Consider the following 71,271-nt stretch of genomic DNA (forward strand, 5'->3'; position numbering starts at 1 on the left):
TGCTTAGGCTCATGTGGAACTCCTGGCCTCAAGCGATCTGCCTGCCACAGCCTGGTTCAAGCGATCCTCCTGCCTCTGCCTCCCAAGTAGCTGGGATTACAAGCATGCACCACCATGCCCAGCTAATTTTCGTATTTTTAGTAGAGACGGAGTTTCACCATGTTGGCCAGGATGGTCTCGATCTGACCTCGGCCTCCCAAAGTGCTGGGATTACAGACGTGATAGTGTTTTAATTGCCCATTTTAATTTTCTGTTAACCTGAGACTTCACGAGTGATAAAGAATGTGATAAATCCATTGAATGTGCTGATTCTTTGCTCGATATTGTTCGGCATGGGCTGTGGAGTGAGTGTCTTGATCTGAGAAAACGTCACTGAGAGTGCCAAACAAACCAATATGGCTGTTCAAAGCCAAACAGACCAGGTATGATCACTCATGCCTGTAATCCCAGCAGTTTGGGAAGCTGAGGCAGGAAGATCACTTGAGCCCAGGCTGGAGTGCAGTGGTACAATCATAGCTCACTGCAGCCTCAACCTCCTGGACTCAAGTGATTCTCCTCCCTCAGCTCCCCAAGTAGCTGGACCACAGGCGTGTGCCATTATACCTAGCTATTTTTTTTTTAATTTTGTAGAGAGGGGGTCCTGCTATGTTGCCCAGGCTTGTCTCTAACTCCTGGCCTCAAGCAGTCCTCCCACCTTGGCCTCTCCAAATGCCGGGACTATAGGCATGAGTCACTGCACCTGGTCTCACTTGCCTTTTAAATTCCCTTGGAGGTTTCCCAAGAGCAGTAGTCCACATGGGAATACACTGTATTCTCCAGTAATGTAAGAACCCATTTAAGCCACACTGCAAGTCCATTGACAAAAGTCAGTCTACAGCCAACCAATGCGTTCCTTATCTGTGTCCAGTTCATCAATTACTGCGCTGAATATAGCCCCTGGGTCAGCTTGTGTTTGCCAATCTCCTGGACTCAGGTAGCAGCTTTCCGTGTTGACCTATGGCCTGTGATTCTGGAACTGTCATCTGTGGGCCAGCCAGTTGCCTGGAATCCTCCGGCAATTGGTTGAATAGAGGGGTACATATGGCAATAGTAGCAGGCAGGTCCCTGGACATCTCTAGAGTAAGTCCTAGGAGGAGAGGCTACTTGTTCCTGAATATATTTATTTTTAAAAAATTTTTTTACTTCTTTTTTGAGACAGAGTAAACTCATTCTGTGGCCTCAGCTGGAGTGCAGTGGTATGATCTTGGCTCACTGCAGCTTCCGCTTCCTGGGTTCAAGCAATTCTCATGCCTCAGTCTTCTGAGTAGCTGGGATTACAGATGTGTGCCACCATGCCCACCTAACTTCTGTATTTTGTTAGAGATGGGGTTCCACCATGTTGGCCAGGCTGGTCTCAAACTCATGACCTCAGGTGATCTTCCCGCCTTAGCCTCCCAAAATGCTGGGATTACAGGCATGAGCCACAACACCTGGCCAATGTTTGTTTGTTTATCCATTTATTTGAGACCGAATCTCTCAGCCAGGTTGGAGTGCAGTGGCATGATCTCGGCTCACGGCAACCGTCGTCTCCTGGGTTCAAGCGATTCTCTTGCCTCAGCCTCTCAAGTAGCTGAGATTACAGGTGCATGCCACCATACCTAGCTAAGTTTTTGTATTTTTAGTAGAGACAGGGTTTCACCATGTTGGCCAGGCTGGTTTCGAACTCCTGATCTCAAGTTATCTGCCGGCCTCAGCCTCCCAAAGTGCTGGGATTACAGGCATGAGCCAGTGCAACTGGCCAATGTTTATTTATTTCAAACCTCCTGGTTGCCTCAAGTGGGATCCTCCTGCCTCAGCCTCCTGAGTAGCTAGGACCACAGACACGTGCCACCACGCCTGGCTTTTTTATTTCCTTAATTTTCTTATTTTCTTAAAGATGGAGTCTGGCTCTGTTGCCCAGGCTTGTCTCAAACTCCTAGCCTCAAACAATCCTCTCATCTCAGCCTCTCAAATTGTTGGGATTACAGGCATGAGTCATTGTGCCCAGCAGGCAGCTCTAGGCTTTTGCTAGAGAATCAGCTGCCGTGAGTGTGGGTGGCCAACACTTCTCATGTTATTTTAGTGGTGGGATCACATTCTAATAGAATACTTTGGGCTACAGTTTTCTGCAGACCTAAGAAGGTGTGTTATTGTTCCAGCCAATCAAAGATGATCCCTTTTCTGGATGATTTTATATACTGAGGCCGAGTAAGGAATATGAGTCTCCAAAAGCCACATAGGCCCACTAGGCATTTAGCTTCTTGTTTACTCTGAGGGGTGGGGAGTGACAATGTATTCCAAGTTGCCTGCATGTGGTAGGTCATAGGTCATTGAAAGCCATGTAATTCTTCATGAATTGCAGTCTGTGTGGGTCTTGGATTTTTGCAATTCATTAACCATCCCTAATTTGACTATGAGCTTAATAAGTTTGTTTTAGGTTGAGTGAGGTGACTCACGCCTATAATCCCAGCACTTTGGGAGGCTGAGGCGTGAAGATCGCTTGAGCCCAGGAGTTTGACACTAGTCTGGGCTACATAGTGAGACTCCATCTCTAAATAAATAAATAAATATGATTGCTTTTATCTTAACCCATAATCTCCCAGATAATCATATCATCAATATAACATACTAAAATAATGTCGTTATATTAGCTCTACGTCTCACCTTACCAGCTTGTGACAGTATGCGAGAGTTCATATATCTTTCAAGAGATACAGTACATGTATATTGTAGACTATCACACATAAATGCAAATTATTATTGGCTCTCTAGCAACTGACATGGAGCAAAATTGACTAGCCAGATCAGCTGTGAAATACCAGTCACTTTCAGTTTGCTGTGTAAGTTGTGTAGTCTGCATCATATTCCAGGCTTCTGAGGCTACTTGGGGATGCTGTTTGGTTGACTCCCCTGTAGTCTACTGTGAGTCTCTATGATCTGTCAGCCTCTCCCACTGGCCACACCAGGGTGTCATACAGTGAGTTTGTGCATACTACTTGTATATACATTCTATTCGTAATATACCTGCATTAATATTTCGTTAACGAGGCCAGGCACGGTGGCACACGCCTGTAATCCCAGCACTTTGGGAGGCCGAGACAGGCGGATCACAAGGTCAGGAGATCGAGACCATCCTGGCTAACACCGTGAAACCCCGTCTCTACTAAAAATACAAAAATTAGCCGCGCATGGTGGCGGGCGCCTGTAGTCCCAGCTACTTGGGAGGCTGAGGCAGGAGAATGGCGTGAACCCGGGAGGCGGAGCTTGTAGTGAGTGGAGATCGCGCCACTGCACTCCAACCTGGGCGACAGAGCGAGACTCCGTCTCAAAAAAAAAAAAAAATTTCGTTAACGATACCCGGCAGAATGGCTTCCGCAAAGAAGGGTGGCGAGAAGAAAAAGGGCCATTCTTCCATCAATGAGGTGGTGACCCGAGAATACACCATCAACACTCACAAGCACATCCATGAAGTGGGCTTCAAGAAGCGTGCCCCTCGGGCACTCAAAGAAATTCTGAAATATGCCATGAAGGAGATGGGAACTCCAGATGTGCGCATTGATACCAGGCTGAACAAAGCTGTCTGGGCCAAAGGAATATCCCATACCGTATCTGTGTGCTGTTGTCCAGAAAACGGAATGAGGCTGAAGATTCACCAAATAAGCTCTATACTTTGGCTACCTATGTACCTGTTACTACTTTGAAAAATCTGTAGACAATGTGGATGAGAACTAATCGCTGATTGTCAAATACATCATATAAAGTTATAAAATTGCCAAAAAAATTTTTCCTTTATTAGGAAAACAATTTCTTGTTGCTCTTCAGGTATCTTTTCTTTTTCTTTCTTTTTTTTTTTTTTTTTTTAAGAGACAGGGTCTTGCTCTGTCACTCAGGCTGGAGTGCAGTGGTGCAGTCATGGTTCACTGCAGTATCGACCTCCCTGGGCTCAAGCAGTCCTCCCGTTCAGTTCTTTTTGTTTTTGAGACAGAGTCTCCCTCTGTCATCCCAGCTGGAGTGCAGTGGCACAATCTCAGCTCACTGCAACCTCCGTCTCCCAGGTTCAAGCAATTCTGCTGCCTCAACCTCCTGAGTAGCTGGGATTACAGGCGTGCACCACTACGCCTGGCTAAGTTTTGTATTTTAGTAGAGACGGAGTTTCACCATGTTGGTCAGGCTGGTCTCGGACTCCTGACCTCGTGATCTGCCTGCCTCGGCCTCCCAAAGTGCTGGGATTACAGGCGTGAGCCACCGCGCCCAGCCTCACTTCAGCTCTTTAAGTAGCTGGGATTACAGGCGCCCGCCACCACACCCAGCTAATTTTTGTATTTTTTGTAGAGATGGGGTTTTGCCATGTTACCCAGGCTGGTCTTGAACTCCTGGCCTCAAGTGACCTTCCCGCCTCGGCCTCCCAAAGCACCGGGATGACAGGCGTGAACCACTGTGCCTGGCCCAGGTCTCTGATACGGCTTCAGACATACTTTGTGAATTGGCTTGGGTAATGGTAAAGGCTCTCATTTTTGCATGTCCAACTGGAGAAAGATGTACATGTCATTTCTTATTTCATTTTACTCAGCAGGGAAAGAAATTTCCATTCAGACGTTATTATCCATACCCTTATTAGCATTCAGGTAAGGGAGACACTGTCACAATATACATTATATATTTTTAAAAATCACACATTCCAACTTTGAACCAGACTTTACCTTTGATCCCTTTCACAGTGGCATCCCCATACGGCCCTGAATTAATTCTGCTGCCCTTAAGGAGCTCATTAGTAAGCCTAGGCAACACTCTCCACTGTGTTCCTGTCACGGTAAACTTGAAAGAGTTTCTTCTCAATCATGACCACTTCCCACACACGTTTGTGAAAGGTCTCAGGAACCCCACTGGGAGCTGGATCAAGAGGTTCTGTCCTTCTTGTCGATCTTCTTTCTCTATTACCACCTTGATTCTTTTTTTGATAAGGAATGCCACTTAATTTATTATTATTATTATTATTTTAGATGGAGTTTCACTCTATCATCGATGCTGGAGTGCAGTGGCCCGATCTCGGCTCACTGCAACCTCCCCCTCCCGGGTTCAAGCGATTCTCCTGCCTTAGCCTCCCGAGTAGCTGGGATTACAGGCTCCTGCTACCATGTCTGGCTCATTTTTGAATTTGCAGTAGAGACAGGGTTTCACCATGTTGGCCAGACTGGTCTTGAACTCTTGACCTCAAGTGATCCTCCAGCCTCAGCTTCCTTCAGTGCTGAGATTACAGGCATGAGCCACCATGCTCTGCCTTATTTTCTAATTTTCAAACCATCTCAATGTTAAAGAGAAATTTGCAAGTATGGGACAAGGGACTACTGACTTAATATTAAAAGTGGGGGCCTGATGCGATGGCTCACACCTGTAATCCCAGCATTTTGGGAGGCTGAGGTGGGAGGATTGCTTGAGCCTGGGAGTTTGAGACCAGCCTGGGCAATGGACACTGTTTCTACAAAGCATAAAATAAAGACATTAGCTGGAAGTGGTGGTACGCATCTGTAGTCCTAGCTACTTGGGAGGCTGAGACAGGAGGATTGCTTGAACCTGAGAGGTTGAGGCTTCACTGAGCTATGATTGTGCCACTGCACTCCAGCCTGGGCAAGAGAACAAGACCCTGTCTCAAAATGCACAAACAAAAAAAGTGGGTATTTTGGCATTCAATGCTGTAGGTTCATCGGAAGAATTTTCTGAAATTTCTCTAAGCCTCGGAACTGTATATGCTAAGGAGTTTGAGGAGACTTCATGGTGGGAACCCCAGATTCCTAGAAAATTATCTCAAGATTTTGTTGGCTCTTTGTCAATTTCCTTCTTTTTCATGCCATTAAAAAATTAACTGTCTAAAGATTTCCACATGATTAGAGCCCATGTTTTTATCCCTTTTTTTTGTTTTGGTTTTGTTTCTTTTGTAAAGCCTTAACCTTAAAAAAAAAGTTTTGTTTAGATCTAATTAACCTACATAAAATTAACTCAATTAAAAGTGTACACTTCAGTGGTTTTTAGTTTAATCACAGAATTGGGCAACCATCATCACAATTTTTTTTTTTCTTGAGACAGAGTCTTGCTCTGTCGCCGAGGCAGGAGTGCAATGGCATGAACTTGGCTCACTGCAACCTCTGGCTCCTGGGTTCAAGCGATTCTCATGCCTCCCAGTTAATCTCGAGTAACTGGGATTACAGGCATGCACCACCATGCCCAGCTAATTTTTGTATTTTTAATACAGATGGAGTTTTACCATGTTGGCCAGGCTGGTGTCAAACTCCTGACCTCAAGTGTAATCGCAAAGTGGTGGGATTACAGGTGTGAGCCACGGCCTGTTTTTGAATATTTTCACCACTTCCCAATTGCCTCTCACCCACCCTAGGCAACCCAACCACTAATCTTTCTGTTCCATAGATGTGTCTTTTCTGGACTTTCATAGACATGCAGTCATCCAATACAGGGCCTTTTGTGACTGTCTTCTTTCACTTGGCATAATATGTTCACATTCATCTATGCTGTAGTATGCATTATTTCTTCATTCCTTTTCATGGCTGAATACCATTCTGCTGTGTGAATTTGCCACATTTTGTTTATCCATTAATCAGTTGATGAACATTTGAGTTGCTTCCACTTTTTGGGTATTATGATGCTGCTATGAACACTCCCGTACAACTTTTTGTTTGGAATTTTTGTTTGCAATTCTCTTGGCTCTCCAGGAGTGGAATTGTGAGGTCAAATGGTAACTTTTTTTTTTTTTTTTTTTTTTTTTTTTGTTGTTGTGACAAGGTCTGGCTCTGTCTCCCAGGCTGAAGTGCAGTGGTGTGATCTTGGCTCACTGCAACCTCTGCTTCCTGGGCTCAAGCCACTCTCCCATCTCAGCCTCCCAAGTTGCTGGGATTACAGGCACCCGCTGCCACATCCGGCTAATTTTTTGTATTTTTAGTAGAGACGGGGTTTCACCATGTTGGCAAGGCTGGTCTCAAACTCCTGACCTCAAACTCCTGACCTCAGGTGATCCACCCACCTTGGGCTCCCAAAATGCTGGGATTACAGGCATGAGCCACCACACGTGGCCAGTAACTTTTTTTTTTTTTAAATATAAAGCTGTATCTCTTAGAACTTGTTTGTTTGTTTGTTTGTTTGTTTATTGGAGATGGGGTTTGCTATGTTTTCCAGGCTGGTTTTTTTTTTTTTTTTTGAGACGGAGTCTCACTCTGTAGCCCAGGTTGGTGTGCAGTGGCGCAGTCTCAGCTCACTGCAACCTCTGCCTCCCAGGTTCAAGTGATTCTCCTGCCTCAGCTTCCCAAGTAGCTAGGATTACAGGTGCCCACCACCATGCCCAGCTAATTTTTGTATTTTTATTTTTTAGTAGAGGCAGGGTTTTACCATGTTGGCCAGGCTGGTCTTGAACTCCTGGGCTCAAGCGATCCTCCTGCCTCAGCCTCCCAAAGTGTTGGGATTACAGGTGCAAGCCACCATGCCTGGCTTCAAATGGTAACTCTATGTTTAACTTTTTGAGAAATTGCCAGATTGTTGTTTAAAAGTGGCTGCACCATGTAATCTTTTTTTTTTTTAAAAAGAATTTTACAATCCAGCTGGACACGGTAGCTCACACCTATAATCCCAGCACTTTGGGAAACTGAGTAAGGAGGATTGCTTGAGGCCAGAAGCTCAAAACCAGCCTGGGCAACACAGTGAGAGACCTTGTCTGTATTAAAAAGCTTTTTTTATTTTTTTATTTTTTTTTTACTGGACTCGGGCTCACGCCTGTAATCCCAACAGTTTGGGAGGCCAAGGTGGGTGGATCACTTGAGGCCAGGAGTTCATGATCAGCCTGACCAATGTGGCAAAACACCTTCTGTACTAAAAATACAAAAATTAGCAGGCATGTGGTGGCATGCGCCTGTAATCCCAGCTACTCGGGAGGCTGAGGCAGGAGAATCCCTTGAACCCGGGAGGCAGAGGTTGCAGTGAGCCGAGATCGCGCCACTGCACTCCAGCCTGGGTGACAGAGCGAGACTCCATCTCAAAACAAAAACAAAAAATTTTTTGAAATCCCATACAAGGCAGCTAGGATAAAAGATTTGAGGTTGCTTTTTTACATTCTCCTACGGTCTCAATCACTAAGCCATATGTGGTGCCATTGGTGGTGGGGCTCCTTTAATTACATTCAGTCATAGCCTGGTAAGGGACATCTTCTTAGGGAGTTTGGTTCCATCGTTATGTACAGAATTCAATACTGCCTGCACTTGCAGATAATGTGACACCCATTACAACAAGGAAGATAATTCAAATGGTGCAAGATAACAAAAGAGGGCAAGAATCATGGAAATAAGAGGGTATTCCGTGAAGGAACTGAGCCATTGTGTTGATCATTACAGGCTTTACCTGATAAACTTCTGTTAAAGATGGCTGGTGTGGTGGCTCATGCCTGTAATCCCAGCACTTTGGGAGGTGGGAGTGAGCGGATCACTTGTGCCCAGGAGTTTGAGACCAGCCTGGGCAATTTGGGGGAAACCCCATTTCTATGAAAAACACGAAAATTAGCTGGGCACGGTGGTGCACATCTGTGGTCCCAGCTACTCAGGAGGCTGAGACAGGAGCATTAGTTCAGCTTGGGAGGCCCAGGCTGGACTGAGCCATGATCATGCTACTGCACTCCAGTTTGGGTGACAGAGCAAGACCTTGTCTCAAAAGTAACAACAAAACTTTGTTTACCTTTAAAGTGCCCTGTGCTCCTCCCCCATCCCATTCCCCTAAGTTTATGTATCTTTTTCTCGTGCTTCATGTCAGTTCAACCAATTATGTATGCATCTCTAAACAATATGTTGATTAACTTGCCTGTTTTGAATTTTATATAATGGAAACGTAGCAGTGTACCATTTTGTGATTTGTTCCCTGCCAATATATTCTGAAATTGACCACCATAATTGTGTGAGCTGTATTAAATAATTTTCACTGGTCTTTTGTATCTGATTAAACATGAAGATGGGCCAGGCATGGCAGCTCACACCTGTAATCCTAGAACTTTGGGAGGCTGAGGCAGGAGGGTCACTTGGGCCAAGTAGTTTGAGACCAGCTTGAGTAACATAGGGAGACCCTGTCTCTACAAAAACAAACCAAACCATGAATATGTCAAAGTTGATTTTTACATTTGACTGTATGGACATCTGCTTTTTCTCCCCAATTTTTAGTGAGCCATACTGCTGCTATAAGCATTATTTTGTCTACTTGTGCATAGGTGCAACTGTTTCTCCAGGGTAATATATTCTCAAGAGAGGATGTGTATATCTTTAAGTGTACTGCGTGCATAATACCAAATTATTTTGCAAAGTGATTGCACAAAATTATAGTTTTAAAATTTTCATTTTCATTTTATTTTATTTATAAATAGAGACAGAGTCTCCCTATGTTACCCAGGCTGGTGCTGGAACTCCAGGACTCAAGGGATCCTCCTGCCTTGGCCTCCCAAAGTGCTGGGATTACAGGCGTGAGCCACCGCTCCTGGTCCAAAATTATATGTTTCTCAGCAGTGATTAATATACAAGCACATCAACAGACACACGCACAGCACACACATGAGCATGCACACACTAACGTGTGCGCACTCCCTACACATCTACGCATGCACACACCCACACTCACACCCATCACACACCACACACGCGCACACATACGCACACGCACCGCACACACCGTTGTACACGATGCACACTGACTACGAGCCACATATACGCACTACGTACACACGCACGCGCACAACACCAGACCCGCACACAGCCCCATAAACGTCCATCACGCACTCCACGCACGTCCGCATGCACGCGACCCATCCCAGAAGCTTGGTCTCCGCCGCCTGCTTCTGACGAAGCTTGTCCCGGCCGCGCCGCCGTCGGACGCCCGGGGTCGGAGGTCACGGCGGCGTTGGAGGTGGCGTGTGTGTTTTTTTTTTTTTCACCCGGAAACCGCGGCTGTCGGAGCCCGAGCTGAGGCGGCGGCGGGAGCCCGGTTGGCGTCTGGTCCTCGCGTCGGCCCCGCGGAGGCGGACGCTGTCCCCGGCGCGGCGGAGAAGATGGTGCCGAGCGGCCCCGGGCCCGCCACGCGCCGCCACGAGTGAGCCCAGCGCGGCCGCGGGCGTCCGCCGAGCAGCTGGCCCGGCTGGGCCCGGGGCGCGCAGCTGCCCGCCGGGGCGGGGTAAGCCGGGGCTGGAGGGCGGGCGGGGGTCGGACCCAGTCGGGGCTGCCCGCGGGGCCGGGAGCGGGGGTCGTGCTGGTCGGGAGCGGCTTCTCCGCCGGCTTCTTTCCCCGCCGGCTTCTTTCCCCGCTTCTCGGGATGCGGCCCCCGACCCAGTTGCTGGCGGGGGTCGCCCAGCATCGGCCGACCTCGGCCTGGTACCCCCACACTGGGGTTGGCCCAGCCGCGTTCCCCGAGCCAGGGTTCCCTGCCGGCCTTGGAGATGGCGGGACTTCCCACGTCGGGAGCCGAGGCCTGGATAATTCGAATTTGGCACGGGAAACATTTTGGTCGTTTGCCATTTTTTGACTTTGGGGAGTGTTTGTATTTCTTCTCCGTTTGCCAGTGAAACACATCTCAGAAAGGTGGGAGGGAAAGAGTCACGTATGTGCACAAAGTTAAATGGCATAGTGGTGTTCCCTGTGTCAAGCTTGGTAAATATCCAGAATGGGGTGGATTCTTTATTCATGTTTTTAATAAAATGAGGAGTGATCGCAAGGTAATCTAGAGGCATGTAGTTTCAGTTCCTGTGATGGGGACCATCAGTAATAAAACCAGGCCTGTGGTGCTGTTTTGAGTCGTGTGAACGCCGTACCCATTGGACAGCTGGTGAGGAGGCCTTTGTGGAAGAATGTAATGTCTGAGTTTGGTTCTCAACTAGCAGAGGACAGCCCTCACTGGCTGATGAATGGTGAGCTTCTTTGAAGCCTGCTGTGTAAGGATTGTGGCTTCCCCCTGAACTGCTCCTTTCTTGCCTCAAAGGTGAGCCGCTATGGGAGAGAGTGGGAAGAAAAACTCCGAGGCTGGTGATGAATATGTGATAAAGTGGTTTGTCTCGATAGCACCGTCAGCTTGGGTCAGCATAGGGTCTGAGCATGTGTATCTCATTTGTAGATGAATGTTCCATCAACGCTTGACCGATAAGGGTGTCCACCTACTTCCTCTTTTCATCTAGCGGTTCTGACAGGAAGTAGACCTGTCGCGCACCTCAGTTATACTTACGTGTACATTGACCCCAAGAGCATTTACTCTCTTAAGAGTAAGGATGCGGAGTTTCAACTTGTAGTGAAGATTCTGGGAGAATTCCTGTGGCCTGAATCAGGTGGACTGGAATCACTGCTAGCACCGAAGTCTCAATACTGAAATCACCAAACGCTGGTTGACAGGCACCTTCTCTGTTTAGGCTCTAGATGCATCTGGTGCAAGAAGGAAAGGTGGAGCTAAGTGCTATATATATATATATATGTGTGTATATATATATATTTTTGAGACAGAGTCTTGCTCTTTTCACCCAGGCTGGAGTGCAGTGGTGCAATCTCTGCTCACTGCAACCTCCGCCTCCCAGGTCCAAGCAATTCTCCTGCCTCAGCCTTCCTAGTAGCTGGGATTACAGGCGCCTGCCACCATGCCCAGCTAGTTTTTGTATTTTTAGTAGAGACAAGGTTTCACCATGTTTCTACTAAAAAGGCTGGTCTTGAACTCCTGACCTCAGGTGATCCATCCACCTCTGCCTCCCAAAGTGCTGGGATTACAGGCTTGAACCACCGCACCTGGCCTAAGTGCAAATATAGTAATAGTTTCTGCCTGCAAGGAATGTACTTAGAGGAAGCAATAGGCTAGAAAATGTGGCAGGACTGAATTGCCATAGTGGTATACCAAATGTTAGGGATTTTGTTATGGTTAGGATCAGAAACTTTTTTTTTTTTCTTGAGGCCGAGTCTTGCTCTGTTGCCCAGGCTGGAGTGCAGTGGCGTGAAGTTAGCTCACTGCAACCTCTGCCCCTCAGGTTCAAGCGATTCGTCTGCCTCAGCCACCTGAGTAGCTGGGATTATAGACGCCCGCCACCATGCCCGGCTAATTTTTTGTATTTTTGGTAGAGACAAGGTTTCACTGTGTTGGCCAGGCTGGTCTTGAACTCCTGACCTCAGGTGAGTCGCCCGCCTTGGCCTCCCAAAGTGCTGGGATTATAGGCGTGAGCCACCTCGCTTGGCCCAAAACTCATGAAGTAACTTTTGAGGTGGACCTAGAAAGATCGGGAGGATTTGGGCCATTCAGAATTAGCTGGGAAATGAAAAAACTAGGGCCAGTTGGTGGACAAGCACCCAGGCTGGGTAGGTGGGCAGTCAGTGCCTAGAAATATTGGCAGAGGCAGCTAGTTAAGGGTTAAATGCTTTTCTAAGAAAGATAAGCATAAGCTATCCAGTCCAGCTCCTGGTAGATTTCTGGGTTTTTGTTTGTTTTGTTTGTTTTTGTTTTTTTTGAGATGGAGTCTTGCTGTGTTGCCCAGGCTGGAGTGCAGTGAGGCAACCTCCACCTTCTGGGTTCAAGCGATTCCTCAGCCTCCTAAGTAGCTGGGACTACAGGTGCATACTGCCACACCCGGCTAATTTTTGTATTTTTAATGGAGACAGGGTTTCACCATGTTGGCTAGGCTGGTCTCAAACTCTTGACCTCAAGTGATCCACCCGCCTCAGCCTCCCAAAGTGCTGGGATTACAGGTGTGAGTCGCCAGGCCTGGCCTTTGGTTTCTAAATAATTGTTTTCATTTGATGGGTTTGTCTTGTTCTGTAAGAGGCCAGTGGCATAAAACAATGCTTAACTTATTTTATTAAGGACAATGAAAAAGATGCTGATTGTCATTCCTATCTGGTATTGACAATCAGGAAATTAAATTTGACGTCTGTGAATTGTTTCAGTGCCTGTGTTTAGTTTGCAGGAGCACAACTCTAGTCTGGTCTGTGCTCTGGCTACAGCCAAAGGATAAATGGCAAGCTCTTCAGTCCTCTCCAGAGGGTTTTTAATGACATCTGGTCCACGTCACAGAAATGGTGTGTTTCTCTTGCCCAGTCCTGAAGAACCTTTGAAGCCATTCAAACAGGATGCCATGTAATTGCTCTAGATTTTATGACTAATCTCAGGACCTCACTGGCCTCAGCCTTAGACTTTATTTTATTTCATTTTATTATTATTTTTTTTGAGACGGAGTCTTGCTCTGTCATCCAGGCTGGAGTGCAGTGGCATGATCTCAGCTCACTGCAGCCTCCACCTTCCGGGTTCAAGCGATTCTCTTGCCTCAGCCTCTTGAGTAGCTGGGATTACAGGCGCCCGCCAACACGCCTGGCTGATTTTTGTATTTTTAGTAGAGACAGGATTTCACCATGTTGGTCAGGCTGGTCTGAAACTTCTGACCTCAGGTGATCCACCTGCCTCGGCCTCCCAAAGTGCTGGGATTACAGTCATGAGCCACCACACCTGGCCTTATTTTTATTTATTTATTTTTTTGAGATGGAGTCTCGCCCTGTTGTCCAGGCTGGAGTGCAGTGGCATGATCTTGGCTCACTGCAACCTTTGCCTCCCAGGTTCAAACAATTCTCCTGCCTCAGCCTCCCGAGTAGCTGGGACTACAGGCACACACCACCACAACCAGCTAATTTTTTTGTATTTACGAGACTGGGTTTCGCCATGTTGGTCAGGCTGGTCTTGAACTCCTGACCTCGTGATCCCCCTGCCTCGGCCTCTCAAAGTGCTGGGATTACAGGCGTGAGCCACCGGCTCCAGCCTTATTTTTTAATTAAAAAAAATAATTATGGCTGGGCGCGGTGGCTCACGCCTGTAATCCCAGCACTTTGGGAGGCCGAGGTGGGCGGATCACGAGGTCAGGAGATGAGACCATCCTGGCTCACACGGTGAAACCCCGTCTCTACTAAAAAAAAAAAAAAAATAAAAATAATAATAATAATAATAATAATAATTACGGGACAGAGTCTTGCTCTCTTGTCCTGGCTGGAGTGCTATGGGTGATCATGGCTCACTGCGCCCTCCTCCTCCTGGGCTCAAGTGATACTCCTGCCTCAGTCTCCTGAGTGGCTGGGAGCACAGATGTGCACCACCACACCTGGCTAATTTTTTGATTTTTTGTAGAGGCAGAGTCTCACTTTGTTGCTCAGGCTGGTCTCGCAGTCCTGGGATCAAGTGATCCTCCCGTCTCGGCCTCCCAGAGTGCTGGGATTAAAGGTGTGAGCCACCCCAAAATAACTGTATTAACTATATTTACCACACTGTGCAGTATAACTCAGAAAAAATATGTTCCTTTTTCTCTAATGGACTTTGTACCCTTTGACCATCATCTCCCTGTTCCCCAACCCCCACTTCTGTAACCATAGTTCTGCTCTCTGCTGCAGTGAGTTCCATTGTCTTTTAGATTCCATACAAAAGTGGAATCCTATGTTGTGCTTCTGTGCCTGGCTTATTTCTCTTAGTATAATGTTCGTTGCGTCTGTCCATGTTGTTGCAAATAGTGCTGCAGTGAACATGGGGGTACAGACATCTCTTTGACAATCTGATTTCAATTTGGGGGTGTTATATATTCAGTAGTGGGATTGCTGGATCATAAAGTAATTCCATTTCTAGTTTTTTCTTTCTTTCTTTTTTTTTTCTTTGGGAGACAATCTCGCTTTGTCGCACAGGTTCAAGCGATCTCCTGCCTCAGCCTTCTGAGTAGCTGAATTACAGGTGCACGCCACTACACCTGGCTAATTTTTTGTATTTTTAGTAGAGACAGGGTTTCACCATGTTGGTCAGGCTGGTCTTGAACTCCTGACCTCGTGATCCACCTGCCTCAGCCTCCCAAAGTGCTAGGATTACAGACATGAGCCACCATGCCCAGCCTACTTTTAGTTTTTAAAGGAATTTCTGTACTGTTTTCCATCATGGCTGTACTAATTTACATTCCCACAGTGCATAACGGCTCCCTTAGCTCCACATTCTCACAAACATTTGTCTTTCTTTGATAACAGTCATTCTGACAGGTGTGAGATGATACATCATTGTGGTTTTAATTTGCATTTCTCTAGTGATTGTGAATATGTTGGCCAGCTATATCTGTTGGCCATTTGTTGGTCTTTTGAGAAACATCTGTTCATGTCCCTTGCCCATTTTTTAATTCCTAGGGATTTGGAGAAGATACTTGCAAACTGTACATCTGAAAAGGGGTTAATATCCAAAATGTATACAAAGCTCAAACAACTCAGTAGGAAGAAAACAAAAAATCCAATTGAAAAATGGGCAGCCAGGCACGGTGGCTCACGCCTGTAATTCTAGCACTTGGGGAGGCCAAGGCCGGTGGATTGCTTGAGGTCAAGAGTTTGAGACTAACCTGGCCAACATGGTGCAACCCCGTCTCTACTAAGAGTACAAAAATTAGCTGGGCATGGTGGCGCATGCTTGTAATCCCAGCTACTCAGGAGGCTGAAGCAGGAGAATCACTTGAACCTGGGATTCGGAGGTTGCGGTGAGCCAGGATCGTACCACTGCACTCCAGTCTGGGCGACAGAGCAAGACTCTATCTGAAACCAAAAAAAAAAAAAAAGGGAAGGAAAAATGGACAAAGAACCTTGGCTTTTCTTTAAAAAGAAAAAATGGAAAGGAGGAAAGATAGAGGTTTTAGCATACTCAATTTTCATTTAAATTGATTTCGGACGTGGAAATCCTTAAGTTACCTTTCTCATGTACATATCAAATACATTTGACAAGAGGTCTGTAGTGTTTTTTCTGCGTACGATTACATACCTCAATGTGATCCTGGGGAGTACATGACATAGCCTTCGAAGCACTGCCATTTGGACTTTTGTGCTGTTTGGTTGCAAGTGCTGTTTTTCAAACATGTCCCAGTCTTACTGAGTTTGGTTACAGCAAGGTTTCCTATTGAACCTTTAGCTTTTATTTGATCTTGGCATCCCTCATGACTTGTTTTCTTAAAAATCGATTAAGCCCCACATTATTAAATTTTAATATGGGAGTACTTTTAATTTTGGTGTTTAAGATGGTCAGCAATTATTTAAAAAACTAAAGAACAAAGATAAATTATTTTCCATCTTGAGACTGTAGTGAATTTTTTTAAGAAGCGGGGGGAATGTCGAATGTTACCATGGTTTTGTATCATGATTTTGAAAATGGAATGATGCATTCATTAACTGTGAGGAGAAATACATGGAAAGTCTGAGTTTTGGAAGTAAGTCTGGTTCCAGACATGTAATTATATCAGCCTACGTTCTTTTCCTTTTGTCTTTATGAGACTACTGATGTTGCCTAAAGTACACGTTTAGCAACTAAAACTATGCTTTCGCTTGTAATTTCTCATTTGATCTTTTTTTTTTTTTGAGACAGGGTCTCTCCCTGTTACCGAGGCTGGAGTGCAGTGGTGTGACCATGGCTCACAGTAGCCTTGAACTCTTAGACTCAACTGATCATCCTGCCTTGCCCTCCCAATTAGCTGGGACTATAGGTGAAACCATGCCCAGCTAATTTTTTTAAATTTGGGTTTTTTTTTAAGGGACAGGGTCTCACTGTGTTGTCCAGGCTGGTCTTGAACTCCTGTGCTCAAGCGATCCTCCGACCTTGGCCTCCCAAAGTGTTGGGATTACAGGCGTGAACCACCGCGAGCAGTCTCTCTTTGGTTCCTTTTAAACGTGAGTTATTGTGAAAGTCTCTTCTGCACTCTGAATTGTATCACATTAAGAAACAAGACACTATTGGCAGAAGACGGTGCTAGTCTTTGCTTCATACTTTTAACTGATGAATGAGTGCTGAGATGGGAGTTACCCTGCTAAAGAAATGAGCCGGGCGCGGTGGCTCACGCCTATAATCGCAGCACTTTGGGAGGCCGAGGCGGGCGGATCACTAGGTCAGGAGATCGAGACCATCCTGGCTAACATGGTGAAACCCCGTCTCTATTAAAAAAAAAAAAAAGTAGCCGGGCGTGGTGGCGGGCGCCTGTAGTCCCAGCTACTCGGGAGGCTGAGGCAGGAGAATCGCTTGAACCCGGGAGCCGAGATAGCGCCACTGCACTCCAGCCTGGGCGACAGAGTGAGACTCCGCCTAAAAAAAAAAAAAAAAAAAGGAAAATAGGCCGAGCCCAGTAGCTCACGCCTGTAATCCCAGCACTTTGGGAAGCCGAGGCAGGCAGATCATCTGAGGTCAGGAGTTCAAGACCAGCCTGGCCAACATGGTGAAACCCTGTCTCTACTAAAAATAGAAAAATTAGCTGGGCGTGGTGGCGGGCGCCTGTAATCCCAGCTACTCAGGAGGTTGAAGCAGGAGAATCACTTGAACCCAGGAAGCAGAGGTTGCAGTAAGCCGAGATTGCGCCATTGCACTCTAGCCTGGGTGATGAGATTGAAACTCAGTCTTCAAAAAAAAAAAAGAGTTAAACGTTTTAAACTTCAAAAATGTTGATCTCTTAATTGTGCCTTTGTTAAAGTCAATGACTAAAATACACTTAGTATATCTATGGTATGTGAGATTGGGTTTTTTTCCCCTTACTTTGGTATTTGACTTGAAACTGTCTTATCAACCTTGGCATTGTGATTGATGGCATGGCTTTTGGGGTCAGATGAATTAAGTCAGAATCCATTTCTGCCATTTATTTGCAGTGTGACCTAGTACAAATTACTGAAGCTCATTTGCTTCAGTTTTCTCATCTGTAAAGTGGGAATAGTAGTATCTACCTAGCAGTGTTGCAAAGATTAAAAAATATGTTATGTGAAGCGCTTTACACGTGCCTGGGAATGGCATGTTGGTTAAGTGTTAGCTGTTAGGAATGCTCTCTTCTCACTGCTTCATCCATGTCACCTGGTTTTTACCTCTGTCACCCTAGTGAAAGGGGTTTTGCTTACATCACTATTGATGTCTTGATTGCAAAATTATATGGATGCTTTTCTGCCTTTATCTCATTTGATGGGATTGACTCTTCAAAAAGAAATGTTTTTTTCCTTTTTATTTTCATTTTTTGAGATAGGGTTTAACTCTGTCTCCCAGGCTAGAGTGCAGTGGCGCCGTCACAGCTCACTGCAGCCTCAAACTTCTGGGTTCAGGTGATCCCTCCACATCAGCCTCTCAAGTAGCTGGGACTACAGGTGTGCACTACCCCACCCAGCTAAATTTTGTATTCTTTGTAGACCCGGGGTCTTCTTGTGTTTCCCAGGCTGGTCTCGAACTCCTGGGCTCAAGTGGTCGGCTGGCCTCAGCCTCCCAGAGTGCTAGAATTACAGGCATGAGCCACTGTGCCCTGCCAGATTGACTTCTTTTTGCAAACCTGTATCATTTATTGGACCGAAGTAGAACTTAATGGTTAATGCATGGGCTCTGAAGGCCAACTGGATTTGAATCCAGGTTCACTTCCCGTGTGATCATGGACACATTAACTGACTTCTATATGCCTTAATTTCCCCATCTGTAAAATGTTTTAGGGATCAGAATTGTTTTAGGGATCATGCGTAATAGGTGCAAAACTCTTAGAGCGGTGCCTCTCTCAAAAAGTAGGCAATGATGGTAGACATTATTATTGTTAAGCACCTTCTTGGTGTCAGGCACTGTCCAAGGTAGGAGGGATGCAGAAACAATATCATGGAAATGAGAGACAAATTTTTGTTTATGTATTTATTTATTTATTTTTTGAGACAGAGTCTCGCTCTGGTGCCCAGGCTGGAGTTCAGTGGCTCGATCTTCTGCCTCCCAGGTTCAAGTGATTCTCCTGTCTCAGCCTCCTGAGTAGCTGGGATCATAGGCGTTCCCCACCACGCCCAGCTAATTTTTGCATTTTTAGTAGAGACAGGGTTTCACCATGTTGGCCAGGATGCTCTCTAACTCCTGTCCTCAGGTGATCCACCCGCCTTGGCCTCCCAAAGTGCTGGAATTACAGCTGCGAGCACCCGACTCAGACAACAGTTTAACTTGGCTGAGGGAGGCAGTGTCAGTGGGGATGGAGTGAGAGCTGCCTTTGAGAAGACACTTAAAATGTGGAAATGATAGGACTTGGTAACTGGTTGTAGGAGAGTCAGAGTATCAAGGATGACTGGCAGGAGCTGGGCGCAGTGGCTCATATCTGTAATCCCAGCCTTTGGGAGGCTGATGCAGGAGGATCGCTTGAGCCCAGGAGTTTGAGACCAGCCTGGGCATTGTGGCAAAATCCTCTCTCTACAAAAAATACAAAAATTAACCGAGAGTGGTAGCATGTGCTTGTAGTCCCAGCTACTTGGGAGGCTGAGGTGGGAGGATCACTTGTGCCTGGGAAGTCAAGGTGGCTGCCATGCTCATACCACTGCACTCCAGCCTGGGCACCAGAGCCAGACCCTGTCTCAAAAAAAAAAAAAAAAAAAAAAAAGAAAGAAAGAATGGCAGGACCCTATCTCAAAAAAAAAGAATGACTGGCAGGGATTACTAGGTAAATCACCATGTTTTTCCTTATGGGGAGGAGCCAATTTGTTGCCTTGGGATAAGTTTTGGCCTCGTTGGCCTTTGGGTCATCTAAGGAGAGAGCTCTAGTCGGTGAGTGTTTGGATCTGGAGGTGAGTGGATACATAAAATGGGGTTAAGGCATGAATGAGTGTGTCCCCCTTGAGCAGAGGCCCCAGCTGGAACTTGGGAACACCAGCTTTTGAAGGAGCCTGAAAAGGAAGGGGTGGCCAGATGAATGTTAGGAAAACCAGGAGTGGAAGCTGGGAGAGGATCCACCCCACTTCTGTGTCAGATGCTGCTGCAGCAACATGAGTTAGGGACTGTAGCTCCGGCTTTGGACTTGGCAGCCCAGAGATTACTGGAGACCTTGAAGTTCTCCTGTGTCTTCATTGCTTCTCACTTGTCTCTCTGAAGGTTCATTCTGCCTGCACTGCTTTGCGGTGGGGCAGGAAGGTGGTTTCTGCGCAGTGCTCGGGGCAACTAGGTGCTGGAGCTTGCACAGGGTGTCTTTGATACCAATAAGTGTCTTTAACTCTAAGTGTTGGATAATCTGGCATCGCGTCAATGACTGTTGCTTTCTAGGCTCAGGGTTTGTAACCCCAGCCTTAAAGCTCTTCGAGGGTCTCAGATATCACAGGATATTTGAGAAATGCTACTTTCTGCTACGTGAAGGTGAGTTTCTGTCATTCTCTCTTAGCACAAGTCCAATGTATTTCTTTTGGTCGGCGTAGAGAGTGGGCTTGCCCATCCTCTCTTCCTCACCTTTCAGAAACTTCCCATTTAACCTAAGGTAGAAAATCTCATTTAAGATGAATGGTGGGCCTGGTACGGTGGCTTGCGCTTAGAATCCCAGCACTTTGGGAGGCTGAGGCGGGTAGATCACTTGAAGTCAGGAGTTTGAGACCAGCCTGGCCAACATGGTGAAACCCCGTCTCTACTAAAAATATCAGAATTAGCCGGACGTGGTGACATGCGCCTGTAGTCTCAGCTATTTGGGAGGCTGAGGTAGGAGAATCACTTGAACCCGGGAGGCAGAGGTTGAGCAGAGATCACACTGCTGCATGCCAGCCTGGGTGACAACGCGAGACAACATCTCAAAAAAAAAGAACGTTTTTGAAACGATAATAAAGCTAGTTTAAAACTTGGACAAGTAGCCGTGTGGCGTACATATGCGGGCTTTGGAGAGGGAGAGACTGAAAGGTTTCCTGTGTCTGTGGCATAATGAATGTTAACTTACTTTTTTTCTGATAAAACGTTATTAAGTTGCAAAGTTACATTTTTTTTGTTTGTTTGTTTTTAATCACTGTGTTAACCAGGTTGGAGTGCAGTGGCATGATCCTAGCTCACTATAGCTTTGACCTCCTGGGCTGAGGCAGTCCTCCCACCTCAGACTCCCAAGTAGCTGGGCCATTGATGTATACCACCATGCCTAGCTAATTTATTAAAAAATTATTTTTTGTAGAGATAAGGTCTTGTTGTGTTGGCCAGGCTGGTCTCGAACTCCTGGCCTCAAACAATCCTTCTACCTCAGCCTCCCACAGTGCTGGGATTATAGGTGTGAGTTATTGTGCCCAACCGGGAGGCCTTCCTCTTTTTTTTTAATTTTTTTTATTTTTTGAGACGGAGTCTCGCTCTGTCACCCAGGCTGGAGTGCAGTGGTGCTATCTTGGCTCACTGCAAGCTCCACCTCCTGGGTTCACGCCATTCTCCTGCCTCAGCCTCCCAAGTATCTGGGACTACAGGCGCCCGCCACCACGCCCAGCTAATTTTTTGTATTTTTAGTAGAGACGGGGTTTCACCGTGTTAGCCAGGATGGATGGTCTCGATCTCCTGACCTCGTGACCACCCGCCTCGGCCTCCCAAAGTGCTGGGATTGCAGGTGTGAGCCACCGTGCCCGGCCGGCCTTCCTCCTTTACTAGCTCCTTTGCTCCCCTTATATTAGGTTGGTACAAAAGTAATTGTGGTTTTTGCCATTACATATTGGCGAAAACCACGATTCCTTTTGCACCGACCCAATTAACTGTGTTTTTGTTAACTCATGTAATAAAAAGTCAGCATCTCCTCCTCCACCTCTGTCCCTTTCACCTGAACCAGTAGTATTTTGAAAGTTTGTAACACAGCCTTTTCCTGGCTACCTGTAAGGAACTGTGTTCTTTTGCAAACTGTGTGTTGACTGAGATATTAGGGTAACCTTGGTATTGCCTTTTGCTTATGTAAAGCGCCATCTGTTGTTTACCTGTTGCCTCAGTTTCTCCATCCCTGTTCTTATCTCCTCACCTCGCCAGATGGAGGATTGTGCAGAGCACCGTTTTCCCTGAGAACTTTTTGTTTTTGAGATGCAGTCTTGCTCTGACACCCAGGCTGGAGTGCAGTGATGCAATCATGACTCACTGCAACCTCCGCCTTCTGGGTTCAAGGAATTCTCCTGTCTCAGCCTCCCTATAGCTGGGATTACAGGTGCATGCCACCACTCCCGGGTCATTTTTTGTAGTTTTAGTAGAGACAGGAATTCACTGTGTTGCCCAGACTGGTCTCGAACTCCTGAGCTCAGGCAATCCACCCACCTCAGCCTCCCAAAGTCCTAGGATTACAGGCATGAGCCACCACGCCTGGCCGATTTTTTTCTTTTTTATGGCAGCTGTATGTGATATTTTAGATTCTGTGGGTGTTTGTTTGTTTGTTTTGAGACAGAGTCTCACTCTGTCACCCAGGCTGGAGTGTAGTGGCACGATCTCAGCCCACTGCAACCTCCGAGGTTCGAGCAATTCGTGCCTCAGCCTCCTGAGTAGCTGGGACTACAACCACGTGCCATCACACCTGGCTAATTTTTTGTGTTTTTAGTAGAGACAAGGTTTTACAAGTTGCCCTGGCTGGTCTCAAACTCCTGACCTCAGGTGATCTGCTTGCCTCGACCTCCCAAAGTGCTGCGATTATAGGCGTGAGCCACTGTGCCTAGTCCCCGCTTTGTTTTGGTGGTTGGGGGGATAGGATCTCACTCTGTTGCTCAGGCTAGAGTGCAGTGGTGTAATCATAGCTCATTGCAGCCTCAAACTCCCAGATTCAAGCCATCCTCCTGCCTCAGCCCCCCACGTAGCTGGGACTACAGGCGTGTGCCACCATGCCCAGATCTTGTGTTTTTGATAGGTACAATACTGGAGAGAAATCCTACTTTATTCAGTTGTGCCCTGCTATTGTTGGATATGTAGTTTTCCATTTTTTAACAATTGCAAACACTCCAAAAATAACTCTGAGTAGTTAAATCTTTGGAGCAATGGGTGTTTCCTTAGTTTTAGTTCTTAGAAGTAGAATGTTGGAGATAAAATATGCCAGATTTTAACACTGTTGATATGTATGGTCAAGTTGGTCTCCAGAAAGTTTATAACACAGCCCTTTCCGCGCCCCTTTTTAAGGAACTTGTGTTATTTGTAACTTGTGGGTTGCTAGAGATACCTGTGGGATAGTCTTGGTATTGCATTTTGCTTGCTTAAAGTGCCATCTGATGTTTAGCATCTTCATTGTGTTAGTCTCAGAGATCTAAGGTACTGTGCTGATAGATTTTCATCACGTGTTCTCACGTGCTTGTGAAATTGCCTTTTGGACGTGTTCTGTGTACCCTAAATCCCTGGACTTTTCAGCGAGGCAGCTTCCCAGTCGTGGTCATTTCTTTCTTTATCTTGGTCAATACCAGGATGCCCTAATTGGAGTTGGAATGAATTTAGAGGGAGGGGTCAGATAGTGTGCTTTCTTTTATCTCTGTTTTTTTCCCTAAACAGAACTTAATTTATTCATTAATTAAAACTAACATTTGCCACTATGACGCTCACAGAAACTTTCTTGTAACTCTTTGCAGAAGGAATACATTTATTTAGTCTTCATTGATTTCCTATTTGAAAACACTTGTGAATGGTAGAAGGGAATTTTATGTTTGTAAAATGTTTGGAATCTTAATAGTTTTATTCAAACATTCTTCTATTATTATTATTATTATTATTATTATTATTATTATTGTTATTTTGAGGTGGAGTTTTGCTCTTGTTGCCCAGGCTGGAGTGCAGTGGCACGAAGTCAGCTCACTGCAACCTCTGCCTCCTGGGTTCAAGTGATTCTGCTGTCTCAGACTCCTGAGTAGCTGGGATTACAGGTGCACGGCACCATGTTCAGCTAATTTTTGTATTTTTAGTAGAAACGGGGTTTCACCATGTTGGTCAGGCTGGTCTCAAACTCCTGACCTCAGGTGATGCACCCACTTTGGCCTTCCAAAGTGTAGGGATTACAGGCGTGAGCCACTGCGCCCGACCCATTCTTTCGCTTTTTTAGTGACTATAATTGTCACTATAATTGCTTGTGCTGGAAGTTTCCCTAAATTAAATTGGCTTAATTTGACAATATTTGCCATTTTGTGGGTATCTGTGTTGATATAACTGTTTAAATTCTGGTGTAATGTGCTTTTAATGACTATTAGTTTTCCTTGAAGTGAATTCTGATTCAGATTTTTCTACTGTTTTTCTGAACGTTTCATAATTGTAGTTCCAAGAGGTAAATGGTTCCTATTCATTTTTATATAAAGTTAGGTTTTGGGCCAGGTGTAGTGGTTCACACCTACAATCCCAACACTTTGGGAGGCCAAGGCGGGCATATCTCTTGAGGACAGGAGTTCAAGACAAGTCTGGTCAACATGGTGAAACCCTGTCTCTACTAAGAAAAATAAATAAATTAGCCAGGCGTGGTGTTGGGCGCCTGTAATCTCAGCTACTCAGGAGGCTGAGGCAGGAGAATCACTTGAACCCAGGAGGCGGAGGTTGCAGTGAGCTGAGATTGTGCCCCTGCACTCTAGCCTAGGCAACAGAGTGAGACTCTTGTGGCCAAAAAAAAAAAAAAAAAAACCAAAAAAAATTAAGTTTTTGTTCTAGCTCAGTAAATTGAACTCTGATTTACTGTTGACATTTTTATTTATGAATCCTATTAATCTAAACCTAACTAGTCTTGTTTCTATATTATTATTGTTATTATTATTTTTGAGATGGAGTCTTGCTCTGTCACCCAGGCTGGAGTGCAGTGGCGCGATCTCAACTCACTGCAACCTCTGCCTCCCGGGTTCCAGCAGCTCTGCTGCCTCAGCCTCCCAAGTAGCTGGGATTACAGGTGCATGCCACCACACCTGGCTGACGTTTGTGTTTTTAGTAGAGATGGGGTTTCACCATGTTGGCCAAGCTAGCCTCAAACTCCTGACCTCAGGTAATCCACCCACCTTGGCTTCCCAAAGCGTTGGGATTACAGGCGTGAGCCACCACGTCTGGCCCCCATTTACTTTAAATCATCTCTTAGATTACTTACAGTACCTAATGTAATACAAGTACTATGTAAGTAGTTTTTATGCTTTTTTTTGAAATGGAGTCTTACTCTGTTGTCCAGGCTGGAGTACAGTGGCACGATGTTGGCTCGCTGCAACCTCTACTTCCCAGATTCAAGGGATTCTCATGCCTCAGCCTCACGAGTAACTGGGATTATAGATGCACACCATCATGCCCAGCTAATTTTTTTTTTTTTTTTAGTAGAGATGGGATTTCACCATGTTGGCCAGGCTGGTCTCAAACTCCTGGCCTCAAACAATCCACCTGCCTCAGCCTTCCAAAGTACTGGGATTACAGGCATGAGCCATCATGGCTGACCTCTTGATTTCTTTTTTAGATTGCTCTCTATTGGCACATAGAAATGCTACTAATTTTTATAGGTTGATTTTTGTATTCTGCAGCTTTACTGAAAATTGGTCTATCAGGTCCAGTTTTTTGATGGAGTATTTAGGTTTTTTCCAAATATAAGATCATACCATCTGCAAACAAGGATAATTTACCTTCTTCCTTTCCAGTTTGGACGCCCTTTATTTCTTGTCTGATTGCTCTAGCTAGGACTTCTGGTGCTCTGTTGAATTACAGTGGTGAAAGTGGGCATCCTTTTCGTGTTCCAGATCTTAGAGGAAACATTTTCAGTTTTTCCCCATTCAGTATGTTACTAGTTGTGGTCCTGTTGTATATGGCTTTTATTGTGTGAGGTATGTTCCTTCTAAGCCCAGGTTTTTGAGGGTTTAGTATCATGAAGAGATGTTTAATTTTATCAAATGCTTTTTCAGCATCAGTTGAATTCATCGTGTGGTTTTTGTCCTTTATTCTGCTGATATGATGTATCTCTGATTTATTTGCATATGTTGAACCATCCTTGCTTCCAAGGGATAAATCCCACTTGGTCAGGACGAATGATCTTTTTAATGTTTTGTTGAATTTGCTTTGCCCAGTATATTTTGGAGATTTACAACAATCTTCATCAGGGATATCTGCCTGTAGTTTTCCCTTTTTTTTTTTTTTATGTATCTTTGGTTTTGATATCAGGGTGATACTGGCCTCCTATAATGAGTTTGGAAGTACTCCCTTTTCCTCTGCTTTTTGAGATAGTTTGCGTAGGATTGGTATTCTTCTTTTAGTGTTTGGTAGAATTCAGCAGTGAAGCCATCAGGTCTTGGTAGGTTGTGTGTATAGGAATTCATCCATTTCTTCTAGGTTTCCTAGCCGGTATGAAGTTGCTCGTAGTAGCCTGGAATGATCCTTTGAATTCCTGTAATGTTGTTTTAGTGTCTCCTTTTTCGTATCTGATACTATTTATTTGAATCTTGTCTCTCTTTTTTCTGAGTTCATCTGGTTCAAAACACCAACTCTTTGTTTTCATTGATCTTTTGTATTTTTTTGTTTCAAATTCATTTATTTCTGCTGTGAGCTTTATTATTTCTTTTCTACTAATTTTGTGTTTGGTTTGCTGTTGCTTTTCTCATTCCTTAAGATGTGTTATTAGGTTGCTTCTTTGATGTTTTCTACTTTCCTCTTAGTACTGCTTTCACTGGATCACATAGGTTTTGGTATTTTGTGTTTTCATTTCATTTGTTTCAAGATACTTTCGAATTTCCTTCTTAATTTCTTCATTGACCCACTGGCCATCCAGGAGCATATTATTTAATTTCCATGTGTTTGTGTAGTTTTCAGAATTTCTCTTGTAATTGATTTCTAGTTGTATTCCATTGTGGTCAGAGAAGATACTTGAAAGATACTTGATATAATTTCATATTTTTTGAATGTTTTAAGACTTGTTCTGTGGCCTAACATATGGTGTATTTTTGGGAATGATTCATGTGATCTGTTAGGTCCATTTGGTCTATAGTGCAGATTAAATCATTTCTTTGTTGGTTTTCCGTCTGGATGATCTGTCCAATGCTGAAAGTAGAGTGTTGAAGTCTCCAGCTATGATTGTATTGGGGTCTGTCTTTCCCTTTAGTTCTAATATTTGCTTTGTATATCTCAGTGCTCCAGTGTTGGGTGCATATATATTTATAATTGTTACATCATCTTGCTGAATTGACCCTTTGACCTTCTTTGTCTCTTTTTATAGTTTTTGTCTTGAAATCTATTTAGTCTGATTAAGTATAGCTGCTTCTGCTCTGCTCTTTTTTGGTTTCCATTTGCATGGAATATCTTTTTCCATTTCTTTATTTTCTTCTTTTGAGACGGAGTTTTGCTCTTGTTGCCCAGGCTGGAGTGCAGTGGCGTGACCTCGGCTCACCACAACCTCTGCCTCCCATGTTCAAGTGATCCTCCTGCCTCAGCCTCCCAAGTAACTGGGATTACAGACAGGCATGCGCCACCACACCTGGCTAATTTTTTTGTATTTTTAGTAGATTCGGGGTTTCTCCATGTTGGTGAGGCTGGTCTGAAACTCCTGACCTCAGGTGATCTGCCTGCCTCAGCCTCCCAAAATGCTGAGATTACAGGTGTGAGCCACCATGCCCAGCTATTTCTTTATTTTCATTTGATGTGTGTCTTTATAGGTGAGGTGTGTTTCTTGTAGGCAACACATTGTTGGGTCTGGCTTTTTTATTTATTCAGCCACTGTGTCTTTTGACTGGAGAGTTTAGTCCATTTACATTCAGTGTTGTTACTGATAAGTAAGGATTTACTCCTGCCATTTTGTTGTTGTTGGCTGTTTTGTGATCTTTTCTTCTTTCTTTCCTTCCTTCCTGTCTTCATTTTAGTGAAGGTAATTTTTCTCTGGTGGTATGTTTTAATTTCTTTTTTATGTATCTGTTATATGTTGGACTTTCTTTATAGGGCAGTGAAAACATTTGAAAATTGCTTGTGGAGATTGTTCTTCAATTCGGTGAATATACCAAAAATCGTTGAATTGTATATTTTAAATGGGTGAATTATATGCTATGTGAATTATTTATTAATAATACCATTAAAAATATCAAGAACCTTTCTTTTTCTTTTTCTTTTTTTTTTGAAACAGAGTCCTGCTCTGTCGCCCAGGCTGAAGTGCAGTGGTGCGATCTCAGCTTGCTGCAACCTCCGCCTTCTGGCTTCAAGTGATTCTCCTGCCTCAGCCTCCTGAGTAGCTGGGACTACAGGCACACGCCACCATGCCCAGCTACTTTTTGTATTTTTAGTAGAGACGGGGTTTCACCATATTGGCCAGGCTGGTCTTGAAGTCCTGACCTCGTGATCCGCTTGCCTCAGCCTCCCAAAGTGCTGGGATTACAGGCATGAGCCACTGTGCCCGGCTTCTGAAGAACCTTTCATATGGCAAAAGATACCATAAACCATATTAAAGAAAACCCAGACTTGGATTAATTATATGTAACATATAAAACTGTTAAAGGGTTAGTACCTGAAACACAAAAGGAATTTCTAAACATCAATAAGAAGTAGACTAATACCCTATTAGTAAATTACCAGAGGATTCAGGCAGTTCACTTAAGAATGGGCCTAAATGGCTGGTTAAAAAAATGGAAAGATGCTCTGTTTCACGGAGATACAATTTAAAATAATAGAGATATCATTTCACATCTGTCTTTTTGGACCAAATTAATATGCCTTAGGAAATCAAGTGTCGGCACAAATCTCATGGAATGGAGCAGGCTCCTTCATTGCTGGGGAAGTGTAAACTGGTTGATCTCCTGGGAGAGTGGTCTGACAGTATCAGGTTGAAGACGGGCCCTACCCTGTGACCTTGCTGTACTACAGCCACTCTTGTACCTGCTGCAATGCCCTTTGTGGGTGAAACAGTGACAGGAACCCAGCTGGACCCCTCAGACTGGGATAACTCAACCACAGAACAATTTTTACATATATACATCAGTGAAATTCAGCGAACTAGTTCAACAGAGATCAACAGAGATGTCAGGAAAACGAATGCTGAGTGAAAATGGCATGGAAAATGTGTTACTGTTGATTTTTAGGGGCTGTTGATGCATCGTTTTGTCTCTGTAAACGTTGATACAGACTTTTTTAAAAATTGCTTTTTGCTAATGTTGTTGCAGTCTGCTCATATTTGTAAGTGCTCATTGTGTGCCAGCTGCTGTTCTAGGGGTCAGGGGCCAGGGCTGTAGCCGTGAACAAGACAGGCAAAATGTCTGCTCTCATTGGGCTCATTAATGAGGGATGACAGACAGTAAACAAGTAGGAAAATAATTGTGCTCTTGGTTGATGCTAAACAATATGAAGGAAATAAAGCAGGGGCTGAGGGTGACCAGGGAAGGCGTGGTGTGAGAAGCTGACTGTTAAACAGAGACTTGCGTTTGTTTTTTTTTTTAATTGAGACAGAGTCTCACTCTGTCGCTCAGGCTGGAGTGCAGTGGTGTGATCTTGGCTCATTGCAACCTCTGCCTCCCAGGTTCAAGCGATTCTCCTACCTCAGCCTCCCGAGTAGCTGGGATTACAGGTGTGCACCACTACGTCTGGCTAATTTTTTAATTTTTAGTAGAGGTGGGGTTTTGCTGTGTTCGCCAGGCTGGTCTTGAACTCCTGACCTCAAGTGATCCACTCGCCTCAGCCTCCCAAAGTGCTGGGATTACAAGTGTGAGCCCCTGCACCCAGCCATAGACGTGCGTTTTAAGAAGAACAAATGTGGAAATGTTTGGGAAAAGCATCCAGGCAGATGCAAAGGTCTTCAGCTAGATCATGGTCAAAAATGGCAAGAAGCATTAAATACTTAGGAATAAACTTAATAAAAGAAGTGCAAACTTAACACTGTGAAAACAGAAAACATTGTTGAAATAAAGAAGCCAAATAGACGGAAAGGCATCCGAGGCTCTCGGACTAACATTGTTAAGAGAGCAGTACTCCCCAAACCCATCACAGATTCAGTGCAATCCCTGCCAGTGTCCCAGCCGATTTCCTTGCAGAAATTGACAAGATGGATCCTGAAGAATAGCAAGTCCAGCGTGGCCAAAGCCCAGGAGGGAGAAGGGGAAGTGGATGGCGATGCAGTCAGGGAGATTGGCAGGGCTTCTGAGTCCTGAAAACTGAAAACCCTGTGGGCCATGACAGGGAGCTATCACCGACCTCTTCTAGGTCTGGTGGAAGCCTTAGGAGCTTTTAAGCAAGGCTGGGATGGCTATGAGCGATATGGCAATGAACAGGACAGAATGTTGAATAAGTAGAATTCAGCTTTTCAGTGGCAGGAAATGAGAGCATCCTTAGTTTCTTTCTGTACATGTTGTTGTGTATTTGTGTCATATTACTGACCCACCTAAACCTTTTCTTAGGTGATACGGAAGTAACAGTATTTATTACAGAATATTTAGAAGATCGAGGCTGGGTATGGTGACTCACACTTGTAATCCCAGAACTTTGGGAGGCCGAGGCAGGAGGATTGCTTGAGGCCAGGAGTTCAGGAGCAGCCTGGGCAACATAGCGAGACCGCATCTCTCTCTTTTTTTTTTTTTTTTTGAGACGGAGTCTTGCTCTGTGGCCAAGGCTGGAGTGCAGTGGCATGACCTCAACTCACTGCAAACTCCGCCTCCTGGGTTCATACGATTCTCCTGCCTCAGCCTCCCGAGTAGCTGGGACTACAGGTGCCTGCCACCATGCCTGGCTAATTTTTTGTATTTTTAGTAGAGATGGGGTTTCACCATGTTAGCCAGGATGGTCTCAATCTCCTGACCTCGTGATCCACCCGCCTCGGCCTCCCAAAGTGCTGAGATTACAGGGTGAGCCACCGTGCCCGGCCGTGAGACCCCATCTCTTAAAAAGTAATAAATTAGCTGGGTATGGTGGTTCACGCCTGTAATCCCAGCACTTTGGGGGGCCGAGGCGGGCAGATTACGAGGTCAGGAGTTAGAGAGTAGCCTGGCCAATATGGTGAAACCCCGTCTCTACTAAAAATACAAAAATTAACTGGGTGTGGTGGCACACGCCTGTAGTCCCAGCTACTTGGGAGGCTGAGGTGGGAGAATCGCTTCAACCCAGGAGGTAGAGGTTGCAGTGAGCCAAGACTACACCATTGCTCCAGCCTGGATGACAGAGTGAGACTCTGTCTCAAAAAAAAAAAAAAAAAGGAATAAATTAGTCGGGCATAGTGGTACATACCTTTAGACCTAGCTACTCAGGAGGCTGAGGTGGGAGGATAGCTTGAGCCTAGGAGTTCAAGGCTGCAGTGAGCTATGATCACACCACTGCACTCCAGCCTGGGTGACAGAGCAAGAGACCCTGTTTTTTAAAACACACACACACACAAAATATTTAGAAGATTCAAACTGAAAGAGAATATGTATTCAGGATCCTGCCACTTTGAGGTAATGGCAATTAACATTTAGCATTTTTTCCTTCTAGTCTTTTGAATGAAGTTATGAGGAGACATTTCTCAAATTCAGTAATGAGTGCCCATCCTGCCGAGCTCACCCCCTCAAAACCTCAAAAGAAAACAAAAGAATCTGGCCGGGCGCGGTGGCTCAAGCCTGTAATCCCAGCACTTTGGGAGGCCGAGACGGGCGGATCACAAGGTCAGGAGATCGAGACCATCCTGGCTAACATGGTGAAACCCCGTCTCTACTAAAAATACAAAAAAAATAGCCGGGCGAGGTGGCGGGCGCCTGTAGTCCCAGCTACTCGGGAGGCTGAGGCAGGAGAATGGCGTAAACCCGGGAGGCGAGCTTGCAGTGAGCTGAGATCCGGCCACTGCACTCCAGCCTGGGCCACAGAGCGAGACTCCGTCTCAAAAAAAAAAAAAAAAAAAAAAAAAAAAAAAAAAAAAAGAAAACAAAAGAATCATAGCTTTCCTGTTGGAAAGTCAGTCCTTAAGGCTTCTAATTAATTTCTTTCAGGTGGAGCTGATCAGAATAATGTTCAGCATCAACCCCCTGGAGAACCTGAAGGTGTACATCAGCAGTCGGCCTCCCCTGGTGGTCTTCATGATCAGCGTGAGTGCCATGGCCATAGCTTTTCTGACCCTGGGCTACTTCTTCAAAATCAAGGAGATTAAATCACCAGAAATGGCAGAGGTACAGTATGTTCTGACTTCTCCTGGGCTGGCTGGCCCTTGTGGAGTGGGGCAACACTCTGTGGCTTGTCATATAGCTTTCTTGGGTTTTGGACTTTCTCTCCTAGTGAGAAAGGTCAGTATTTATTCAGAATTTTCTGTTTTCCATCTCCCCAGGACTCAACTTTGTTAGGAAATACCTAGATAGGTATTGTTCAATTTAAATATGCTACCAGTTTCAGTTAGACTATTTCAGCAGTGAAACAGATGCATTTTGGAGAGTACATTTGTAAAATGATCTGTGTCAAAAAGCTGGAGAACTCACCTTTTTAATATTCCATCTCAAATGGGTTCATTGCTGTTTTAGAAAACTGAACATTTGGTATTTTTTTTTTTTTTTTTTTTTTTTTTTTGAGACGGAGTCTCGCTCTGCCGCCCAGGCTGGAGTGCAGTGGCCGGATCTCAGCTCACTGCAAGCTCCGCCTCCCGGGTTCACACCATTCTCCTGCCTCAGCCTCCCAAGTAGCTGGGACTACAGGCGCCCGCCACCTCGCCTGGTATTTTAAAACCACATATCATCATAGAGTTTTATCAGCTGTACTAATCGTTTTTTTCATGAGATAAGGAATTTTAAAGAAATTCAAAACAGGATCTAATTACCAAATATTTTTGTTTTTTGAGACGGAGTCTCGTTCTGTCACCCAGTCTGGAGTGCAGTGGTGTCTCGGCTCACTGCAACCCCCACCTCCCGGGGTCAAGCGATTTTCCTGCCTCAGCCTCCTGAGTAGCTGGGATTACAGGTGCCCACCACCACGTCTGGCTAATTGTTGTCTTTTTAGTAGAGATGGGGTTTCGCTGTGTTGGCCAGGCTGGTCTTGAACTCCTGACCTCAGGTGATCCACCCATCTCAGCCTCCCCAAGTGCTGAGATTACCCGCGTGAGCCACTACACCCAGCCTAATTCCTGTCTTTTAATAGATTCCTTGGGTGCTTTCTCTTACTCTTCTTCCTTTTTCTTGGGTTTGTTGTTGGGTGGAGGTGGGGGTGGGGGTGGGGCTGGGAGTGTGTGATTGCCACATTGAGTGTGCCTTGCAATGGAGAGGAGAGTTCTGTTCCATGTAATTGAGATCATAGCTTTCTCTTGAGCTCTAGGGCATTCTAGATCTTAAGTGATCTTGGCAAAACGAACCGCCTACACATGTGAACTCTTTCTAGCACAGTTCAAGTAACAAGTTTTAGCTATTTCTACCCCTTTCAAAGAGTTTGTTACTAAGAGACATACTGGCTGGCTTCATTCTCCCTCTTTGCTGACCCTGCCTCAATCTTTAAAGGCTGTGAAAACAGGCTGCCCCCACATCAGGGCTGAAAATGAATATTCTACTCAAAACTAAAGCTCTGCAGCCTCCTGCCATTTCTTTCCTGCAGATCTTGAGTCCATGTTGAGCACTTGGCCAAGGCCAGTGGTTACAATGAAGCCTGGATAATTAGCCCTTAATAATCCAAATTAGGCCTGGCATTGGCTTAATTTAGCTGGCTGTTCAACGTGGACTCCAGCTCTGTAGGAACGCATTGTTGAGATGCTACAGAACTTTGGTTATGATTAGTTTCGTGATTTTTATTTCAAATGAGGATCCTAAGTTGTAGGAAAGGCAGTGGTGTATGGGAAACATTTGGGGCTGTGAATCAGAACTTAATGCCGATTCTACCTTGAACTAGAATTGGAGAGTCCGTAATTTGCCCTGGGCCTCAGTTTCTTCATGTCTAGGACTATGAAGGACTGAGACTAGAATGTTCGTTTTCAGCCCTAATATACTAGAATGGTCAGTTGAGTTTGTAGGTGTTAGGGAAATGTAATTTAATAGATCCAGTTGCAGTCTTACTAAATGTCACATACAGTTAAACTGATGCTGTAAGGGTAGACTTACTGGGCTGGTTAGGGGTTGCTCAGATGACTTTTTTTTTGTTTATTTGAGATGGAATGTCACTCTGACACCCAGGCTGAGGCTGGAGTTCAGTGGCACGATCTTGGCTTGCTGGGGCCTCTGCCCCACTTCAAATGATTTTCGTGCCTCAGCCTTCCAAGTAGCTGGGACTACAGGCACACACCACCACACCTGGCTGATTATTGTATTTTTAGTAGAAACGTGGTTTCACCATGTTGCTCAGGCTGGTCTTGAACTCCTGACCTCAAATGATCCACCCGCCTTGGCCTCCCAAAGTGCTGGAATTACAGGTGCAAGCCACTGCACCTGGCCCCTTCCTTTTTGAAATTGTTGCTGCTCTAAGGTGTCATCAAAAGTCCATAAGAAGGGGGGCAGTGTCCCAAATGAGTATTAGTATTCACTGCTGTTTCGCGTTCTGGAGAAAGAGAGCAAGATATATGGAACTGATCTTTTGGGACATTATTTTAAGGTGACTTTATTTAAAAAAAAAAAAGAATTGTAATTGCAAAATGAGTTTGCATTAATGCTTTTATTCAAGCTTTCTTTTCCAGTTTGGTTCTGAGGCTAGATCATTTTCTCTATGTGTAATACGCTGGATTTTTTTAAAAGAAGATTTTCTTGAATAAATTGATTTGATTTCACAGTTTATTGAGTATCTTGTGCCAGTGAAGAGTTCATATTTTAGGTTATAAATATAAAAGTGATGAGGAAAGCCACGTTGTGCTGCCTGTGAGGAGGTTGGTGGCCGTGTTGTCATGATCTTAAATGACCAGCTCTGAATTGTAGTTTGCTGATGTGCTGCAGTGCCACACCAGGGTCTTACCTGTGTTCCCGCAGCGGGAGGCAGGCGCTGTTCACACTCATTTCTTTTTCTTTCACTTCCCCAAAGGATTGGAATACTTTTCTGCTACGGTTCAATGATTTGGACCTGTGTGTATCAGAGAATGAAACGCTAAAGCATCTCACAAATGACACCACAACTCCGGAAAGCACAATGACCAGCGGGCAGGCCCGAGCTTCCACCCAGTCCCCCCAGGCCCTGGAGGACTCGGGCCCTGTGAATATCTCAGTCGCAATCACCCTAACCCTGGACCCACTGAAACCCTTCGGAGGGTATTCCCGCAACGTCACCCATCTGTACTCAACCATCTTAGGGCATCAGATTGGACTTTCAGGTATGCAGTAGCCACTCTCCATTCAGGCTCCTCAAGCAACCACTGTTACAAAAAGAGGAGGCACCGTGTGTGTTTTTACTGACTATATTGTACTAAATTGTAGTCTTGCACATGTGTCTTTTTTGTTGAGTTTGAACTACATGAACCATTTCTACACCATCATTACATGGTAAAGTACCTGGCTTGAAGTAGCTTCTCAAAAGCCTGTAGGAACAAGAAACTGTGAAAAAACTATAAGGCCTGTCTAATATTTACAAACATGTAATTTTTATTCAGGCTTATCCTGTTGGAGTTTTCATTATTTACTACACATCTTCTATTGCTATTAGTTTTTAATGGCCATTGTTAGTCCAACACTGTGCTGAGCTGCTGGGAAGAACTAGAAAATGGCTAAGATGACTGGGCGCAGTGGCTCGTGCATGTAATCCCAGCACTTTGGGAGGCCAAGGTGGGTGGATTGCCTCAGCTCAGGAGTTTGAGACCAGCCTGGGCAACGTGGTGAAACCCCATCACTACTAAAATACAAAAATTTGGCCAGGTGCAGTGGCTCACACCTGTAATCCCAGCACTTTGGGAGGCCAAGGTGGTCAGATCACAAGGTCAGGAGTTCGAGACCAGCCTGGCCAATATGGCAAAACCCCATCTCTACTAAAAATACAAAAATTAGCCAGGCATGGTGGCAGGCACCTGCAGTCCCAGCTACTTGGGAGACTGAGGCAGGAGAGGCTACTTGGGAGACTGAGCTTGAACCCGGGAGGCAGAGGTTGCAGTGAGTTAAGAATCACACCACTGCACTCCAGCCTGGGCGACAGAGAGAGACTCTGTCTCCAAAAAAAAAAAAAAAATTGCCGGGCATGCAGACATGGTGATGCGCCGCACTTGTAGTCCCAGCTACTCAGGAGGCTGAGGCAGGAGAATTGTTTGAACCCAAGAGGTGTAGGTTGCGGTGAGCTGAGATCATACCACTGCACTCCAGCCTGTGCGACAGAGCGAGACTCCATCTCAAAAAAAGAAAAGAAAATGCCTAAGATGGGCCCGGGTGCAGTGGCTCACGCCTGTAATCCCAGCACTTTGGGAGGCCAAGGTGGGTGGATCACTTGAGGTCAGGAGTTCAAGACTTGTCTGGCCAACATGGGGAAACCCTATCTCTACTAAAAATACAAAAAAAATTAGCTGGACATGGTGGCGGGCGCCTGTGATCCCAGCTACTCTGGAGACTGAGGTGGGAGAATCACTTGAGCTCTGGAGGCGGAGGCTGCAGTGAGCCGAGATCACACCACTGCACTCCAGTCTAGGCAACAAAGCGAGACTTCACCTCAAAAAAAAAAAAAAAAACCTAAGATGTAGTCTCTTCCTTTTGGAATTTTGGGGTTATGGAAGAGACAAAGATAAACGTGAGTTAATGTTTATCAAGCACTTATAATAGTCCTCTCACAAAGGAAATGCTATGAAAGTGCTTGATAAGGGATATGAAAAATACATGCTTATAAAATGTGGAGCACTGCCCTGTGACCAGTACTAAACCCATGACAGACTGTAAGCGACGCAGGAGAAGGGCTAGAAGGCAGTGGAAGCTGGAATAATCGGGAAAGGCTTCATGTGGGACACCTGGGCCTTGGAAGAATAACCTTTTGTTCTTTGGTTACCAAAAGGCTTTTTAAAAAGTTCTTAGGCTGGGTGCAGTGGGTCATGCCTGTAATCCCAGCACATTGAGAGGCTGAGGCAGGAGGATTGAATGAGCTCAGGTGTTGAAGACCAACCTGGGCACATAGCAAACACTTGTCTTTATGAAGAATATAAAAAATTAGCCAGGTGTCGTGGCGTGCACCTGTAGTCCCAGCTGCTTGTGAGGCTGAGGTGGGAGGATTGCTTGAACCTGGGAGGTCGAGGCTACAGTGAGCTAAGATTGTACCACTGCACTCCAGCCTGGTCAACAGAGTGAGACCCTGTCTCAAAAAACACACAAAAAACAAACAAACAAAAAAAAAACAAGAAACAAATAAAAAGTCCTTGAAGGAATTTAAGTGCCCACCAGCCTCCTGTTGGCGGTTAGAGGTGAGAATGTTTCCATAATAATCAGGTGACTTCTGGGTTTCCCGTGTAGCAGCAAGTGGACCTATTTCTTATGGCATGGCATAAGGACACCTTCGGGTTTTTTTTTTACTTTTTTTTATTATTGTTATTTTCAGATGGAGTCTCACTCTGTCACCCAGGTTGGAGTGCAGTGGCACAATCTTGGCTCACTGCAACCTCTGTCTCCTGGGTTCAAGCGACTCTTCTGCTTCAGACTCCTGAGTAGCTGGGATTACAGGCTCACGCCACCATGCCCAGCTAATTTTGTATTTTTAGCGGAGACAGGATTTTACCATGTTGGCCAGGCTGGTCTTGAACTTCTGACTTCAAATGATCTGCCCGCCTTAGCCTCCCAAAGTGCTGGGATTATAGGCATGAGCCACCATGCCTGGCTATTGTTTCATTTTAATTTTTAAAATTTATTTTTTGAGACAGTCTTGATCTGTCGCCAGGCTAGAGTGCAGTGGTGTGATCATAGCTCACTGCAGCCGCAAACTCCTGGGCTCAAGTGATCCTCCCTAGTACCTGGGACCACAGGTGTGCACCAGTATACCTGGCTGATTTTTTAAAGTTTTTTATAGAGACAGAGCCTTGCTATCACGTTCAGGCTGGTCGTGAATTCCCGGCCTCAAGTAATCCACCTGCCTCAGCCTTCTAAAGTCAAAGTGCTGGGACTATAGATGTGAACCACTGTGCCTGGCAATACGTTGGTTTTAATTTAAGCTTCATCACTTGCCTTTCTTAACTCTGAAACCCTCTGACCTCTGTTTGTTCATATGTAAAAGGGGGACAACTGCATTTCTTTGGTCATGTTCATGGGAGAAGAGTAAATTTTAAGTGAAATATGTGTAAAAAATGTTTGAAAATGGCTAGACGGGTGTGCAGAAATGGTGGGGATAATTCACCCAGCCCAAGTTTTTCACCTCTTATCTGCCCGAGGTCTGGTTTGGCATCTCCAGGCCATGACTGGAAAGCGGCCACTTCCTTTGCTGCTTTGTAGCTCTGAGTTGAGCAGGCCTCATGGTCAGGGTCAGGACTGCTCTTGTTCCTCAGATCCCACAAAGGCAGGTTCCTGGGCTGATAGATGATTCCTGTGTAGGTTTGATTTCAGGGTTTATTTGTATGCCAGAGAATAACAAATACGTGGTTCTTTATAAAAAAACGATTTCTCTTTCATAGGCAGGGAAGCCCACGAGGAGATAAACATCACCTTCACCCTGCCTACAGCGTGGAGCTCAGACGACTGCGCCCTCCACGGTCACTGTGAGCAGGTGGTGTTCACAGCCTGCATGACCCTCACGGCCAGCCCTGGGGTGTTCCCCGTCACTGTGTAAGTGTACCCGGCGCCCGGTGAACACACGTGACAAGCCCCACTTGCCTGAGTACAGCTGGGCTGCTTCGGCCATAAATTCTCAGGATGGCTTCCTTCACATTTCTTTATAGAATTATCTCTACTCAGACCTATCTAAAGGATTATTTAATTTGTCTAAAAGATTATTTAATTAGGAATTCTAAAGATAGAACTTCCACGAATAAAATCAAAAGTTAGTGTCCCCTCGAGGCAGTAAAAGCACCTGGATGTTGTTGGACATTCATAGGCTGTCTTTTCCTGCAGAAGTAGAAGCAGCAAGTTACAGAAAAGAGGCTCACTATGGCTGGGTGCAGTGGCTGAGGCCTGTGATCCCAGCACTGTGGGAGGCTGAGGTGGGAGGATCCCTTGAGCCCCGGAGTTGAAGACCAGCCTGGACAACATATAGGGAGACCCTGTCTCTGTTTAAAAAAAAGAAAAGAGAAAGGAGACTCTCTAAAGATAAAGGTTTTCAGCCAGGTGCAGTGTCTCATGCCTATAATCCGAGCACTTTGGGAGGCCAAGGTAGGGGGATCACCTGAGGTCAGGAGTTCAAGACCAGCCTGGCCAACATGGTGAAACCCTATCTCTACTAAAAATACAAAAATTAACTGGGCCTGGTGGTACATGTCTGTAATCCCAGCTACTCGGAGGCTAAGGCAGGAGAATCGCTTGAACCTGGGAGGCAGAGGTTGCAGTGAGCCGAGATCGTGCCACTGCACTCCAGCCTGGGTGACAGCAAGACTCTGTCTCAAAAAAGTAAATAAATAAAACAAAGATAAACATTTGTTCATCTCCATTATCCAGAAAGATAGTTTAAAATCGTCGATTTAAGTTTATCTTGATTTTAGTTTTAAATCAAGTATAAATCAAAACTTATTTTCCGTTAAACAGTTACTAATTTTAAACTGTAACATTTTAAATCATTTCCCATTAAATAATTACTAACTTTAATTTTACCTACTAATTTGAAAGTTAGTTTTAAAATCAAATATAAATTGAACTTTATTTTCCATTAAACAATTAAGGTTTTTGAAACTTCCTTCAGTGTTTTTGAGCAGCATTCAGTGTTATTGTTTTGCCTTTTAGGTGTTTTTTGTTTTTTTTTTTGTTTTTTTGTTTTTGTCTCTCCTGTCTGTAAAGGAGATAATTATCTATAAATAAATAGGTGAAATACATAAGATACAGCCTATTTAAAAGAATTCTGTGGTGAATTCTTTTTAAATAAGAATTATCCTGGGATTTGTCTATTTTAGACATTTGGAGGTTTGTAGGACAAGATCAGATTAAGTTAAACATTACTTTCTGTTACAGTAACTGATACAGAATTTTGTAGGTAAAGTTTCCAGTTGTAACTAAGTGATATGCTTTGGGCTGGGTGCAATGGCTCACGCCTGTAAATCCCAACTACTTGAGAGGCTGAGGCAGGAGAATCAGTTCAGCTTGGGAGGTGGAGGTTTCAGTGAGCCAAGGTCACACCAGCCCGGGCAACATAGCGAGACTCTGTCTCAAAAAAAAGAAAAGATGATATGGTTTAGCTGTCTCCCCACCCAAATCTCATTTTGAATTGTAGTTCCCATAATCCCCTTGTCATGGGAAGGACCCAGTGGGAGGTAATTGAATCATGGAGGTGGTTACCCCCATGCTGCTGTACTCATGATAGTAAGTGAGTTCCCATGAGACATGATGGTTTTATAAGGGGTTTTCCACCTTTTATTCGGCACTACTCTTTGCTGCCCCATGTAAAGAAGGATGTGTTTGCTTCCCCTTCTGCCGTGATTGTAAGTTTCCTGAGGCTTCCCCGACCATGCTGAACTGTGAGTCAATTAAGCCTCTTTCCTTTATAAATTACCCAGTCCTGGATATGTCTTTATTAGCAGTGTGATAATGGACTAATATACTAAGAGTTTAGCTAATTTGAGAAGATAGGCTTACAAGGAGCTTATGTCCTTTGCATCACATGTGAGAGGACTGTAGGTTGAATTCTGAAGGCAGAAATCCAACACCCAAACTCCTAAATGTCAGGCACCTATTTATTTTTCTGTTATATTTTTATTTTTTTAAAAAGACTCTCAAACTAAAATATGATGGTATTTATGTCAAAGAAGCATGAACATGTAAGTTACATTTTTCCTTTCCACGTGTATTGCCGTGTTTGATGTTTTACCAGCTGCTGTGGGGGTGACACAAGTGAATGACTCAGGCCACTGAGCACGTGTCTTTCCTCCTTCTCTTCCCTTGCAGACAGCCACCACACTGTGTTCCTGACACATACAGCAACGCCACGCTCTGGTACAAGATCTTCACAACTGCCAGAGATGCCAACACAAAATACGCGCAAGATTACAATCCTTTCTGGTGTTATAAGGGGGCCATTGGAAAAGTCTATCATGCTTTAAATCCCAAGCTTACAGTGATTGTTCCAGATGTAAGTGAGAAAAATAGTGTGTGTGTGTGTGCGCGCGTCTGCGTGCATATGCACATGTGTGTGCATGTGCTGCAACTGTTGTATAGGCCCTGCTAACTTCCCTGGGTAAGCGTCTCCTTTGCCACGTTAGATTTCCAGGTGAGTTGGGACACTAGGCGGAGTGGTGGATGCTTGGAAAAACATGCCACCCATTGGTTAAGAAAAATCTGGTTCTTCTTTTCCTTTTCTCTGTTGTTCAGCAGCAGTTATTTCTTGAACAACTGCCTAATCCCTGGGGGGTTACAAGGGATCCTTGTATAAATATTATCTTAGAGGATGTTCACAGACATTCATAGAAGACTGTCTAGTGTCCATGTGAACAAAAATAGTACTGCTTAGAGTTCTGAAAGGTAGAAGTAAGTAGTAGTAGGAGATGAATCTTCGACTAGAGAGTGAGGCCTGAATAGTATTTAACTAAACCAAGAGACAAGGAGAAGAAAATACTTACCTATCTTGTCTAGCAGCTGTGTGCTAGCTCAGCTTCCTACTTAGACTTGAGCCCACTTATTTTTTTAGAGACGGGATCTTGCTCTGTCACCCAGATTGGGCTCTAGTGGCACAATCATGGCTCACTGCAGCTTCCGACTCTTGGTCTGAAGCTTCATGGGTGGCTGGGACTACAGATGCATGTCCCATGCTGGGATAATTTTTAAACTTTTTGTAGAGACAGTGTCTTACTGTGTTGCCCAGGCTGGTCTTGAACCCCTGGCCTCAAGCGATCCTCCTGCCTTGGCCTCCGAAATTGCTGGGATGACAGGTATGAGTCGCCGCACCCGGCCTGAGCCCACTTTTTAACACTGCTTTGATATTTTGTAAATGTGTTCCTTTCTGGCAGTGTGTGTTAGCTGGATCTCTCTTCTTTTGGCCTAGCCCTTTGTCCTTTTCTTTTTTTCTTTATTTTTATTTATTTATTTATTTATTTTTTGAGATGGAGTCACGCTCTGTCGTCCAGGCTGGAGTGCAGTGGCACAATCTCGGTTCACTGCAACCTCTGCCTCCTGGGTTGAAGTGATTCTCCTGCCTCAGCCTCCAAAGCAGCTGGGATTACAGGCACCTGCCACCACGCCCAGCTAATTTTTGTATTTTTAGTACAGATGGGGTTTTGCCATGTTGGCCAGGTTGGTGTTGAATTCCTGACCTCAGGTGATCCTCCCACCTCAGCCTCCCAAAGTGCTGGGATTATAGGCATGAGCCATTGCGCCCAGCCTTTGCCCTTTTCTGGGGCTCATTTGTAGGCCAGGGTCCTGCAGGAGCCAGCTGTGGAGGTCAGGCTGGATGGTGGGCTGTGGCCCTTCATGCCTGACCAAGGGCACTCCCTGCCTGTGTTTGGGGCTTGGGGGTTGGTAAAGCAGTGTATTGAGAAGACTGAGCTGCCCCGCTATGTTGTAAGTGACCTGCAGGGAATCCAGGGCTGACCTGAGGCCTGGAGATACTAGAGGGTAAAGGAATGGAAGCATGTCTGGGGTCCCTCTAGTAACTTGCAGGGCCTGGGGATTGACTGCATGTGGGAGGTCAAAGGGCAGTGAATCAAGGATGACCTCAGCATTTTCATCCAGGGACGTAGAGAAAAGCAGGAGGAGGGAGGCAACCCTGGGGAGAGGTGAGGGGCCGAGGCCTTCCTGGTGGTGGCATACCCAGTAGTTAGGAATGCAGCCTCAGCTGTCCGCCATGCAGCCTGAGGGCAGTCCCATGACGAGGATGTGTCCAGAAAGGAGTGGGGCTTAAAGATGGAGTGTCTGCAGCCTTTGCAGGGGAGAAGCCTGCTGGAGGGGCAGGGTTCAGGCAGTGTGGGGGTGCAGAAGACAGGGCAGAGGACAGCCCTAGGGCTAGGAAGGTGTGGGTGCTCTCCAACAGAGGCTCAGGAGCACCATGTCCTCACTTAATGAGATCCAGCTTTGGTCACTTAGGAGCCAAAACGAGAAACCTCCTCTTGCAGCTTAAGAAGAAAAGTTGTGGCAAGTCTGGAGGTTGTCAGTCCTGTCTCTCAAAACCCAGCATTAAAACCTTTCAGTCACTCAGAGCAGATGTTTCTGATTTTTTTCTCTTCTTTATTTAGGATGACCGTTCATTAATAAATTTGCATCTCATGCACACCAGTTACTTCCTCTTTGTGATGGTGATAACGATGTTTTGCTATGCTGTTATCAAGGGCAGACCCAGCAAATTGCGTCAGAGCAATCCTGAATTTTGTCCCGAGAAGGTGAGCTGTGGATGGGGTCCAGGCCAGCATTTTGCCAGAGGTCTCTGTATACAGAAAGTCCCAGTTATCCTTACTCCATTTATTGTGGGTGGCACCTTTCATCCAAAGAAATGACAGTTATCCCTCAATATCTGAGGAGGATTGGTTCCAGGACCCTGGTGGATACCAAAATTCATGAATGTCCAAATCCCTTCTGTAAAATGGTACAATATTTGCATATGACCTCTGCACATCCTCTGTAACTTTTTTTTTTTTTTGAAGATGGAGTCTCACTCTGTCACCCAGGCTGGAGTGCAGTGGGACTATCTTGGCTCACTGCAGCCTCCGCCTCCCAGGCTCAAGCAATTCTCCTACCTCAGCCTCCTGAGTAACTGGGATTGCAGTCGCATGCCACCATGCCCCACTAATTGTTTGCGTTTTTAGTAGAGACAGGGTCTCACCATGTTGGCCAGGTTGGTCTCAAACTCCTGACCTCAAGTGATCCACCCGCCTTGGCCTCCCAAAGTGCTGGAATTACAGGTGTGAGCCACTGGGCCCAGGTCATCCTCTGTAACTTTAATCTCTAGTTTACTTTTTTTTTTTTTGAGACAGTTTTGCTTTGTCACCAAGGCTGGAGTGCAGTGTCGTGATCTCCGTTTACTGCAACCTCTGCCTCCTGGGCTCAAGTGATTCTCCTGCCTCAGCCTTGAGAGTAGTTGGGATTACAGGCGTACGCCACCACACTTAGCTAATTTTTGTATTTTTAGTAGAGACAGGGTTTCACCATGTTGGCCAGGCTAGTCTCGAACTGCTGATGTCAAGTGATCCACCTGCCTTGGCCTCCCAAAGTTCTGGGATCACAGGCGTGAGCCACTGTGCCCAGCTTCTAGGTTACTTATAATACCTAATACAATGTAAATACTATGTAAATAGTTGTTACAGTGTATTTTAAAAACTTGTATTATTTTTATTGTTGTATTCGTATGTATTGGTTTTTTTCTTTTGAGTATTTTTGCTGTTTTTAATTTTTTTTTTTTTTTTTTTTTTTAGACAGGGTCTTGCTTTGTCACCCAGGCTGGAGTGGAGTGGTGCGATCATAGCTCATAACACAATCATAGCTCACTGCAGCCTTGACCTCCCAGGCTCAAGCGATCCTCAGCCTCCTGAGTAGCTGGGACCACAGGCATGCATCACCACACCTGCTTAATTTTTGTATTTTTTGAAAAGATGGGGTTTTGCCACGTTGCCTAGACTGGTCTTGAATTCCTGGGCTCAAGCGATCTACCCACCTTGACCTCTCAAAGATTACAGTTGATTACAGGTGTGAGCCACCATGCCCAGCCCTCTTTTGTGTATTTTTGGTTGAATCTGTGGGTATGAAACCCACAATTACAGAAGGCCAACTGTAGTTTCTGCCTTCATTAGAAGTGTCTTTACCCTCAACCTAAACTATGGTGTTGGATTTTTAATCGTATACCCAAACCTCCATCACCATTAAAGGGAGTGACTTGGCAGTTGTTCTCAAGTCTCCACTGGAGCACTACTGACCCTGGGTAGCTGCCTCCTCTGTAGTTCCATCAGCATAAGAAGTCTTCTAACAGAATGTTTATCAAGGTTTAAAGACAGTTACCTCAGCTGGGTGCACCTGTAATCCCAGGACTTTTGGGAGACTGAGGCAGGAGGATCACTTGAGCCTAGGAGTTCAAGACCAGCTTGGGCAACATGGTGAGACCCCATCTCTACTAAAAGTTAAAAAAATTAGCCACATGTAATGGTGCATGCCTGTATTCCAAGCTACTGGGGAGGTTGAGGTAGGAGGATTGCTTGAGCCTAGGAGTTGGAAACTATAGTAACCTATGATTGCACCACTGCACTCCAGCCTGGACAACAGAGCGAGACTGTGTCTCAAAAAAACAAAAACCAGTTAATTCTGTCTCTGCACAGTGGTTCCAGATGGGCTGCATCTTGCAGGAGACTTTTGAGATTTCTAGTAATTTCTTCCTAGGTGAGATTTTCTTCTTAGGGATTTAGTAACTTCACTGTCTGGTTGATATGTGCAATCAGTGTGGCGTCCTGGTCTTTGGGTAGGGGCTGAGTTAACCTGGGCTTCCCTTTTTGACTGGTTTCCTTGGCTTGCTGTCTTCCAGGTGGCTTTGGCTGAAGCCTAATTCCACAGCTCCTTGTTTTCTGAGAGAGACTGAGAGAACCATAATCCTTGCCTGCTGAACCCAGCCTGGGCCTGGACGCTCTGTGAATACATTATCTTGCGATGTTGGGTTATTCCAGCCAAAGACATTTCAAGTGCCTGTAACTGATTTGTACATATTTATAAAATTCTATTCAGAAATTGGTCCAATAATGCACGTGCTTTGCCCTGGGTGCAGCCAGAGCCCTTCAGCCCTACCTTGGACTTGAGGACCTACCTGATGGGATGTTTCCACATGTCTCTAGAGAAGGATTTCCTGGATCTAGCTGCGTTGGAGCTGGTCACGACGATGTTTTCACTAAGGTCACGGGTGCGTTGCGTCACTGGTGGGGTTGAAGTTTGGTTTGGTTCTTGTTTCGGCCCAGTATGTAGAGAACGTTTGAAACAGTCTGCACCTTTGATACAGTATTGCATTTCCAAAGCCACCAATCCATTTTGTGGATTTTATGTGTCTGTGGCTTAATAATCATAGTAACAACAATAGTACCTTTTTCTCCATTTTGCTTGCAGGAAACATACCTAAGTTTTTTTTGTTTGTTTATTTTTTTCCTTTATAAAGAAAAAATAAAATAGTCTCATTTTAATACTACTCTAGTTAGGACAGACTTGTGCTTTTATCCTGAGTAAAATGTTAAATATTTAAGTCACGTACATGGTAAAAATCTAAGTTTCATTTTCCACATGGATGACCAGGAACCTGGTCTTGTTGGAGTTGGCACAGAAGGTTCTACTGTCTTCTTGGCCGCTCTTGTCCCTCCCTTCTGTTGTCAAAGTTAAAGCAGCCTCTTCACTCAAAAGGGCTTCAAAATGTAAGTGGCTCTAGAGTTAGAGTGACCGTTTGCTGTTCTGCTTTCTGGAATGCAGATGACAGTATGGAAAGAAAGAATAATTCTAATAGTTGTAATAGGAAAGGATTTCTTTCTTTCTTTCTTTTTTCTTTCTTTCTTTCTTTCTTTCTTTCTTTCTTTCTTTTTTCTTTCTTTCTTTCTTTCTTTCTTTTCTTTCAAGAGTGGGTGGATTTCTCCTTTTTTTTGCTTTTTATGTGACTAACATATCTTCAGGAGGAAAATGGCAACTAGTACATCAGGAAGAGTTTGAAAACAGTGCCTGTGAAGTTTGAAGGAATGCAATTCTAATTTGCCATTTATCAGGGAAAACCAAAAGCATTTTTCTTGTAACTTTTCTTTTTTTTTTTTTTGAGACAGGGTCTTGCTCTGTCTGTCCCTCAGGCTGGAGCATAGCTCAGTGCAGCCTCCAACTCCTGGGCTCAAGCAATCCTCCCACTTTAGCCTCCTGAGTAGCTGGGACTACAGGCGTGTGCCACCACGCCTGGCTAGTTTTTAAATTTTTTTTGTAGAGACAAGGTCTCCCTCTGTTGCCCAGGCTGGTCTGGAACTCCTCCTAGCTTCAAATGATCCTCTCACCTCGGCCTCCCCAAATCCTGGGATTCCAGGTGTTAGCCACCACACTCGGCCCTCTTACAACGTTTTGTTTGATTGTCTAGTTCCTCTGTCTCTTTTTCCTTCTAATCCTTATTCATTTAAGCAAAATTGTACATTATCTTTTTCAGTGCTTTCATGTTGTATTCTTACTATTTTTCTTAATAACTTTTTGCCTTAATAGCTCATTGTCACTAATAACTTCTGTGTTCTCCCAGGCAATGTTATAACAGAAGGGCACTGAAAACCTTGGACATGACCATGAGTACTTCCTCTCCTTAACTCTAGGTTTGTAGTCTGTTTTGAATTAGGATTAGTTCCTTCATTCTGAAATACATTGGCTTAGAACATTTTATCCCGGGCATTTTTGAATGGAAAACAGTTGCGGGCTTTTATTGAAGATTGTTAAAATAATCACCATAGTAACTTGATATGTTAGTATTCCTCTTTTTCCTTTTCGTATGTTTCAAGCGCAGTAATCATACTTGTCTATCCAGTTTCTTTGTACGATACGAGTTGCTTACACGATGCATGGCTCACTTATTAATTTAGTTTTCTCCTTAGAGACTTTGAGACCCTTAGGACACAAGATTGAGAAAGAGCCCTGTGGCTTGGCTCTAGAAACGCTGTTATCATTAGGACCGTCAGATTTTAGATTAAGCTGCTATTGAATTAATAAAATCCCAATGAAGCAGAGTTATAGGGATAGATTTATAGCTGGCAGAGTGGTATCGAAGGAGAAAGACAGTGAAAAAGCCAATTTCACTGGTTCGTTCAGTCCAGCTCGTTGCTAATATTAGTTACCCTTGTTTTAACGACAGAGTGTGGCTGGACTCTGTAGCCAGGGGAGGGACGACACTGTTAGATGTGAGGAAAGGAAGTGCCAAAAATGCCTGGACAGATGGCTCGTCCTGAGCCCAGGACACACACTTTAAAATCCCAGCATTCACCTAAGCAAGTACTTCTCAAAGATCTTACAGAAACACAGAGTCAATCAGTTTTATAAAGGAAGGCTGCAGGGAGAGAGGAGGCCTGGGGGCCTGGGTGAAGAGGCCTAGGACCTGAAGAGACTCCAGCGAGTCTCAGAAAGCCCAGGGGACCTGTCACCATCTGAGCACTTCCCAGGCTCAATGCTCAGCCGGAGTTTGCTGGTGGACCTCAGGATTCGAAGTGTGTGACAGACAGGGTGCTCTTGCTGTTCAGGGCGGCCCCGTGCAGGAGCACTAGCTCACCCTCAGGCATCTCGGACTGGAGGGCCAGCAGAAGGTCAGCAACTTACTCTTAAAATGATTGTTTCAGATCATATTGATCTCTTTCCTTTTTCCTTTTGTCCTTTCACTGTATGACTTGAATCAGTTTTGATTCTATTTGTAAGTGTTTCTTGTCATGAGGCACCTGCCATGTCTGTTGCGTTTTCCTCGGCAGCATGTAGGGCTTCAGCTTCCTGGGTTTTCACCCCTCCTGCAGGCACTGTGGGGTCCTGAGGGCCAGCGGGTCCATTTCACCTCTTGCTGCATGATGGTCAGTAGCTGATCTGTTACGGCATTCACTTCCAGATTAATTTTCTGTGTTTGAAATATGTGCATATGTGCTTTACAGAATAAAACATCTGAATTTATTTGCTCTGCGTCTTCTTCCTCCAACCAGATGGTGTTTTGTTTTGTTTTTTTGTTTTTGTTTTTTGAGACGGAGTCTCGCTGTGTCGCCTAGGCTAGAGTGCAGTGGCGCAATCTCGGCTCACTGCAAGCTCCACCTCCCGGGTTCATGCCATTCTTCTCCCTCAGCCTCCCGAGTAGCTGGGACTACAGGCGCCTGCCACCATGCCCGGCTAATTTTTTGTATTTTTAGTAGAGACGGGGTTTCACTGTGTTAGCCAGGATGGTCTCGATCTTCTGACCTTGTGATCTGCCCGCCTCGGCCTCCCAAAGTGCTGGGATTACAGGCGTGAGCCCCCGCGCCCGGCCCGGATGGGTGTTTTCTAAGGGAAGAACATGTGTGGTCAGCAGCTGAGGGTTTTTTGCAAGCTGCTCCTTTGAAATGTCGCCTGTCATTTGGACAAGGGGTGGTCATTGTTCCGATGAAGGCAGCCTCACCAAGCACATGCGTCTTCCCCCTGAGGGTACAAAGTCTCCTGTAGCTTGCTGGACCAACAAGTGCTTGCAGGCCTGACCCTAATCCTGCCCCAAGGAAGTAAATAATAAATACAGACCAGCGGGGAGCATTGAATAGACGTAGGAGTTCCAGGACACCCCCTCGGTGACATAAGCCCTCAGCGTGCACTAAGCCTGTATGCCCAACCACAGGTGCCCCGCCCGCTCTGTGGTCTCCTGTTGCAGAGCTCTGGCCGGCTCTAGACCTCCTTTGGCAAGACAGTGCATCCTCCACAGTTTCCATAGCTAAAGGGAGATTAGTGTTCACTAATACGAATCCTTCCCCTTTCCAGCAGCTAGAGGCTCCATGCCACTTCCCCTCCCTCCCCAGCAGGTGCTGGGGTCGCGAGGTCCGTCTCATGGTTGAGGAAGGTGATACTCAATGAGCTCTTTGTTCCTTCCACCTCCACCTCTCCCTGCCTCCTGCCTGTAACAGGCAAACTGCTTGGAGCGTGGTGTTATTGCCTGTGCTCTCTCCTTGGACTCATATATTCAATGTGTGTGTGATGATTCACCTCCCATCTCAGTACAGAATATGCCTTGGAGAAGAACAGCTCACATCTCTCTGCTGTCTTAGCCTGGTAAAACCTGATACGTGCCAGGTTCTCAAGTCAGATCAGAGGTTTTGCTTTAAAACCATTTCATTTTCCCGGTGGGCCCCCTGTGCTTACAGTTCCCTCAGACTCACAGACGTGCAAGGATTCCCCCAAAAGTGGAATGAACGCACAGACTATAGCACTCCAGAGTCTACTCGAGGTTATTGTGAACTCAGTTGCTGTCTCAAAGAAACATATCCTTGCCTGGAGTTCAAGACCAGACTGGCCAACATAGTGAAACCCTGTCTTTACTGATGAAAATATAAAAATTAGCTGGGCATGGTGGCAGGCGCCTGTAGTCCCAGCTACTCGGGAGGCTGAGGCAGGAGAATCACTTGAACCCAGGAGGCAGAGGTTGCAGTGAGCTGAGATCGCGCCACTGCACCCCAGCCTGGGAAACAGAGCAAGACTTTGTCTCAAAAAAATAAAATGAGTGTATCCCTACCCATTTGGGAGCCCACGTTCTTTCCACCTATGAAGACCACGCACACTTCACATATCACGCTAGTTGTTGATGATGGGGGAACTAGGGTGGTTTGAAAAATTGCAAGAAGAGGCTGGCCACGGTGTTCACACCTGGAGTCCCAGCACTTGGGGAGGCCAAGGCGGGAGGATCGCTTGAGCTAAGGAGTTTGAGACCACCGTGGGCAACCCCGGCTTTGCGAAAAATACAAAAATTAGCCAGGCATGGTGGTGGCACGTGACTGTAGTCCCAGCTACTTGGGAGGCTGAAGAGGGAGGACCACTTGAACCTGGGAAGTCAAGGCTGCACTGAGTTATGATCACACTCTGGCACTCGAGCCTCCTGGGCGACAGGGTGAGACCCTGTCTCCAAAAAAAAAAAAATTGCTAGAAGACTTGGCAGTAAATCATGCTACATCCAAGGGGAAAGAAGCAGGGGTTGAGTTTTGCTGTTGACATTGAGCCTCTTTTCTCCAAATTCTTTTTTCTTTTCTTTCTTTCCTTCTCTCTCTCTCTCTCTGTCTCTGACTCTGTCTCTCTCTCTCTCTCCCCTCCTCTTCTTTCTTTTTTTAAGACAGGGCCTCACTCTGTCACCCAGGAGGCTGGAATGTAGTGGTTCATTCATGGCTCACTGTAACCTTGAACTGCTGGGTTTAAGCAATCCTCCCGCCTCTGCCTCTCGAGCAGCTGGGACCACAGGTGCACATCACCATGCCTGGATAATCTTTTACATTTTTTGTAGAGACAGGGTCTTGCTATATTTCCCAGGCTGGTCTTGAACTCCTGTGCTCAAGCGATTCTCCTACCTCGGCCTCCCCAAAGTGCTGGGATTACAGGCGTTCACCACCACACCTGGTGCCTCTGAACTCTTTTGCTCATTTAATAACAAACATTTCCCGAGATCCTCTTATTGCCGGTTGCTGTTCTAAGAGCTGGGTATACAACAGTTCCCAGACAGTGCTTGCCCTCTTGGCACTTACCTTCTAGTCGTAAGGAAGCAAATACAACATCTGATGGCCGATCGTGGGGAGACGGAGAGGAGCAGGATAGAGAGGATGGACATGACACTTCAGCTGAGGTGCTCACAGAAGGCGTCTTGGGGCCGGGTGCGGTGGCTCACGCCTATCATCCCAACATTTTGGGAGGCCGAGGTGGGAGGATCACCTGAGGTCAGGAGTTCGAGACCTGCCTGATCAACATGGCGAAACCCTGTCTCTACTACAAATACAACAATTAGCTCAGCGTGATGGCTCATACCTGTAATCCCAGCTACTTGGTAGGCTGAGGCAGGAGAATCACTTGAACCCAGGAGGCGGAGGTTGCAGTGAGCCAAGATCACACCACTGTACTCTGTACTCTGCCTGGGTGACAGAACAGACCTTGCCTGAAAAAAAAAAAAGACATCTTGAAAGAGGCGCCATTTGTAGACGAATATGGGGAGTTCTAGACCCAGGGACTCCATGTGGAGGCGGCAGGCTGTGCTCCTGGTGCACAGAAGCCATGCTCAGGTGTCCTGGGTCATTGCTAAGTGGAGACTAGAAGTCCTGTAGGGACGTGTCTCCCCATCTGAGGACAGGATTCCCCCAGGCTGCTGCCACAGGGACCCCAGGGGGTGGTCAGCAAGAGGCCTCACAGGGAGACACTCCTCCAGAGATGGTGCAAGAAGGGCACTCCCAGAGCTGAAGCACAGCATGCTGGGTGTGAGCTTAGACCCTGACTCCTACATGCCTGTAACTGTTGCCAAGTGGCTGAGCCTTTTGTTTTGTTTTTGAGATGTAGTCTTGTTCTGTTGCCCAGGCTGGAGTGCAGTGGCGCAATCTCGGCTCACTGCGACCTCCTCCCAGGTTCCAGAAGTTCTCCTGCCTCAGCCTCCCACCGAGCAGCTGAGATTACAGGCGCCCGCCACCACGCCCGGCTAATTTTTATATTTTCAGTAGAGACAGGGTTTCACTGTGATGGCCAGGCTGGTCTCGAACTCCTGACCTCAGGTGATCCACCTGCCTCGGCCTCCCAAAGTGCTGGGATTGCAGACGTGAGCCACTCGTCTGGCCGTGGCTGAGCCTCTTGTGTCTCAGTTCCCTCATCTGTAAAACAAGGATGGTGGGACTCTCTTTAATGTGGTGGGGATTCAGCACGTTAACACAGTGGGTGGCACACAGTGAATGTTTATTTACTTATTTTTCGAGATAGCATTTCATTCTGTTGCCCAGGCTGGAGTGCAGTGAGTGGCACGATCATAGCTCACTCCAGTGGCACGATCATAGCTCACTGCAGCCTCAACCTCCCAGCCTCAAGCAGTCTTCCTGCCTCAGCCTTCCAAGTAGCTGAGATTACATCCAGGCAACACCATATATAGCTAAGATTTTTATTGTAATTTTTTTTTAGAGGCAGGATCTCTAAAAAACCTGTACCCTTGACCTTGAAAGTTAAAAAAAATTTGGGCCAGGTGCAGTGGCTCATGCCTGTAATCCCAGCACTTTCAGAGGCCGAGGCAGGTCATGAGGTCAAGAGATTGAGACCATCCTGGCCAACATGGTGAAACGCCATCTCTACTGAAAATACAAAAATTAGCTGGGTGGTGGTGGTGCACGCCTATAGTCCCAGCTACTCTGGAGGCTGAGGCAGGAGAATCACTTAAGGCCGGGAGGTGAAGGTTGCAGTGAGCCAAGATCACGCCACTGCACTCCAGCCTGGTGACAGAGCGAGACTCTGTCTCAAAAAAAAAAAAAAAAAAAAAAAAAAAAAAAAAAAAATCAAAAGATATCATCCCAGCTTGGGCAACATAGCAAGACCCTATCTCCACAAAAAATACAAAAATTAACTGGGTGTGGTAGCATATGCCTGTAGTCCCAGCTACTTGGAGGTTGAGGTGGGAGGATTGCTTGAGTCCAGCAGTTTGAGGCTACAGTGAGCTATCTTTTTGGCACCAGGGACTGGTTTTGTGGAAGACAGTTTTTCCATGGATGGGGGGTAGTAGGGGGTGGTTTTGGGATGAAATTGTTCCACCTAGATCATCAGGCATTAGATTCTCATAAGGACCACACAATCTAGATCCCTCCAATGTGCAGTTCATAATAGGTGCTCTTATGAGAACCTAATGCTGGCCGGGCGCGGTGGCTCACACCTGTGATCCCAGCACTTTGGGAGGCCGAGGAGGGCGGATCACAAGGTCAGGAGATCGAGACCACGGTGAAACCCCGTCTCTACTAAAAATACAAAAAGTTAGCCGGGCGCGGTGGTGGGCGCCTGTAGTCCCAGCTACTCAGGAGGCTGAGGCAGGAGAATGGCGTGAACCCGGGAGGCGGAGCTTGCCTCCCGGAGTGAGCCGAGATCGCGCCACTACACTCCAGCCTGGGCGACAGAGTGAGACTCTGTCTCAAAAAAAAAAAAAAAAAAAAAAAAAAAAGAACCTAATGCTGCCAGTGATCTGACAGGGGGTGGAGCTCAGGTGGGAATGCGATCAATGGGAAGTGGCTGTAAATACAGGTGCAGCTTCACTCGCTTGCCCGCTGTTCACCTCCTGCTGTGCAGCCTGGGCACTGGAGACCACTGAGCTATGATCACCCCACTGCACCCAAGGCTGGGTGACAGAGCAAGACCCTGTCCCAAAAAAGAAAAAAAGACCGGGCGCGGTGGCTCACTCCTGTAAACCCAACACTTTGGGAGGCTGAGGTTGGTGGATCATCTGAGGTCGGGAGTTTGAGACCAGCTTGGCCAACATGGCGAAAATCTGTCTCTACCAAAGATACAAAAAATAGCCAGGCTTGGTGGGGTATGCCTGTAATCCCAGCTCTTGGTAGGCTGAGGCAGGAGAATTGCTTGAGTCCAGGAGGCAGAGGTCATTCTTGTCTCCCAAGCTGGAGTGCAGTGGCGCGATCTCAGCTCACTGCAACCTCTGCCTCCCCGGTTCAAGCAATTCTCCCACCTCAGCCTCCCGAGTAGCTGGGATTACAGCACCTGCCACCATGCCTGGCTATATATTTGGGGTTTTAAAATTTTTTTTTATTTTTAGTAGAGTCAGGGTTTCATCATGTTGGCCAGGGTGGTTTTGAACTCCTGACCTCAGGTGATCCACCCACCTCAGCCTCCCAAAGTGCTGGGATTACAGGCATGAGCCACCATGCCTGGCCCCAAAGTACACTTTGCTTCAATTTAGTTTCATTGCTGGAAAATGCAGTGTATGTTAAGACTGTGCAAAAAATCCTTTCTGCAAAATAGAGTTCGGTTCAGGGCTCAAATGAGGATGAACATTTTTCATCTGTGTGAATGTTGAGTAAGACACTGGAGTCCCGTGGAACTTGAGATGGATCTTTGCAGAGTCTGTGTCTGTAACCCAGGAGTGGGTTGCTATTATTAATATTATTTTTTAGATAGAGCCTCACTCTGTTGCCCAGGCTGGAGTACAGTGGCATGATCATAGCTCACTGCAGCCTCAACTTCCCCAGCTAAAGTGATCCTCCTGCCACAGCCTCCCGAGTAGCTGGGACCACAGGCGTGCACCACCATGCCCAGCTAGTTTGTTTTCTTTTTTCTTTTTTTTTGTCTTGCTATGTTGCCTAGGCTGGTCCTGAACTTCTGGGCTCAAGCAATCCACCTCCCTCAGCCTCCCAAAGTGTTGGGATTACAGGCGTGAGACACTGTGCCTGGCCACAGGTTGCTATTATATTATTGTGATGATCAGAAAACCCCCAAATTTCCAAAGGGATCTCAAGGGGGTGGCATCACCCACCACGGTTCTAGCATCCTGCCCAAGACAGAGCGGTTCCTCATTGCCTCAGCCTTTGACTTTCAACCCACCCTGGGCACTTAGGGCAGCTATCATTCCCTGCCCCCGTGGGCCAGGTCCACCAGCCTGAGGGCTGTGCCTCTTCCTCAGGATTGACCTGACTGCCCTGCACCTCAAGATGCTGATGGCGGCTGAGGAGGGACTGGTCTCTTCCTAGCCGTCCTGGAGGGAGAGGGAATGAATCCAGAGGATGAACCTGCCCTAAGGATGTCCATTTGACACTCAAGAAGCCCAGGGTCGGGCGCGGTGGCTTCCGCCTATAATCCTAGCACTTTGGGAGGCCGAGGCAGGAGGATCACTTGAGGCCAGGAGTTCGAGACCAGCCTGGCCAACATGGGAAAACCCCATATTTACAAAAAATGCAAAAATTAGCCGGGCGTGATGGCACATGCCTGTAATCCCAGCTGCTTGGGAGGCTGAGGCAGGAGAATCGCTTGAATCCAGTAGGCAGAGGTTGCAGTGAGCTGAGATCACGCCACTGCACTCCAGTCTGGGCCACAGAGCAAGACCCTGCCTCAAAAAAAAAAAAGGAAGCCCAGGTTCCACCCAGGCAGCCATTGATGCTGGGAGACAAATGGTATACTTCTCTTATTTCCATCTTGTTTACTGCATGCATCCCCGCCCCCCCCACCACACCCACACACACACACCCACACACACACATACACCTACACACACGCAAATCACAGAATGCCATGGGAACTACAAGAGGGAGTAACTGATTGTAACCACTGTCATGTACATTTTTGTCATACCTAGATACATAATGATAGCCTATACTCTGGGGTATAAGAAATGCCACCCACAAAGTTGGTGGCACAACACAGCCATGCCGTGGATTGGATGAGATGTGCGACCTGTGTTGGATGATTCATGAGTGGCGTGAATTGGAAAGAATAAGCCAAAAATACACAGTGGGAAACCAAGAGGTTGGCCGGAAGTGTGTGATATCTAGAGGATGTGGGATATGCAACTTTTAGTGACAGCGACATTAGAGATCTTGGCCTGGGTTGGATTCTGGAAAAATGAGAGACGTCAAAAGTCTAAGCAAAGCAAGCCAGGCAAAGAAAATCCTGGAGGTGGGTCTGGCCAGGATCTGAGTGTCAGCAACAAATGGATGAAGTATTTATGTGCCTGTGTGAGTGTGTGTGTGTGTGTGCATGTGAACGCGTATGTGTTTCTTAGCTGGGACCTTCCAGAGTACATCTTCGGGTAATTTTTCTTTTTCTTTTTTCTTTTCTTTTTTTTTTTTAGAGACAGGGACTTGCTCTGTTACCCAGGCTGGAGTGTAGTGGTGTGATCATAGCTCACTGCAGCCTCAAACTCCTGGCCTCAAGTGATCCTCTCACCTTGGCCTCCCAAAACACAGGGATTATAGCTGTGAGCCACTCCACCCAGCCTATTTTCATGTGTCCCATTTATTTTATTTTATAATTTTTATTTTAGAGATGGGGTCTTGCTATGTTGGCCAGGTTGGTCTTGAACTCCTGGTTCCAAGCAATCTTCCTGCCTTGGCCTCCCAAACCACTGGGATTATAAGTGTGAGCCACTATGCCCGGACCATCTTCGTGTATCTTTTCTTTTTTTGAGACAGAGCCTTGCTCTGTCACCCAGGCTGGAGTGCAGTGGCATGATCTCAGCTCACTGCAACCTCCGCCTCCCGGGTTCAACTGATTCTCCTGCCTCAGCCTCCCAAGTAGCTGGGATTACAGGTGTGTGCCACCATGCCCAGCTGCTTTTTGTATTTTTAGTAGAGACAGGGTTTCACCACGTTGTCCAGGCTGCTCTCAAACTCCTGACCTCAGGTGATTTGCCTGCCTCGGCCTCCCAAAGTGCTGGGATTACAGGCATGAGCCTCTTCTATTTTTGAGACACTAGCCTCTTCTTTTTTTGAGACAAGGTCTTAGTCACTCAGGCTGGAGTGCAGTGGCTCAGTCATAGCTCACTGTAGCCTTGATCTGCTGAGCTCAAGTGATCCTCCTGCCTCAGCCTCCCAAGTAACTGGGACTACAGGTGAGTGTCACCACACCTGGCTTTTTTTTTTTTTTTTTTTTTAGAAACAGGGTCTCATGATGTCACCCATGCTGGTCTTGAAGTCCTGGGCTCAAGTGATCCTCCTGCCTCAGCCTCCCAAAGTGCTGGGATTACAGGCGTGAGCCACTGTGCCCACCCCATCTTTGTGTATCTTAAGCCCCAATTCTATAAACCTGAAACATGCATACCTTATTTAGAGCAAATGATGGTGCTTTTCTCCTTGGTAGCCAGTTCCTGGTTTACTTACGTCTGAGTCATGGACAGGGAGTGGCTTACTGGGAGGCAGGATAACCTGTGCTTAGCAGGTTGGGTTTAGGATTAGGAGCTGGCTTGCCTTGGTTCAAAATCTGGCACTGACGCTTCTTTGGGTAGTTTTGGGCAAATTTCTTTAAAAAAAAAAAATAGATTTGGGGGTCTCACTGTGTTACCCAGGCTGGTCTCGAACTCCTGTGTTCAAATTATCCTCCTGCCTCCACCTCTCTAAATGGTGGAATTACAGGCGTGAGCCACCGCCCCCCGCCACACATTTCTTTTCTTCTTCTTCTTTTTTTTTTTTTTTTTTAGACGGAGTTTCGCTCGTTGCCCAGGCTGGAATACAATGGCATGGTCTCAGCTCACTACAATCTCCGCCTTCTAGGTTCAAGCATTCTCCTGCCTCAGCCTCCCAAGAGGCTAGGATTACAGGCGCCTGCCACCATGCCCGGCTAATTTTTGTACTTTTAGTAGAGATGGGGTTTCACCATATTGGGCAGGCCGGTCTCTTGACCCACGTGATCCAACCGCCCCGGCCTCCCAAAGTGCTGGGACTACGGGAGTGAGCCACCGCGCCCAGCTACAAATTTCATTTGTACTCTGTATGCCTCCATTTCGTCATCTGTAAAAATAGGGATAATAATAGCACTTACTACCTAGTGTTCTTGTGAAGATTAAATGAATTAAGATATGTGAAGCCCGTAGATGGTCATTGTTTTCTGTAATTGGAGGAAGGGTGGTTAGAGTCAGCCTGCCTACCTCACACTCAGTCCATGCAGGGAATCAGGTGTGTGCGTGGGACAGTTTTTGCGAGTCAAAACTGCAAAACAGTTTGGCAGAGGCAGGAACAGAGCTGTGTTTACAAGCCCTGCCCCTGTCCTATTCATGCCCTTCCTACCTCAGTCCTGTGATACTGGAGGAGGGCAGGTGCTGGGTAGAGAAAGGCGAGTGCCTGCTAAGGCTGCATCCCCATGGACCTAGGTGAGAACAGGCACTTCTGCCTTCGTGCCCAAATGTTGCATTTTCCACTTCTTATGACCTTCCTGCTGAAGGATGCAGAGGGCTTGGAGCTCACCCAGCTGCAGTTTTGAGCCCCCACTGGTAATACCAGTACCTTGGAGTTAGGGCAGGGGAGTGAGGTCGTGGCTGCCCAGCCCTGCCAGAGGTTGCGGGGAGCAGTCAGCTAGTTATGTATTGAGTTCTGGTCCTGTAAGGCCAGCCCAAAGCTGCCTGGCTGGAGTCGGCTGTGGAGGGTGTTTGGGACTGGCCAGCCCTGTGGCAGTCTTGGGCTGGCACAACGGCATGGGTACAAACATGACATGTGTATCAGTCCATTCTTGCATTGCTATAAAGAGCTACCTGAGACTGAGTAAATTATAAAGAAAAGAAGCTAAATTGGTTCACGGTTCCACAGGCTGTACAGGAAACATGGCTGGGGAGGCCTCAGGAAGCTTACAATCATGGTGGAAGGCGAACAGGAAGGAGGCACGTCTACATGGCTGGAGTAGGAAGAAGAGAGTGAAGGGGGAGGTGCCACATACTTTTTTTGGTTTTGTTTTGAGATGGAGTCTCACTCTCTTGCCCAAGCTGGAGTGCAATGGCAAGATCTCGGCTCACTGTAACTTCCACCTCCCAGGTTCAAGTGATTCTCCTGCCTCAGCCTCCTAAGTAGCTGGGATTATAGGCATGCACCACCACGCCCAGCTAATTTTTTTTTTTTTTTTTTTTTATTTTTAGTAGAGATGGAGTTGCACCATGTTAGCCAGGATGGTCTTGATCTCCCGACCTCGTGATCCACTTGCCTCGGCCTCCCAAAGTGCTGGGATTACAGGCGTGAGCCACCATGCCCGACCATTTTTGTATTTTTAGTAGAGACGGGGTTTCACCATGTTGTTCAGGCTGGTCTTGAACTCCTGACCTCAGATGATCCACCCGCGTTAGCCTCCCAAAGTGCTGGGATTACAGGTGTGAGCCACCGTGCCCGGCTGGTGCCACCCACTTTTAACGAGATCTCGTGAGAACTCACTCACCATCATGGGAACAGCAAGAGGGAAATCTGCCCCCATGATCTAATCACCTACCACCAGGCCCCTTCTCCAACACTGGGGATTACAATTCAACGTTAGATTTGGGCGGAGACACAAATCCAAACCATATCAGCATCTCAACACAAAAATACCCCTAAAACTGCTGGGCATGGGTGGCAGTGAGCTGAGATCGCACCACTGCACTCCAGCCTGGGTGACAGAGTGAGACTCTGTCTCCCAAAAAAAAAAAATTAAAAGACCCAGGGAGAATAATCTTACGAAAGAAGTTTTCACATTATATTCAGATTTTTTCTTTTCTTTTTTATTTTTTTTGAGATGGAGTCTCACTCTGTCACCTAGTCTGGAGTGCAGTGGCACGATCTCGGCTCACTGCAAGCTCCACCTCCCAGGTTCACGCCATTCTCCTGCTTCAGCCTCCCAAGTAGCCGGGACTACAGGTGCCTGCTACCACGCCCAGCTAATTTTTTGTATTTTTAGTAGAGATGGGTTTTCACTGTATTAGCCAGGATGGTCTTGATCTCCTGACCTCGTGATCTGCCTGCCTCATCCTCCCAAAGTGCTAGGATTACAGGTGTGAGTCACCGTGCCCGGCCTGCAGATTATTTATTTATTTACTTAAGAGACCAGGTCTCGCTCTATTACCCAGGCTGGTCTTGAACTCCTGGACTCAAGCGATCTTCCTGCCTTGGCCTCTCAAAGTGTTTGGATTATAGGTGTGAGCCAGTGGACCCAGCCATCTTCAAATATTGAAATCACTGAAAGGCAACCTGGTTACCATTTTCTTGCCAAACTTTTCAGTCAGAGCAAGTAATCTGTGTTTGCCCAGCCTTCAGGTTAGTAGACTCAAGTGGAGACTGGGCCATGTTCCAGGGAGCCACCTCAGGCCTTTTGACCCGGAACACACAGTTGATTACCACAGCCCAGGGCAATAGAGAACTCACTCCTGTGACTTGAAATGGTAACTTTAATGGTGCTGGACATTGCCCTAAGTATGTATGCACATTATCTCACTTAGCTCTTCACCAGTGGATGAAGTATCTATAAGCAGCCTCCTTCCACAAATACATTGAAGTTTAGTGAGATTAGATAAATTGCTCACATGTCTTAGCAAAGGCTTTCTGGTATGAGTTACACAAACGAACTTGAGCTGAATCTTTTGCAAAGACAAAATTCTAAACTTCTTAGAGAGACAATCGTATCTTCTTAGCAAAAGTTATTCGTTTTGTGTGGTTGCGTAAGTCTCTCTGTCTCTCTCTCTCTTTCTTCCCCCTTGTGTTGAGAGACAGAGGTTCTAGAGAAGGAATGGAAGAATCGTGGGCTGGGCAGACACCCTAAAATGTGCCTGCTGCATACCAACTTTACACAAGTAGTAAGATTTAAATTCCTGTCTTTCCAAATCTGTTTCAAATAGACTCTGGACTGGTCGGCCGCGGTGGCTCACACCTGCAATCCCAGCTGTTTGGGAGGCCGAGGTGGGCATATCACTTTAGGTCAGGAGTTCGAGACCAGCCTGCGCAACATGGTGAAACACCGTCTCTACTAAAAACACAAAAATTAGCCAGGTGTTGTGGCAGGCGCCTGTAATCCCAGCTACTCAGGAGGCTGAGGCGAGAGAATCACTTGAACCTGGGAGGCAGAGGTTGCAGTGAGCATAGATCACACCACTGCACTCTAGCCTGGGCGACAGAGCGAGACTACTCCAGCCTGGGCAACAGGGCAAGACTCTGTCTCAGAAAAAAAACCCCAGAAAACCAAAACACTAAGCAGGCCAGGCACAGTGACTCGCGCCTGTAATCCCAGCACTTTGAGAGGCTGAGGTGGGCGGATCACCTGAGGTCAGGAGTTTGAGACCAGCCTGACCAAATTGAGAAACCCTGTCTCTACTGAAAATACAAAATTAGCCAGGCGTGGTGGTGGGTGCCTGTAATCCCAGCTACTCAGGAGGCTGAGACAGGAGAATCATTCGAACCCGGGAGGCAGAGGTTGTGCTGAGCCGAGATGGCACCGCTGCACTCCAGCATGGGCAACAAGAGTGAAACTCTGTCTCAAAAACAAACAAACACCTCTGGGCTATTCCCACTTCCATAACGCTTTAAAACAAATCTGTCTGATACTTTCTTTTTAAAGTCTCTGTCAGCCTCTCAAGAGGGCCATCACATCTATGGCCATAGCCCTCTGAAACACCCCAGCTCACCAAAAGGACCACCAGGGTTTGAGAAAATCTGTGGCAGATCTTGCTGGGCTGAAGTCTTATGTGCGTTTATCTCTCGGCATTTCTGTTGTGTTCCTCCCTACGCCCCCAGCTCTGAACTGTCTAAATGTCTGTTCTTACCTGTGATCTACAAACTAGAATAGTGAATCTGAAATTTTGGCGTGCATCAGAGTCACTTGGAGAATTTATTGATTTATAAATTTACAGTTTATTGAGTTTAAAAATTGCTGGGCTCCGTCTCTGATTGATTAGGTTTGGAATGAGGTTTTAAGATTTTGCTTTGTTGTTGTTGTTGAGTCGGAGTCCCACTCTGTCACCCAGGCTGGAGTGCAATGGCGCGATCTCGGCTCACTGCAACCCCCGCCTCCCGGGTTCAAGCAATTCTCCTGCCTCAGCCTCATGAGTAGCTGTGATTACTGGCGTGTGCCACCACGCCTGGCTAATTTTTGTATTTATAGTAGAGATGGGGTTCCGCCATGTTGGCCAGGCTGGACTCGAATTCTTGACCTCAGGTTATCTGCCTGCCTCGGCCTCACAAAGTTCTGGGATTACAGGCGTCAGCCACCGCGCCCGAACAAGATTTTGCATTTTTAACAAGTTATTGTTACCTATGCAATGGATGAATTCAGTCGCTTGGTGGATGACGGCCCAATGACCACAACGAAGGAGAATTTATCTAGAGGATTTTATTACGTGCAAGAAAAACTGGGGACAGCTCCCAAAACAGTGCCGCTTGGAGGATGGGGCTGGGTTGGCTTTTATAAGCCTAGGGTAATGAGTCATGATATGATTGGATCATGTAGTCAGGTGATGCCAGGAGGTGTGATCTGACTGGATGTTGCAGTGGGGGTGACGCCAGGGCTCAATCTGATTGGATCCTGGATCCTGGTGGGCTGTGTCTGCTTCTTAATTCAGTCCCCATGCCCCCATCCTAGCACTTAGGTTCCCCCTGTGGTTGCAGGCTTGGTTCGTCTGGGCATGCTCAGGTTACATAATCTGGGGGTCCCAGGCAACTGATAAACTAACAACTTTGTTACATAAAAGTTGAACCAGATTGGTCTAGTGCAGCTACAGGCGCGGTGGCTCACGCCTGTAATCCCAGCACTTTGGGAGGCTGTGGCAGGCGATCCTAATGGTGTATCCCCACTTTGAGAACTACTGAACTAGAAGAAGCCAAAGTCACGAATACATCCCCTAACGCAATGCCTCACACCTAGCAGGCGATCAATACATGCTTATTGTATAAACTTCCTAATGCAGACAGTCCAATTTTTCTCTATTTCTTCATGTCGATTTAATTACTTAGATTGGAGTCTTTGTCCAAAACATGCTATTTTAGAATTAAGGTGGGTGGGGGGAATAATTGTAATACAAAGTTCTGTTTGCCTTTATTATTTATGTATTTATTTATTTTTGAGACGGCGTCTTTGTCACCCAGGCTGGAGTGCAGTGGCGCGATACTGGCTCACTGCAGCCTCCGCCTCCCGGGTTCAAGCGATTCTCCTGCCTCAGCCTCCTGAGTAGCTGGGATTACATGCATGTTCCACCACGCCAAGCTAATTTTTGTATTTTTAGTAGAGATGGGGTTTCACCATGTTAGCCAGGCTGGTCTCGAACTCCTGACCTCAGGTGATCCACCCACCTTGGCCTCCCAAAGTGCTGTGATTACAGGCGTGAGCCACTACACCCGGCCCTATGTTTGCCTTTATAAATAAGATTTTTCCTTCCTTCCTTCCTTCCTTCCTTCCTTCCTTCCTTCCTTCCTTCCTTCCTTCCTTCCTTCCTTCCCTCCCTCCCTCCCTCCCTCCCTCCCTCCGTCCATCCGTCCTTCCTTCCTTCTGCTCTTTCTTTCACTCTTTCCTTCCTTTCCTTCCTTTCTTTCTCGGAGTCTCACTCTGTCGCCCAGGCTGGAGTGCAGTGGCACGATCTCGGCTCACTGCAAGCTCCGCCTCCTGGGTTCACGCCATTCTCCTGCCTCAGCCTCCGGAGTAGTAGCTGGGACAACAGGCGCCCGCCACTACGCCCAGCTAATTTTTTTGTATTTTTAGTAGAGATGGGGTTTCACTGTATTAGCCAGGATGGTCTCCATCTCCTGACCTCATGATCCGCCCGCCTCGGCCTCCCAAAGTGCTGGGATTACAGGCGTGAGCCACCGCACCAGGCCGCTCTTCTTTCTTTCTAATGCAAAGTACTTTAATGCTTAATTAAAAAAAAAAAAGTGTTTCAATCGGTTGGGTATGGTGGCTCACGCCTGTAATCCCAAGACTTTGGGAGGCCAAGTCAGGAGGATCGCTTGAGCCCAGGAGATTGAGAATAACCTGGGAAACATTGTAAGACCCCGTTTTATTAAAAAAAAATGATTTCAATGACCGGGCGCGGTGGCTGATGCCTGTAATCACAGCACTTTGGGAGGTCGAGATGGGCGGGTCACGAGGTCAGGAGATCGAGACCATTTTGGCTAAAAGGGTGAAATCCTGTCTCTACTAAAAATACAAAAAAATTAGCTGGGCATAGTGGCAGGCGCCTGTAGTCCCATCTACTCCGGAGGCTGAGGCAGGAGAATGGCGTGAACCCAGGAGGCAGAGCTTGCAGTGAGCCAAGATCGCGCCACTGCACTCCAGCCTGGGCGACTGAGTGAGACTCTGTCATCAAAAAAAAAAAAAAAAAAAAAAAAAAAATGGTTTCAATACAGAAAATGCCCGATCCTGCCATAAAAAGCTATCTTGATATAGCTGGGCCACTGCACTGCAGGAGTAGATGGGGTGTGGCAGCTGTGGAAGTTGTGCAGTGCTCAGCCTGTGCAACCACATGTGGCAGCCTGGTGGAGAGCTTCTCTGCAATAAATGGTAATGAAATATTTCTCTCCCTCCCCTGCTTTCAAAGCTTTTTTTTTTGAGATGGAGTTTCACTCTTGTGGCCCAGGCTGGAGTGCAATGGTGTGATCTCAGCTCACTGCAACCTCTGCCTCTCGGGTTGAAGCAATTCTCCTGCCTCAGCCTCCCGAGTAGCTGGAATTACAGGCGTGCGCCACCATGCCCAGCTAATATTGTATTTTTAGTAGAGACGGCGTTTCTCCATGTTGGTAAGGCTGGTCTCAAATTCCCAACCTCAGGTGATCTGCCCGCCTTGACCTCCCAAAGTGCTGGGATTACAGGCCTGAGCCACCTACACCTGGCCTCAAAACTTCTTTTGTTAAAATGTTTGGGCTATTTTTAAGTAACCTTTACAGTCTCATTTAATTTTTCCCTGCTTCCTTTCCTTTTTTTTTTAAATTAATTTTTAAAATTGAGACCGAGTCTTGTTCTGTTACCGAGACTGGAGTGCAGTCGCACAATCTTGGCTCACTGCAATATCCACCTCTCAGGTTCAAGTGATTCTCCTGCCTCAGCCTCCGGAGTAGCTGGGATTACAGGCGCCCGCCACCACATCCGGCTAATGTTTGTATTTTTAGTAGAGACGGTGTTTCACCATGTTGGCCAGGCTGGTCTTGAACTCCTGACCTCAAGTAATATGCCTGCCTCCGCCTCCCAAGTGTTGGGATTACAAGCATGAGCCACTGCGCTCAGCACTTTCCTTTTCTCTTTATGTGACTTACTAAACCACTTGACAAAGAAGCTGAGGTTATTAAGTTCTTCTTTTTACAAATAAGGTGAATGAATCATAAGCCCATGTCTACTGTTTTATTTACTGAATTAGTGTTCTAAAAATAAAGCAGCACTGTCTTAAGGCCAACATTCGTATCTAAATTCTGGGCCCTGAAATGTAATTGTGCACCTGGGCCCTTATTTAACTTCAAATTCTCCATCTGTGAAAGATGCATAATACCAGGTCTACTTTGCAGACAGTTAGGGTAAATAAGATGATGTCTGAAAACCACTTGAGACACACAGTTGCCATGTTCTGTATACTGATGTAAAGTAGGAAATTAGCAAAACATGCAGGGAATATTCAGCTATATTCATTACTGTGTTTGGGCAAAATATGGTAAAGAAATTACCCAGAATAGTTTCTCTGAAGATGTTTGGGTATACTTAGTATGCTTTGCAAACCTTGGAATTGGAGGCTGGAGTGCAGTGGCCCGATCTCAGCTCATTGCAAGCTCTGCCTCCCAGGTTCACGCCATTCTCCTGCCTCAGCCTCCCCGGTAGCTGGGACTGCAGGTCCCGCCACCATGCCTGGCTAATTTTTTCTATTTTTAGTAGGGATGGGGTTTCACCGTGTTAGCCAGGATGGTCTCGATCTCCTGACCTCGTGATCCACCCACCTCGGCCTCCCAAAGTGCTGGGATTACAGGCGTGAGCCACTGTGCCCGGCCGGACTTAATTTTTACTTAGAGAATTAAGCATCTACAAAAAAACTAGCCGGGCGAGGTGGCAGGTGCCTGTAGTCCCAGCTACTCGGGAGGCTGAGGCAGGAGAATGGCGTGAACCCGGGAGGCGGAGCTTGCAGTGAGCTGAGATCCGGCCACTGCACTCCAGCCTGGGCGACAGAGCGAGACTCTGTCTCAAAAAAAAAAAAAAAAAAAAAAAAAAAAAGAATTAAGCATCTAATTATTACTACAAAAAAGTAGATTAAGGCCGTGCGCCATAGCTCACACCTGTAATCCTAGCACTTTGGGAGGCTGAGGTGAGTGGATCACCTGGGTTCACGGGTTTGAGACCAGCGTGGCCAATATGATGAAACCCGGTCTCTACTAAAAATACAAAAAAAATTAGCTGAGCGTGGCCGGGCGTGGTGGCTCATGCCTGTAATTCCAGCACTTTGGGAGGCCGAGGCGGGCAGATCATGAGGTCAGGAGATCGAGACTGTCCTGGCTTACACAGTGAAACCCTGTCTCTACTAAAAATACAAAAATATTAGCCGGGCGTGGTGGTGGCACCTGTAGTCCCAGCTACTCTGGAGGCTGAGGCAGGAGAATGACGTGAACCTGGGAGGCGGAGATTGCCGTGAGGAGAGATCACCTCACTGCATTCCAGCCTGCGCAACAGAGTGAGACTGTGTCTCAAACAAACAAACAAACAAACAAACAAACAAAATAGAAGATTAAGTTTGGGCAACATAGCAAGATCCTGTCCCTACAAAAAATTAAAATAGTTAGCCAGGCGTGGTGGCACAAGCCTGTAGTTCTAGCAACTCTGGGGCTGAGGCAGGAGGAGGGATTGAACCTAAGAGTTCTAGGCTGCAGACAGCTATGATTGCACCACTGCACTCCGTTACAGATGTACACATGTACTGAGTCATGATGGAAAATGGATTGATTTAGAAATGTTTGGGGATGATGGCTTGCTCATTTGCCCTTCTCTGGTTCACTATAGCCTAGACTATTTGGAGAAAAGCAAAACATTTGAAAGCTGAAACATTCAAAACATTCAAAGATTCAAAGCTGAAATCTGCGATCCATGCCATGAAACTCAAGGACAAAAAAAAATGGGGCAGTTATTTTAGTAGCACCAAGTCCTTGGGCTGCTGGATCCCAGCCTAGGAGGAGACGGACGTGAAGAAAAGTAAGGGCCAGCACATTTTGACTGTTCTGGGGAAAGGGAACTGCAGCAAGAAGTAACTGCTCTGCTCAAAACACTCCTATTCTCTCTCTCTCTCTTTCACTCTCTCTCTCTCTCTCTCGACAGAATCTCACTCTGTCGCTCAGGCTGGAGTGCAGTGGTGCGATCTCGGCTCACTGCAACCTGTGCCTCCCAGGTTCGCATGATTCTCCTGCCTCAGCCTCCCGAGTAGCCGGAATTACAGGTACCCACCACCACTTTCAGCTAAGTTTTTGTATTTTTAGTAGAGAAGGGATTTCACCATTTTGGCCAGGCTGGCCTCAAACTCCTGATCTTGGGTGATCTGCCTGCCTCAGCCTCCCAAAGTGCTGGGATTATAGGCATGAGCCAGCGCGCCCAGCCAGCCTCTCTTTATTGGGTGCTTTCCATCCACTCTCCATCTCTTCTGCCTTTCCTTTTAAATCTCCTCATCACTTCCTTGCAAACTCTCCTAAATAGCTGTTAAAGGCAAATGCCTCCTAGTGCCTGAGATAAGTATAAGACAGCTTGAAACAAGTAATCTGCAATTTTTTCCTGGGCTTTCCCTTCTCACAACAGAGCCTATGTCACCTGTTGAGGTAGGTACTGAAACTGACTCAATTGTTCCTAGAGCAGATGTGTGTGGTTTCTTTTGAATAAACAGAGAAATTGACCCTTCTAGCCTGGTGTGGTAGAGTGTGCCTGTATTCCCAGCTACTTCGGAGGCTGAGGCGGGAGGATCACTTGAGCCCAGGAGTTCTGGGCTGTAGTGCGCTCTGCCAATCAGGTGTCTGCACTAAGTTTAGCATCAACTTCCTGGGAGTGGGGGACCAGTTCAGGTTGGAGACTGAGCAGGTCAAAACTCCTGTGCTGATGAGTAGTGGCATCGCGCCTGTGAATAGTCACTGCACTTCAGCCTGGGCAACATAGTGAGACCCTGTCTCAAAACAAAACAAAACAAAACAAGACAAAACAAAAGCAAAAGCAAAAACAAAAACAAATTGACCTTTCCAGTCTTGAAATTTGAGAAAGTGACATTTGTCTTATCTGAGTTCCTTTCTCAGGAAATCAACCATCAGGGCTCCCAGATGGTATCAAGGAACTGCAACTTACCAGATAACTGCATTTGGACAATGAGATGCCAGACCCCTCCTCCGTCATAATGGCCTAAGGGACCACTGCTGCCTGTTGACCAACTCCTCTTCCTTACCCCTCCCTAATTCCTGTTTTCCTGCATGTAGTTATATTTCTTCCTTCCTATGTAAACCCCTAATTTTAATTGGTCAGGGAGAAGAATTTGAAACTGATCTCCCATCTCCTTGGCTGGAGCACCCAATTAAAGCTTTTAAACCCTGGCACTACTGATTGGCTTTCTGTGCAGCAAACAGCAGGACCTACACCAAACCCCTGGCATTTTGGCAACAGCACTGGTCATGCTAGGGAAAAAGTTCAAGATCTCAACTTCCAAGACCCAGGGAAGCCTCTCACAATTTCTAAAGGGCAGGGCAGAAAAGATCTTTGAAAGTGAAGCTGAAATGAGAATAAAAATGCAATTTCACTTTACATTTTCCAGAAAGCTTATTACATTAGTATTTGCATATGCTTTTGAAAACTTTATTTATTTATTTATTTGGCGACAGAGTCTCGCTTGTCACCCAGATTGGAGTGCAGTGGTGCGATCTCGACTCACTGCAACCTCTGCCTTTCAGGCTGAAGCGATTCTCCTGCCTCAGCCTCCTGAGTATCTGGGATTACAGGTGCCCACCACCATGCCCAGCTGATTTTTATATTATTATTATTTTTTTTTTTTGGAGACAGATTTCGCTGTTTCCTTCTTGTCACCCAGGCTGGAGTGCAATGGCGCAATCTTGGCTCACTGCAACCTCCACCTCCTGGGTTCAAGTCATTATCCTGCCTCAGCCTCCTGAGTACCTGGGATTACAGGTGCCCACCACCACATCCAGCTAATTTTTTGTATTTTAGTGGATCACCTCAAGCGATCCACCAGCCTTGGCATCCCAGAATGATGGAATTATAAGAGTGAGCCACTGTGCCCGGCCTAATTTTTGTATTATCAGTAGAGATGGGGTTTCACCACGTTGGCCAGGCTGGTCTCAAACTCCTGACCTCAGGTGATCCGCCTACCTCTGCCTCCCAAAGTGCTGAGATTGCAGGCGTGAGTCACCGTGACTGGCTGAAAACTTTATTTCAAAACGAATCATGCTGGTTGTAATGCGCTTGTGTAGGTTATGTGTGTATTTTTCCACAGATTTTTCTATGCTCTTTCAACCATATATAAACCTGTACACGCATATTCAGGGTTTTTCCTCCAAAAAAGTTACAGAAATGGGATCACACCATAATACATTCCTCCATAGTTTTATTCCCTCTTCCACCTCTACCCCTCCTCCACTTACTACCATGGACGTCGCTATAGGACATACAGGAAGACGTCTCATTTGTAAAACTATACTTAATATTCCATAATAGGCTGGGTGCAGTTGCCCACGCCTGTAATCCCAGCACTTTTGGGAGGCTGAGATGGGCGGATCACCTGAGGTCAGGAGTTCAAAACCAACCTGGCCAAAATAGAGAAACCCTGTCTTTATTAAAAATACAAAAATTAGCCGGGCATGGTGGTGCATGCCTGTAGTCCCTGCTACTCAGAAGGCCAAGGCAGTAAAATCGCTTGAATCCTGGAGTTGGAGGTTGCAGTGAGCTGAGATTGCACCACTGTACTCCAACCTGGGCAACAGGGCTAGACTCCATCTCTCAAAAAAAAAAAAAAAAAAAAAAAAAAAATGCACAGTAAGATGTTACAATTTGGTTAACTACAGGTTGAGCATCCCTAATCCGAAAAACCCCCAAATTAGAAACATAATGCCCAAAGGAAATGGTCCCTGAGCATTTTGATTTTTGAATTTTTGAATTAGGCATGCAAATACGCCAAAATCTGAAAAAATACCTGAAATTCAAATACTTCTTTCCCAAGCATTTGGAATAAGTGATACTCAGCCTGTATTTGCTATTGGTGGTCATTTTCAGTTTTCACTAATACAAGCAGAAAATAACATTGTACACATATCCTTAGAATTTAGGTAATTTTATTTCTGGCAGATAGACGCCTAAAGAGCAATCAATTGCTGTATCAAATGATGCACATGGCCAGGTGCAGTGGTTCATGCCTGTAATCTCAGTGCTTTGGGAGGTCGGGGTGGTAGGATTGCTTGAGGCCAGGAGTTCGAGACCAGCCTGAGCAACATAGCAAGGCTCTGTATCTATGAAAAATTTAAAAAAATTATCCAGGTATGGTGGTACCTACCTGCAGTCCCAGGTACTCAGGAGGCTGAGGCGGGAGGATCACTTGAGCCCAGGAGGTTGAGGCTACAGTGAGCAGTGATCTTGCTACTGCACTCTAGCCTGGGTGACAGAGCAAGACCCTCCTCCTCAAAAAAAAAAAAAAAAAAAAAAAGTGCACATATTTAAAAATTTTAAGATACCACCAGACCAGGTGCGTAATCCCAGCACTTGGGGAGGCCGAGACAGGTGGATCTCCCGAGGTCAAGAGTTTGAGACCTGGCCAGGCATGATGGCTCATGCTTGTAATCCCAGCACTTTGGGAGGCCGAGGCAGGCAGATCATGAGGTCAGGAGATCGAGACCAACCTGGTCAACACAATGAAACCCTGTCTCTACTAAAAATACTAAAATTAGCTGGGCATGCTGGCGGGTGCCTGTAATCCCAGCTACTGGGGAGGCTAAGGCACGAGAATCGCTTGAACCCGGGAGGTGGAGGTTGCAGTGAGCTGAGATCATGCCACTGCACTCCAGCCTGGGTGACAGAGCTAGACTTCATTTAAAAAACAAAACAAAACAAACAAACAAAAAACAGAGTTTGAGACCAGCCTGGCCAACATGGTGAAAAAAATTATCTGGGTGTGGTAGCACACACCTGTAATCCCAGCTACTTGGGGAGGCTGAGGCAGGAGAATCGCTTGAACCCAGGAGGCAGAGTTTGCAGTGAGCCAAGATCATGCCACTGTACTCCAGCCTGGGCAACAAAGGGAGACTCCATCACAAAAAAAAAAAAAAAAAAAAAAGAAAAAAATAAAAAAAGAAGATACCACCAAATTACTTTCCTGAAAGGTTGGAGCCAGTTATACTTCCATCAGTAAATGCATGAAAATGCCTGTTCCCTCATATCCTCGCCAATATCACAATTAATCTTTCACCTTTTCTTCAATATGATGGGTAGAAAATGATTTCTCATCATTTAGCATTTATCTGAGAGAAGTTGAATATCCTATTTTACATTTATTTTTAAATTAGTGTATCAATTTTCCCCGTGCTCAGGAGTGAATATTAGACCTTTTTCTTGGTTGGTCCTAACTTATTGGCATTTTACCTGTCTTACCTGTTGCACATATTTTCTCTAGACGTGATTTTTTTTTTTTTTTTTTTTTTGAGACAGAGTCTTATACTCTGTCACCTAGGCTGGAGTGCAATGGCACAATCTCAGCTCACTGTATCCTCCGTCTCCCGGGCTCAAGAGATTCTCCTGCCTCAGCCTCCTGAGTAGCTGGGATTACAGGTGC

General features: G+C 46.1%; 1 protein-coding gene and 1 pseudogene across 1 annotated transcript; both read left to right on the forward strand.

Annotated features, from left to right (window-relative positions):
• Window positions 1-3,383: 3,383 nt before the first annotated feature.
• On the forward strand, window positions 3,384-3,757 carry LOC126950921 (60S ribosomal protein L31-like; annotated as a pseudogene).
• Window positions 3,758-9,928: 6,171 nt separating this feature from the next.
• On the forward strand, window positions 9,929-48,236 carry TMEM248 (transmembrane protein 248). Its single transcript, XM_050783590.1, has 7 exons — window positions 9,929-10,218; window positions 31,635-31,811; window positions 34,621-34,906; window positions 38,159-38,309; window positions 40,572-40,755; window positions 42,851-42,994; window positions 45,121-48,236. Exons 2-7 carry the CDS (start codon window positions 31,653-31,655, stop codon window positions 45,139-45,141), a joined length of 945 nt encoding a protein of 314 aa, XP_050639547.1. The 5' UTR covers window positions 9,929-10,218; window positions 31,635-31,652; the 3' UTR covers window positions 45,142-48,236.
• The last annotated feature ends 23,035 nt before the right edge of the window (window positions 48,237-71,271 follow it).

The sequence above is a fragment of the Macaca thibetana genome, chromosome 3, assembly GCF_024542745.1.
Source record: "Macaca thibetana thibetana isolate TM-01 chromosome 3, ASM2454274v1, whole genome shotgun sequence".
NCBI lineage: Eukaryota > Metazoa > Chordata > Mammalia > Primates > Cercopithecidae > Macaca > Macaca thibetana.

Excerpts from the sequence above, each read along its gene's own strand:
- TMEM248 (XM_050783590.1), top strand. The coding sequence starts at position 31,653 with ATGTTCAGCATCAACCCCCTGGAGAACCTGAAGGTGTACATCAGCAGT. Across the intron at positions 40,756-42,850 it reads TTACAGTGATTGTTCCAGAT|GATGACCGTTCATTAATAAA; the intron begins GTAAGTGAGAAA and ends TTCTTTATTTAG. Across the intron at positions 42,995-45,120 it reads CTGAATTTTGTCCCGAGAAG|GTGGCTTTGGCTGAAGCCTA; the intron begins GTGAGCTGTGGA and ends GCTGTCTTCCAG.